Raw genomic sequence first — 72089 nt, 5'->3', positions numbered from 1 at the left:
ACAACAAATTCCTGGTCAGTTGGCAATGAATTAGAAATGGGCACATAGGAGATTTAATATTTTTTATTTTATTTGTTAGCCTTAAAGCCTCTACGACATTGTAGAGTTATCTTGGCCATTCACTTTTTCCCAATCATGCAATCACACAACAATCTTAGTCGTCGATCTCTTGTGAAAGTATGTGTCATTATCTCATTGGTCAGAGCATTTAGTGTCAGCCTTCATGGGTCCCACATGCCACATCTGCAGTAGTATTGCAGGATTAAACTCAGGATGCATCTTTGACTAGTTGCACAATCATGCAATCACTTCTGGCTATTAATCTTCATCAAAATGTTCACATGGTAAGATGTAAAGGATGCGGCCATATGGGGCCCACCTTTCTGCCATGTCACCCTATCCTCCATGTGATACTTGTTGATTGGTCCACATACGTGCACAACGAGCTTGAGCGGGTCCCACCTACCATGTAAGCGGCGAGGTTGTGGAGTTAACACAAACTAGCCCATTAATCTAATTGCGCAACTGCACATAAATACTAGCTGTGGATCTGATTGCTGATGAAGGATAGTTAAATAATAAAGGAAAAGGGGAGAATCAAGTGGTTAACACAAGGGGACGATCATCAGGACGACATAATGGGGCTCAAAAGATGACTTAAAACATCAAAAATCGGGTATTGGGGGTCATCGTTGAAATAGATCAAAAAAAGAACGCAACATGACTAGGACTTAGGGTTTAGGGTATTAGGCTTAAGCCTTTTAAAACACAGAAGATAAGGCTTAAACCTTATGGCAATTTTTTTTTCAAAAGCATCCTATTGGCATTTGGCATAATCGATGCAGATGAGGTGATGCAGTTGAAGATGGATGACTGCACCGGTAAAGGATAGAAGTCTATTTGTGATGAAGAGATTGAGATTCTATGATTATATGACACGATCAATTATTTGTGTTGTCATTGATGGTAACTAATGATCAATGATGTTCCTACTATTTTTTTTGTCATCTTAGTGATTTAATTTACCAGAAGATAGGGTTTTCCGACAGAGAACTAAAGTATGTGAAATAGGACTTTAACTGGTAAGAAAAGTTGTTTTGATTGGATTGGTCGATCGGCAATGATTGGTGATTTGTGGTTTGGATGGTGAACTTGTATCATGGAAATGGGTATATGACTGGAACCAGAACTTGTGGAGATTACTGAAAGACGTATTTAAAATTTCTGATGAAGTTTTACTAAGGTTTTAGTAGGGTTTAAGGACCGGTGAAGAAATCATCAAATCGATAATGATTTATGCTATGACGGTGATCGACGACGAGTCTACGTGAAGTTGGTAACATGACACAACCCGTGTGAAAGATTTAATTGTTGTTTTGGCGCGATTCAAGGAAAAATTTCTTGGGAGTCAGTGAAACATGTAGTAGAGTGTTGGGGGTTTGGCTCTAGTACAGATTGGATTTCCGTGATGGGTTACAACCAACCAACGATTGATATTGAATTATAATTTGTTGTAATGATTTGTATATCAATCTGTGATGATCTCTTATGATTTGAATTGTAAATTCATGATGTAATTAGGTTATGTGGCCGACCTAGTTGAGATAGCTATTTAGGATGACACAGTTGATGTTTATTGTGTCGGTGGTCTTAGAGAATGTGTTAAGCCATCCAAGTGAAGTGTGAGATCTTTCTGAGAGTTGTAGAGTGTTGTGTATAACTGGATATGATCAAGCAAGCAGAGAAGTGCAAGTAAACAAATCAGTTTCTTACTATTGTTCCCTAACAGTTGCAAAAAGTTAAATCCCTTAACCGGGTAGGTCCTAACATGCCTTAAACATTTAAGTCCCCTAACAGGGCAACTCTCAAAAGAGTGTTAAATCCTCTCATGAGGTTTCTCCTAACAGTTCATCAAGCTCCTAACCGGGTGACTCCTAATAGGGTCTTCTCTTAACCAGGCGTATTGTAAGCTCTTAACATGGCGTACTTCAAAAGAGTACAAATATTTGTGGGTGCCAACTCCCACCATGGTTTTTCCCTATTTGGGTTTCCACGTCAAAAACTTATGGTGTTCATGTGTGGAATGTTTTTCATGTGATGTTCTTGTTTATGTTGCATTTCATGCATTATTTTTGAGACACCGGTTATGTTGTTTTATCGAAAGTTATCAGAGGTTACCGGTACTAATAAGAAGTTGTTAGAGAAAGTATTTGATCTAATTGATAAGGTTAATGAGTTGGTAAATGATTAAGTTTATATGTTTGCTTTGGTGGTGAAAGTATTGATAGTTGTGGTAAATGATTTGATTAATGTGTTAAGAAAATATGATAAAGAGGTTATTAGATCTGATTAAATAAGTTGAGATATTTGTTAAATGGTTTCAGATCTAAGATAAGTTTGTTTTTGAGTTAAAGTTTGAATTGGTCTTAATACTGATTCACCCCCCCTCTCAGTATTAACCAGATCCTCATAGTATTAACAATTGGTATCAGAGGTTTGGTCCTCTGCGTGCAAAATCCTAACTGCTTGAGGAAAAGATTCTGAGGAAGTCAAGATGATAAAGAAAGAGGGTCCCAAGTTCAATAAGGATAACTACAAGATCTGGAAAGACAAAATGAAGATCTACATCAAAGGTCTTGGTGCACAATATTGGAAGCAAGTTGAAACAACATACGTTGCTCCTACCACTACTCCCTTGACACCGGATGAACTCAGAGAGTAACAAGATAACATGCAAGCCCTAGAAGCTATTGTAAGTACTTTATTTGATTTAGAATATCTTGATTTTCAAGGATTGGAAATTGTAGGTGAGGTTTGGGAAAAGTTAGAGACAATCTAGGGAAAAGATGAGCATGTTCAAAGAGCCAAAGAGGAAATCTTGAGAAGAAAGTTCGATGACATGAGAATACTTGAAGGAGAGAATATTGGACAGTATAATCAGAGAATCAAAGAAGTTGTTGGTGGTATAAAGAGTGCTGGAGGTAAAATAGAAGATGATACAATAGTAAGTAAAATGCTCAAAACTCTTCAACCTCAATATGCTATAAGAGTATCGACAATCCAAGAACTTAGATATATTTCAAAGGATAAGGTAACTGTTGATTCATTGATTGGTAAGCTTACAAATTTTGAGTTAAATAGTTTTGACAATAGTGTGACAAAATCTACTGATTAAAGATTCTGTTACCGGTTCATCTACTAGATAAGGAAAAGATATATGTCAAAATCACAAGTGTAGGACAAGTCATGGAAGTAACCGAGGAAATGAAGACAATGAAGATCAAGTGATGGAACTTGAAGCATTGGTAAGTATAAAGGAAAGCTACCTTTGAAGTGTTTCTCTTGTAGTAAAATTGGTCATATTGCTGCTAACTGCCCTAACACTGATAAGAAAGAGAAGTTTATAATATTCAAAGGAAAGGGCAAGAAAAATTGTTATGTTGCAGTAGATGAAGGTGTGACCGATGAGGACTCAGAAGAAGAAGATGACAATGAAGAAATTGTGTTTGTAGTCATGAAAGAGGAACTGTCAGATGAAAAGGCACTAGTATCTCATATGGAGAATAGTGATGAATGTATTATAGATAGTGGTTTCTCACACCACATGGCCGAAGACAAAAGTAAGTTCATAACCCTTACTGAATTTGATGGAGGTGTTGTTAGATTTGGAAATATCTCTCCCTGCATGGTGCAAGGTAAAGGTTCTATCTCTCTAAATGGGAAGATTAATGCTGATGATGTGTTTGGGGTTGAATAGTGATGAATGTATTATAGATAGTGGTTGCTCACACCACATGGCCGAAGACAAAAGTAAGTTCATAACCCTTACTGAATTTGATGGAGGTGTTGTTAGATTTGGAAATATCTCTCCCTGCATGGTGCAAGGTAAAGGTTCCATCTCTCTAAATGGGAAGATTAATGCTGATGATGTGTTTGGGGTTGATGGTCTAAAGCATAATATTTTAAGTGTTGATCAACTCAATGATAAAGGTATTTGCTTGAGTTTAAGAGTGGAGTCTGTAGAATACTTGGAGGTAATGGTGAACTGATTGCTACCGGGAAGCAAACTAGAGGTAACTTATTCCATTTGAATAGTAATATTAATAATTGTCTGGTTGCAAGAATGGAAGATAGTTGGTTGTGGCATAATAGATGTTTTCATGTTAATTTTGATAATTTGGTTAAGATAAGCAAGTCAAGTGTTGTAAAGAGGATTACCCCAACTTGTCAAACTAGATAGTGTGATATGCAAAGATTGTCAAATTGTTAAGATGATCTCTATTTCTTTCAAGAGCAAGAATGTTATTTCTGAGAATGTTTTAGATTTGGTAAATACTGATCTTTGTGGCCCTATGAGAACAAAGAGTTATTATGGTGATAGGTATTTCATGATCTTCATCGATGACTATTCTAAAATGACGTGGGTGACATTTTTGAGAGATAAATAAGAAGCATTTAATAAATTTAAATCATTTAAAGCTCTGGTTGAGAAGGAAACCAGTAAGAACTTGAAGTGTTTAAGATCAGACTGAGGTGGTGAATTCACATCTGATGAATTTGTTAAGTATTGTGATGAACAGGGTATAAAGAGACAATTGCCTGCTCCGAGGACACCACAACATAATGACGTAGAAAAAAGGATGAACAAAACAATAGTTGAAGATGCAAGAACCATGTTATTATAGGGTGATGTATCCAAAATGTTTTGGAGAGAAGCAATCAGTACTACTGTATACACTTTAAACAGGGTATTGGTAAAAAGAGGTAACAATAAGACACCCTATGAGCTATGGTATGGAAAAACCCCTTGTGTAAGTTATTTCAAAATTTTTGAAAGTTAATGTTTTATTAAGAGAGATAACTACACTGAGAATTTTGATGCAAAATCTGATGAGGGAATTTTTCTTGGTTACTCTTCTAAGAGTAAGGCATATAAATGTTACAATAAGAGAACTAAGAAAATTGTTGAAAGTGCTAATGTAAAAGTTAATGATCTATACGATAAATCTAAAGGTACAAGCAAATCAGAACCTGAAAAGGATGATAATGAGGAAAAGTTTGTGATCATTGAATCGAAAGAAAATAATAACGAAGAATCGACAAATGTAGAATTGGATGCTCAACCGGTAAGCGATGACAATGATGAAGAAGATGAAGAACTTGATGAAGAAGATGCAGAACCAAAACAAGCAATACCTAGATATGTCAGATTGAATCATTCACAAGAGTAGATGATTGGTGATAAGAATGCAAGAGTGCAAACCAAGAGAAAGATCCGAGAGAACTCATGTTTGATATCTACAATTGAACCCAAGACAGTTAAGGAAGTACTAAAGGATGATGATTGGGTGAATGCAATGAATGAAGAATTAGATCAAATTGAGGAGAATCAAACATGGTCACTTGTTCCTAGACCGTAGGATAAGAATGTGATTGGAACAAAATGGGTCTTTAGGAATAAATTGGATGGAGAAGGAAGGATTGTAAGAAACAAGGCAAGGTTAGTCTGCAAAGGCTATGCTTAAGAGGAAGGTGAGGATTATGGTGAAAATTTTGAACCTGTTGCTAGATTAGAAGGTTTAAGAATGCTGCTAGAATTTGCTGCATATAAAGGATTCAAAGATTACCAGATGGAGGTCAAGTCAACCTTTCTAAATGGTATTCTAGAAGAAGTATACATTGAACACCCAAATGGATTTTCGTTGACCGATGATAAAGACATGGTGTGTAAATTGCACAAAGCTCTATATGGTCTAAAGCAAGCACCGAGGGCATAGTATGAGAGATCACATGCACATTTGATCAAGATTGGATTCCAACATACCAGTGAGGACAATAACATTTACCTGAAAACTGATGGAGACAAGATGCTAATAGCAAAAGTATTTGTTGATGACATTATTTTTGGTAGAAATGATGAATGTGTATGGACTTTGCTGATATAATGAAAAAGGAATTTGAAATGTCTCTAATAGGTGAAATTAAGTTCTTTATTGGCTTATAGGTTCAACAATTGGATGGTGGTATCTTTATTTGTCAGACTAATTATATCAAAGAGGTGTTGAAGACTTTCGACATGGAAGAATGCAAACTAGTAGGAACACTGATGGTGACAGGCTGCAAGTTGTCAAAGGAAGATGATTCCCCTTATGTTAGTGAAAAAGAGTATAATTCTATGATTGGCGAGCTACACTATGTTGTCCATAGCACACCAGACATTGTTCATGCTGTTGGATTAGTGACTAGAATTCAAAAAGAGCCTAAGGAGAGTCACATGGTGGCTGTGAAGAGAATTTTTTGGTATCTCAAAGGCACAATAGACTATGGTTTATGGTATCCCTATAAAGGAAATTTTACTTTAGATGTCTTTACTGATGCTGATAGGGCAGGTAATGTGGATGACCAGAAAAGCATAACCGGTGGAGCTTTTCTACTTGGAGGAAGATTAGTGGCATGGATGAACAAGAAACAAACTTGTGTTTCTCAATCTACAACTGAAGAAGAGTATGTAGCTGCATCCATGAATTGCACACAAACAATATGGATGAGACATGTGCTAGAAGGATTCAAGATGGATATGTAAGAACTGATGACTATCTATTGTGATAATACAAGTGCAATAAACATTTCTAATAATCTTGTACTTCATGCTAGAACCAAGCACATTGAATTGAAGTATCATTTCCTAAGGGAAAGAGTTCAAGAAAAATAGGTGAAGATGGAATATGTGAAGAGTAAAGATCAGTTAGCTGATATCTTTACTAAGCCCTTACCAAAGGCTACCTTTGAGTTTATTAGAGGTAAACTAGGGGTGAGACCCCTACACCGGAAGAACTAGAATGATGGAGATCCATCAATCATGTGGATTTCATGTTTATTTATTTTTCCCTAAGGATTGATGAAGGTGCATGCTACTCCTTTGGGGGAGAAAGTCTGATGTAAAGTTCTGATTTAATGCTCTGTTATAATTTTTCTGATTTGAGTAGCAGAGTTGATGGAAGAGGCAACATCAGAATTGAAGACAAGTGATGCATTTACATATTTGGCATTGTTGTCAAAGGGGGAGAAGAAAAGAATAGAAATCAGATATGGAATATATGGGAGAAGTTGAAGATCAAAAGATCAGATTGAGAGAAGTATTGGTTAAGGGGGAGATGACAGAAGGAGGAGAACCAACAAAGATGTGTTACTGACAAGCAAGTTGTAGATGATAATGATACTCTAATTGTATATCTGATTAGTGTTTCTATCAATGATAAAGGAGGCGATTGTGGGAATTTGGCATAATTGATGTAGATGAGGTGATGTATTTGAAGATGGATGACTGCACCAGTAAAGGATAGAAGTCTATTTGTGATGAAAAGATTGAGATTCTATGATTAGATGACATGATCAGTTATTTCTATTTTTATTGATGTCAATTGATGTGAAATGATGTTTGATGATGAAAAATGATGTTCTTGATGTTTTGTTTTGTCATCTTAGTGATTTAGTTTACCAGAAGACAGGGTTTATCGACAGAGAACTAAAGTCTGTGAAATAGGACTTTATCCGGTCAAGCAGAGTTGTTTTGATTGGATCGATCAATCGGTGATGATTGGTGATTTACAGTTTGGATGATAAACTTGTATCATGGAAAGGTGTATATGATCAGAACCAGAACTTGTGGAGATTACTGGAAGGCATGTTTAAAATTTCCGATGGAGTTTTGCTAGGGTTTTAGTAGGGTTTAAGGATTGGTGAAGAAATCATAAAACTGGTAATGATTTCTATTATGACAGTGATCGATGGTGAGTCTACATGAAGTTGGTGACACGACACAACCCACATGAAATATTTAATTATTGTTTTGGCATGATTGAAGGAAAAATTTCTTGGGAATCATTGAAACACTTAGTAGAGTGTTTTGAGGGTTTGACTTTGGTACAAATCGGATTTCTTTGATGGGTTACGATTAACCAATGGTTGATATTGCATTGTAATTTTTTGTAATGATTTGTATATCAATCTATGATGATCTCTTATGATTTAAATTGTAAATTCATGATGTAATTAGGTTTTGTGGCCGACCTAGTTGAGATGACTATTTAGGATGACACAATTGATGTTTATTGTGTCGGTGGTCTTAAAGAATATGTTAAGCCACCCAAGTGAAGTGTAAGATTTGCCCAAGAGTTGTAGTGTTGTTTATAACTAGATTTGATCAAGCAAGCAAAGAAGTGCAAGTAACATATCATTTTCTTATTGTTGTTCCCTAACAGTTGCAACAGGTTAAATCCCTTAACTGGGTAGGTCCTAACATGCCTTAAACATTTAAGTCCCCTAATAGGGTAGCTCTCAAAAGAGTGTTAAATCCTCTCACGAGGTTGATCCTAACAGATCATCAAGCTCCTAATCGGGTGACTCGTAATAGGGTCCACTCCTAAACCAGGCGTATTGTAAGCTCGTAACAGGGCTAAACTCCTAACAAAGCATACTTCAAAAGAGTACAAATATTTGTGGGTGCCAACTCCCACCATGGTTTTTCCCTATTTGGGTTCCATGTCAAAAGCTTATGGTGTTCATGTGTGGAATGTTTTTCATGTGATGTTCTTGTTTATTTTTCATTTCCTTCATTATTTCTAAGACACCGGTTATGTTGTTTTATCAGAAGTTTATTAGAGGTTACTGTTACTAATAAGAATTTGTTAGAGAAAGTATTTGATCTTATTGATAAGGTTAATGAGTTGGTAAATGATCAAGTTTATATGATTGCTTTGGTGATGAAAGTATTGATAGTTGTGGTAAATGATTTGATTAATGTGTTAAGCAAATCTGATAAAGAGGTTATTAGATCTAATTAAAGAAGTTGAGATATTTGCTAAATGGTTTCAGATCTGAGATAAGTTTGTTTTTGAGTTAAAGTTTGAATTAGTCTTAATATTGACTCACCCTCCCTCTCGGTATTAACCGGATCCTCATAGGATTAACACATCCCAACACCACCTTTAGGGAAACATGTTTTTGGTGTCGTGATGTATCTCTAGGTCCATAAATTCATTATAGGGGCTTATGGTTGTTGCAACTTTGAGTTGCATTATATTGGAAGTTCTATTTGTTTTTTTTTCAAAAAAAAATTTGTAGGCGAGGTTAGGTTGTGTTATGTTTTTCATGCAAACAAACAAAGACACCTACAGATACTTTACAAACAAGAGAACAAATTAGACTATTAGCTAACCTAGAGTAGTTAACTCGAACCACAGATGCTAGACACAATGCAACTACAAACAAATATTCTAGCATCAAGTAGAGAATGAGAGGGCATTCCTTGAACATCCAAAAATATTCCCAAGTACTTCTTTCCCATTGTCACATAAAAGTCATAATGACACAAAAAAATCTAATACTAAACACTTCATCCCAGAGGGCCAAGAAAAACCAATCATGAATAGATCAAAAATCAACTCTTACAGACAACACCATCATCTAAAACATAAAATAAGACACCATATACACATGGTGAACATGTCCTCCAAGTTGCAACACTTGAAACATAGATGTGGAGAAATGTGGAGTGTTTCCTAGACATTCTAACAAACAACCAGACTATTAGCAAATTGAAATTACCAACCATATTAGCTACAACACCAAGGACCATAAAAGATAGAAATACACTGTCCACAAAGCACAAGCATTATGTTCAAATTTGCAAGACCATATAATTAAATGCAAAAAATTCTTACAAACTATTTTTACCATACACTCATGCAACAACTTTCTTCATCAGTCTTCCAAGGACTAGAATGTCTCAAAAACATCATTATCTCACTCCAAAACAAATAAAAAATATAACCACCATTTTGTAGCATACATAAGATCAACATAAACATCTCCATTCTATTTCCATGCTTCTAATTCTCATCTTAATAATTTCAAATGCATATAATCATCATCTTAATATGATATCATCATCATACCATCTTTTCCTTAAAGCACATTATCAACAACACCATTTGTATCAACACACATGTAGCGTCCTAAATTGTAAGTCCTCATTTTGGCCCTCACCTTGGTGTTCATGTTCTGAGGCCTAATTGGAGACTTATTTATGCTCATACCATGCATATTTGTCATGTTTTTGATCCCGCACTTCAATTTTCCCTTAATTTTTACGCATAATTGGCCAAGACCAAGGTGCTAGCACCCTGGTTCTCCCAATTCGGACCCATTTTTTGGGCCCCTTAATGGTGACAACATTTGGGCAGGAATCCTAACCCCGTGTCAGCTCATGTTGGAAAATTAAGTTGTTTTTTTGATAGGCAGGTATAAAAGGAGGTCTACCCCTCTCATTTGGAGAGATCTAGAAAAGGAATCACACATCTATCAAGCAATCAAGAATTCAAGTTCAAGTGAGCAAGCAACCAGTCTTCTTTTAAGCATTGAGATAGAGTCAAGATTCAAGAATTGGAGTTGACATTCATATTCTATGTTATTGAAGACTTCATGAAGCCCTAATTCTGTGTGGAGACAAACAAAACTTGACAAGGAGGTATAGCATTTGTGTTTCAGTCATTATTCAATATCTCCCTCAAAAGGAGAACATTTCTACTACCATAATTCAATCTTATTTCATGGTTAATTTGAAAACCGAGATTTGACCTAAGGCAAATCCCTATTCCCAACCTATTTCACTTCTTTACTGAGTGTAGGAACTGTTGGCATATGTGCAATGCATGATGACATGATGATATTGTATGTTGTCATTGATGTCAATATGCTGAAGTATGAATTGTTATACTGTAGTAAGCAAACCGATATATGTGAGAAATGTTATGATGATGTAAACTGGTATATGTGAAAAAGTGAAGCAGTATGTTTGCTCAAGGTGAACCGGTATGTTGGAATGAAAACCGGTAAATGGAAGTTTTGTATCAAGGTTTCATTTGGCATGACTACCGGTTGGTAGTCTCATCTTCAGGGTTTCCGGTTGATGCGTTCCAAGCTTGTGCGATTCAACCGATGACATCTTGTGATGAGTTAGCATTGTAATGAAGACCAGATAAGTGTTGCCATGTCAGCCTTGTGCATGTGAAGGATTTCCTTGAGGATCTTGCATGGAGATTAATCCTATCTACCTCAAGAATGTGCGAAGTCTCTGTAAACGGTGGAGAGCACGTGATGAGTTATCAGCTTCCTAAAGGGGCAAAGAATGAATGTTGGAGAACGTCTTGAGATCTGTTCAAGACTGTTGTATTCAATACAGTATAATTAATGGTTAGGATTGAACCAATTGAATTGTTAAACCTAAATGTTTAGGGTTTAGGGTTTATGCTACCGACCTATATGTTTCCTATAAGGTCGATGATGTTTTTCATTTTGAAGTTGTTGGCAAATGTTATGTGTGTATCCAAGTGAGTGATACTTGATTCTTGCCAAACCAAAGAAGTGTGGTGATACCTGCAGAGTATGATTGCAGAAGAAAAGGAGCTAAAGTGGATCTGCCTTGGCATTGAGTGCTGTTACCAGATCAATGTATTACCTATTGACTTCTAACCATTTCAGTAGTTGGAAAATCCCTTAACCGGGTAGCTTTAACAAGCTTTTGTGTAAATCCTTTAATAGGGTGACTCAATTCAATGAGTTCTTCAAATCCTCTTGCGAGGTAACCTTTAACAGGGTTCTAACCTTTAACCGAGTATTTAGCCATCCCTTAACCAGGTGATCCCTAGCAGGATCGGTTCCTAGTAGAACCTATTGTAATAGTCTTTAATTGGACTAGGCTCCTAATAGAGTGGACTTCAAAAGAGTTCAAGAACAGCTTGTGGGTATTCATCCCCACCGTGGTTTTTCCCAGTTGGGTTTCCACGTGAAAAAAATCAGTGTGTCATGTGTGATGCCTTTAATGTGATTGTTTAGTGTTTTATGTCAAAGTGGTAAAACATGTTGAACTAGAAGTCATTATATTTATGATGATAGATTACTTGTTTATGCAAAAGGGTGAAGTGGAAATGAGGTATTAGATTATGTGAAAAGCTAAGAGTTACCGGTTTATGTCTTTCACATTCTCACTGTGTTTTACCAGTAGTAATCTGATTTGGACTGGTGTTATTGCTTGCCAGTCAAGTGCAGTGTTTGCAGTCAAACCGGTTCAGGGAAAGTGTTTTTGCCTGTACTGATTCACCCCCCCTCTCAGTATCGGTTTGGTACTAACTATTCATCATTTATTCATCAATTGGTATCACAGCGTCCTCCAGCTCCTCTGTGTTGTAAGCTTAATCGCTTGAGGAAAAGATCCCACTCTAATGATGAAGAGGGAAGTTCCAAAGTTCAACAGAGATAACTTCAAAATATGGAAGGACATAATGAAAATATATATCAGAAGCATGGGTGCTCAATGTTGGAGCTATGTTGAGAATGCTTACGTTATCCCTACCGATACTCTCACCGATGATCAAAAGAGAGAGATCTAGGGGAATGGGCAAGTCATGGAGGCCCTAATCAACATTCTATTTGACATTGAGTTTATTGATGTTCAAGATAAAGATAATCCCAAAGAAGTATGGGATGCTTTGGAGAATATCTATGGTGGTGATGAGCATGTGAAACAAGCTAAGGAAGAGAGCCTTAGGGGAAAGTTTGAAGACATGCAGATGGTTGAAGGAGAGACCATTCAACAATATGGAATAAGAATCAAAACTGTTATTGGAGACATCAAGAGTGCAGGTGGTAAAATAGATGATTCCACTGTTGTTAGCAAAGGCTTGATTTCCTTATTACTGGTCTATGAAATAAGGGTTGCTGCTATTCAGGAGTTGAGGTCTATAGATAAGACAAAGGTATCCCTAGACTCCATTATTGCAAAGTTGACCGCATATGAGCTAAATAATTATGATGGCAGTATTCAGAAGACCAAATTAGCCTTTAGAGCATCTGCTGCACCATCTAGAAAGGGTAAAGAAGCTAGTACCAGTTGTGAACCAAGACAAAGCAGAGAAATGGATGATGAGGAGATCCTGATGGAATTTGAAGCTCTTCTTGCCAAGAGACTTCCTAAGGGAGCTGGTAAATACAAAGGTATGATCCTTTTGAAATGATTTTCTTGCAATAGGATATGACACATTGTTGTAAACTGTCCTAATGGTGATAATAAGGACAAACTAGAGAAGTTCAAGAAGTTCAAAGGAGGAAACAGGAGAAATTGTTTTGTAGCAGTTGATTAAGGTGTCACTGATAAGGAATCAGAAGATGAAGAAAGTGAATATATTGTGTTTGTAGTAGTCAAGGAAGATGTGTCAGACAAGAAGGGTCTTGTCTCTCGCTTTGATAATTCCAATGAGTGGATTATTGACAGTGGTTGTGCTCACCATATGACTGGTGACCGGAGTAAGTTTCTATCTCTAGAAGAGTATGATGGTGGTGTGGTTTGTTTTGGTAATGATGCACCATGTATGGTAAAAGGTAGAGGGTCCATCTCTCTGAATGGAAAAAGCAATGCTGATAATGTGTATTGGGTAGAAGGTCTCAGACACAACCTTTTGAGTTTTGCCCAGCTGAATGATAATGGACTCACTCTGGAATTCAAAGATGGAGTGTGCAAAATAAAAGGTAAGAGTGGTGAACTGATGGCCACCGGTATGCAGACTAGAGGTAACCTATTTCAACTGAATGCAAATATGAGTACATGTCTAATGGCTAAGTTTGATGATAGCTCAATATGGCATAGGAGACTCCGCCATGTAAACTTTGACAATATTGTGAAGGCCAGTAAGGTCAAGGCAGTTAGAGGATTGCCTGTGCTGAGAAAACTGGAGAATCCTTTGTGCAGAGAGTGTCAACTGGGGAAAATGTCTTCCTCAACCTTCAAAGGTAAATCTTTCACTGTAGACAATTTACTTGATCTTGTGCATACTGATTTGTGTGGTCCTATGAAAACTAGGAGTGTGCAGGGAGATAGGTATTTTATGATTCTTACTGATGATTGCTCAAGAATGATGTGGGTCACATTATTGAAAGACAAGTCTGAAGCTTTGAGAAAATTTAAAGCCTTTAGAGCACTGGTTGAAAAAGAAAGTGGTAAGAGGATTAAGTGCCTAAGAACTGATCAAGGAGGAGAATTCACTTCCGGTGAATTCAACAAGTACTATGAAAAGAATGACATCAAGAGGCAACTGTCTGCCCCCCGAACTCCATAGCAGAATGACCTAGCAGAGAGAAACAACCAGACTGTAGTTGAAGCAGCCAGAACAATGCTGATCCAAGGAAAAGTTTCTCACACCTTTTGGAGAGAAGTGGTGAGCAGTACAGTCTACACAATGAACTGGGTACTCATAAAAAAGGGTAAGGATAAAACACCTTATGAGTATTGGACCGGTAAGACTCCTGTAGTAAGCTACTTTAAAGTGTTTGGTAGCAAATGTTATATCAAGAGGAGTGAACATCAGAGCAAGTTTGATGCAAAATGTGATGAGGGAATATTCCTAGGGTATTCCACAAAGAGCAAAGCTCTTAAATGTTTGAATAATAGGACTCAGAGAATTATTGAAAGCATCAATGTTAGAGTTGATGAAACCTTTGAGAAACCTAAGGAAACCGACAACGAGAAAGTGGTAGATGAACCGGTAGTAACCTTCTGGGAACCAGTTGCAAAACACCCTAGTACCAGTAACTATGCTCCTACACCGGTAGATACTGATGCTGATGAAGAATAAAAGAAAGAGGAAACAACCAAGACCATTCCTAGGTATGTAAAGCTGAATCATGATCCAAAGCAGATCATAGGAAATAAGGGTGCAGGAATTCTTACAAGAAGAAAGGTCAGAGAAAACTCTTGCATGATCTCTGAATTTGAGCCTAAAACATTCAAAGAGGCACATAAAGATGAAGATTGGATCAAGGCAATGGAAGAGGAACTTGACCAGATAGAAAAGAATGGTACATGGTCTTTGGTACCCAGACCTGAGCATAAAAATGTCATTGGTACTAAATGGGTTTTTAGAAATAAGCTGAATTTAGATGGCTCAGTGGTTAGAAACAAAGCCAGACTGGTGTGTAAAGGATATTCTCAAGAAGAAGGAGAAGACTATGGAGAATCCTTTGCTCTAGTAGCCATATTCGAGGGAGTTTGTATGCTTCTTGCATATGCAGCTTTCAAGGGATTCAAAGTATATCAAATGGATGTAAAATCTGCATTCCTGAATGGAATACTAGAAGAGGAGGTATATATAGAGCAACCAGATGGGTTTGCCCTATCAGAAGACAATGACATGGTGTGTAGGCTACATAAAGCCTTGTATGGACTAAAGCAGACACCTAGAGCATGGTATGAACGCTTGCACTCCCATGTTGTGAAGATTGGATTTGAAAGAACAAGTGAAGATAGCAATACCTACTTGAAATCAGAAGGAGATCAGATTCTAATCTATGAAGTATTTGTTGATGACATAATTTTTGGTGGAGATGACAAGATGAGTCATGACTTTGCAGATGAGATGAAGAAGGAATTTGAGATGTCACTTATAGGGGAGATTAAGTTCTTCATTGGACTACAGATTCAACAAATGAAAGATGAAATATTTATCACGTAGTCCAAGTATGTCAAAGAGGTGTTGAAGACCTTTGGCATGGAAGAGAGCAAACCGGTTGGTAAACCGATGGTGACCAGTTGTAAATTATCAAAAGAGGATGACTCAGTGTTGGTAAATGAGAAGGAATACTGATCAATGATTGGTAAATTGCACTCTGTAGTACATAGTAGACCAGACATTGCACATGCAGTGGGCATTACTGCACGGTTCCAGAAAAGCCCAAGAGAATCCCACTTGGTAGCAGTCAAGCGGATTCTTAGATATCTGAAGGGAACTATTGACTATGGATTATGGTATCCATACAATAATGATTTCAACCTGAAAGTGTTTACAGATGCTGATTGGGCTGGTAATGTGGATGACCGGAAGAGCACAATCAGTGGTGCATTCTTTCTTGGTGGTAGACTAGTCTCATGGATGAGTAAGAAGCAGAGTTGTATCTCTCAGTCTACAACAGAAGCAGAGTATGTTGCAGCATTTATGAACTGCACCCAGACAATTTGCATGAAGCATGTATTAAATGGCTTCAAAGTTCCTGTATTTGAATTAGTAAGTATATTTTGTGACAACACAAGTGCAATTAACATCTCCAAGAATCTGGTTTTACATGCTAGAACCAAGCACTTCGAGCCCAAGTATCATTTCTTGAGGGAGAAGGTTCAGAACAAAGAGGTTGTACTGGAACATGTTTCCAGTAAGGAGCAGTTAGCAGACATATTCACCAAGCCTCTACCGAAGGCTACATTTACCTATTTAAGAGGTGAATTAGGGGTGCTTCCCCTTCAAGAGGTGAACTAAAGGTGTGTGCTCCACATCAGTCATGTATTGCAATTGATAAATATTTCTCAGGATTGGTGTGATGAAGGATGCTACTCCTTAGGGGGCACAACATAGTGGAACATAGCTGTCTGTGCCTCCACTTTGGCATTGTTGTCAAAGGGGGAGAAAATGTGAAGCGAAGAAGATATCTGCAGTATTGGGGAGAAGATGTGAAGCAGAAGCAGAAAGATATCTTTATATATTGCCATCAATGCCAAAGGGGGAGATTGTTGGCATATGTGCAGTGTATGATGACATGATGATATTGTATGTTGTCATTGATGTCAATATGCTGAAGTATGAACTGATATATTGTAGTAAGCAAACTGGTATATGTGAGAACCCATATGATGATGTAAATTGGTATATGTGAAAAAGTGAAGCTGTATGTTTTCTCAAGGTGAACCGATATGTTGGAATGAGAACCGGTAAATGGAAGTTTTGTATTGGGGTTTCATTTGGCATGACTACCGGTTGGTAGTCTCAGCTTCAGGGTTTTCGGTTAATGCATTCCAAGCTTGTGCGATTCAGCCGATGACATCTTGTGATGAGTTAGCATTGTAATGAAGACCAGATAAGTGTTGCCACATCAGCCTTGTGCACGTGAAGGATTTTCTTGAGAATGTGCGAAGTCTCTGTGAACAGTGGAGAGCGCGTGATGAGTTATTAGCTTCCTGAAGCGGCAAAGAATGAATGTTGGAGAACGTCTTGAGATCTGTTCAAGACTGTTGTATTCAATACAATGTGATTAACGGTCAGGATTGAACCGATTGAATTGTTAAACCTAAATGTTTAGGGTTTAGGGTTTATGCTACCGACCTATATGTTTCCTATAAGGTCGATGATGTTTTTCATTTTGAAGTTGTTGGCAAATGTTATGTGTGTATCCAAGTGAGTGATACTTGATTCTTGCCAGACCAGAGAAGTGTGGTGATACCCGTAGAGTGTGATTGTAGAAGAAAAGGAGCTAAAGTGGATCTGCCTTGGCATTGAGTGCTGTTATCAGATCAGTGTATTACCTGTTGACTTCTAACCATTTTAGCAGTTGGAAAATCCCTTAACCGGGTAGCTTTAACAGGCATTTGTTTAAATCCTTTAACAAGGTGACTCAATTCAATGAGTTCTTCAAATCCTCTTGTGAGGTAACCTTTAAAAGGGTTCTAACCTTTAAACAGGTATTTAGCCATCCCTTAACTGGGTGATCCCTATCAGGATCGGTTCCTAGCACAAACTATTGTAATAGTCTTTAATCGGACTAGGCTCCTAACAGAGTGGACTTCAAAATATTTCAAGAACAACTTGTGAGTATTCATCCCCACCATGGTTTTTCCTAGTTGGGTTTCCACGTGAAAAAAATCAGTGTGTCATGTGTGATGCCTTTCATGTGATGGTTTAGTGTTTTTTGTCAAAGTGGTAAAACATGTTGAACTAGAAGTCATTATATTTCTGATGATAGATTACTTGTTTATACATAAGGGTAAAGTGGAAATGAGGTATTAGATTGTGTGAAAAGCTAAGAGTTACCGGTTTATGTCTTTCACATTCTCACTGTGTTTTACCGGTAGTAATCTGATTTAGACCAATGTTATTGCTTGCCAGTCAAGTGCAGTGTTTGCAGTCAAACCGGTTCAGGGAAAGTGTTTTTTCCTATACTGATTCACCCCCCTCTCAGTACCGGTTTGGTACTAACTGTTCATCATTTATTCATCAGGAACATGTACATAGCTGCAATCTTCATAATTGACTTTATTTATAGTAACGAATCGATCTCCCATTCGAGTGTGAAAAGTGTAGAGGACTGGGGCAATCATAGCTATGGTGCCGATAAATCTAGAGGTCCTTCTAGGAACAAATTTGAATACATTTACATTCCTCAAATCCAGGTTCGTAGCTTGATTTGGTGATTGTAGCTTACTATTTATGCGTTTTACATCAATTCTTGCACATTTACCCTAATTTCAACATTTTCACAATTCAACTTAAAAGAGAGAAATTCAAATCACATAACTAGTAACTCCAATAGAATTCTCAGCCCTTATCCTTGTTAGTTTGTGGCTAGATCCATTGGGTTTACCCCTTTTTTCAATGTAATGGTCCCCAAGCCTAAAATTAACGGTTTCTACTATATCTAATTATGAAAACCTTAATTTTTCACCATCACATTTTGGTGAACCCAATTCCTCACACCTATAATTCTGATTTATGTTCTCAGATTTGAGTGTTGATGCATTTCAAATTCAAATTTAGATTCACAAGTTTAATTTAAATTTAGAGGTTAAATTCACAAAAAACCTTAATTTTTAATTTTAAAATCGAGCTTGTGGGTTGTCTAATTTGGATTTTTATTTCAGATCTGTTTTTTCATTTAAAATTCAAAATTTCCCTACTAGATCTAATTTTCAAATTGAATTACATAAATCTAGTGGTTGAATTTACAAAAACCCTAATTTATAATTCTAAAATTTATCATGTGGAGTGCATAATTTTTTAAATTAAATTTTCAGATTTGATGTTTATGAATATTATTCTATCATCTAGATGCATTTATCTTTCAAATTCATAAATCAAATTACTTAATTTATTGGTTAATCAATCATTTTTCACAAACGTTTGTATGTCTTAATCATAATTTGCAAGTTCAAATTCAAATTTCCCTCCTTTGTGCATGTGAGTTTTTCTACTATTAGTCCTACCTATAATATTCTCGTGAGAACAAGTTGTAGGATTAAGGCTTCCCAAGGTTTAATTACTAAGGATATGGAGCCTAATTTGGATAACTTGTTTCATGAGAATATGGGTGGTTCTTCTATTCCAACAATTGATGTTATTTATCCCCATTCTTTACATAATTCTCATGATGGGGGTGAATCAATCACTAGGGTTTTCGTTGACCAATTGAGAAGATTGATAATAAATTTTAAAATCTTCAACAATGGATGAGTCAACAATACTCGAAAAGTGAGGCTATCCCATTGACTGGAAGATTAAAAATAATGGTTCAAAGTGATAAAGTTGGTGTTGATTTGTTGTGTGGCCTTGCTAATATTGTTGATACTAATATCATGCCTATGAAAAATTGTGTTGAAGTCCTTGGTTATACTCAACCTCCTAGTCAAGTTAATCACTCTATTCCTATGGCTACTTCTATGACTAGTGTACGTACTTTCACATCTAACATCATGACTACTTACACACAAAATGTTATTCTTACACATTTTAGTCAAGGGGGTAACATTAACAATTAAAATTCTTTTATCACTCCTTCCGCGAGTCTTCCATTTGTCACCCAATCATCTCCCATACCTACTTATCATAGTGTCCCACCTCCTTATTCTCAACCTCATCTTTCCTTTAACAATGTTACTCCTCCATCCCAGTCCAACATGTCTAATTTCAACCCATCCACTGAAACAACCATTAATAGCCTAGCTCAAACCGTGTCATCCTTACAACAACAAATAGCTTCCATTAACCAATCCAAGTTTAATGTGCCCACATTTGATGTATCGATCCTATTATATAATTAAATTGTTCATGTTTCCCCTCCTAAACATGTGGAAGTTTGTCAATTGGAGATTTATAATAGAAAAGGTGATCCCTTGACTCCTGAAAATATTTCAAACTTTGTGTAGTGATTTTGCTCATGATCAAAGACTCTTGGCTAAATTATTTACTAGAACATTTAGAGATAAAGCTTTGTAATGGTATTTTTCTTTGCCTCATTCAACTACATCATTTTAACAATTGGCTAATGCTTTCATTCAACAATTTCACAATAATATAGGTCTTAAGATTACTTTGACTAGTTTGATTCATTGTAAGCAAGACATTAAAGAAAAGTGACTGATTTTATTGGTAGATATAAGAATTTGTATTTTCAAATTTCTTATCCTATGCCTAATCATGATGTTCAAATAATTTTTATTTCTAATTTTCAAAATACAATAGGGATAAGCTTCTCTTTTCTAACTTTACTTCCTTTACATAGTTGTGCGCAGTGTTTCATAACTATCAGCTTCAAGTGAGTCAATTTGAACAATCTTCTTCAATAACTTAGATTGGTAAGAATGAAAGTACTCAACAAAATTTTGTGAATTTTAAACCAAACAAGGGATTCATCATGCTCAATGACAAAAACAATACCCAGGTAGCAGCCGCAACAACAGGTGTGCCTCCTATATCCAAGTAGTTTAGAAAAGAATTTACTCCTTTCTTAATCTTTGCATAGCATTATGACACAATTATTGAATAAAAAAGTGTTGAAACTTCCCCCCATCAAACCAATTGACACATCCAAACCTTTGCCACCTTATTATGATTCCAAAGTTTTTTTCCAGTATCATCATCAATCCGGTCATGATACTAAAACATGTTATTCCTTGAGTAGAATTCAAGATTTGATTGATAACAATACCATATCTATAGCTGGTATGAATGACAAAGGAAATAAATTTGTAGCTCCTCCTAATCAAGACCTCCAAATCTTTACTAATCCTTTGCCTTCTCATTCTACTAATGTGATTGAGTCTTAGCATCTTGCCTTTTCTCTTAATTATTGCGGCCTTGAATTTAATAATGTGGTGAATCTTATTGATAAACCTAAGCCTCCTAAGGATCTATGTATTACCTTTGATCCTAGTGAGACTATTGAAGCACCTCATTGCCCACTATATATCACTATGAAGATTAAAGACATACTCTCGTGAGGGATGCTCATTGATCCAACATGTATGGTGAATGTGATAACTGAAGAATATATTTATACCTTACAATTGCATCAAGTAATGTATGATAAATCTCATGTGGTGATTAAAATATTTAATGGTTTCTCTTATCCTTCTATTGGCTCTATTACTCTTCCCGTTGAGGTTTCTACCAAGTGCTTAGATGTCATTTTTGCTATTATTCCTACATTAGATCAATTTTGTGTGAAGTTGGGAGATCCTTTGCTCTCTTCCATGAAAGCGATTCCTTCTACTGTTCATAAGTGTTTGAAATTTCCTCTTAATGACAAAATCATAATAATTAATCATAGCATGTATCAACCCATAGTGAGGCATGAAGATGCTAATTTTGATTACTTTTGGTCTAAACAATTTGAGCCTCTTAAGCCTAGTAGTGATGCTCTTTTTCAATCCTATCAAAAGTGGAAGAATAAGATGATTTTATTGTTGACTAAGCCTAGAGATCCTAAACCCATTCCTCTTCTTCATGATAGACCTATTCTTCCTCCTCATGATGGACCTACTCTCATTCCTACACCCTTTATTCCTCCCTTATATGTTTTGGTTCCGCTTCCTATATCTTACAAAGGAAAGTGCCCGACACCTCTTATCTTTCAACTCAAAAAACCTTCTCCCATGCATCCTTATTTAAAAGAAGAGAATAAGCCTATTCCTTTTGATCCTAAACCTTCACAAGCCTCAGCTAAAACTAAAAGAAACCATTGTGCAAGAGAACACCGATGGAGATGTCATGCTAAGGCTCATAAAATTTCTTCTTAATCTATTTCCTCCTTGAAGACATCGAATGTTGATATGATCCCATTTGTCCAGCCTTCACCTATTCCTAGGGAGGAAGTTCAACCTAAATCTCCAAGACATAAAATGCTTAAGAAAAATGATGGTTAATGTTTTATTCCAATTAAAGATCCTATTTTTATTAATCTTGATGAAGAGATGGATGAAAATGACATTCATGGTAATAATGTTGGTGCTAATGATTCCAATGATGAATATGAATATGTTAATGTTGACAATGATTTATCTAAACAATTCTCACAAGCATTAATCCTAGCTCCTAGTAACAAAAAAGTGATCCATCATTAGAGCATGGTCCTTGTTTGGAACTTGTGGTAGCTCCATCTACCGTGCTTGAAGTTTCTCCTCTTGCATATTTCCCACCTTCCCAAAACAATGTTGAGAAAGATTGGGAGACAGATGATTTTCTTGATTAGCTTCATTCGTGTCGTAGATCCTCTCTCTCTCTCTCTCTCTCCTCTCTTGTTTGTTTGTAGCCTTCCTTTATTTGTTTATCAAATTCTTCTATTTGTTGTCCCTAGTGTTGTCCACTTGAGGACAATGCAAAGCATTGAGATCTCTTTTGGTCTCTCCCATGTTGACTCAAAAGACACATGTGCCCTCCTTCCATTGTTGTTCTACTTTCTTTGGGGGATGAGGACAATTCAATGCAAATATGTACATGATATAAATTATTTATCATAAGAGCATACTGATCCCAGAGTTAACTATAACCCTTATGTGTTTTGTGTTTTGTGATCATTATCCTTTGATGTATACTATCTTAAATTAATTTCTCTCATTGTGGTGTACATAATCACTTTAATGTGGGGCCCTAGACACTTCGCTCAATGTTTTTCTCTTTGCATATCTTAATACTCAAGCTACTTGGTAAACCTAGTCTTTTGCTTTGTAATTTTAGCATTTTTCTTTTCATGACTCATGGTAAGTGAACCTTACTAGGATAGTAGTGATGGTTCTCTTTATCTCTCTTTCCTATGATGTCCCTTTTATCTTGATCTTGAAGTTGTGCGATACCTAAAAGTCCATTGGGGGCTTTGCTTGTCTTGCCTCCTTAGCATCTTGATGAAAGTTTTCAATGTGAACCTTTGTACTTTACCGAGAGTATGCTTAGTCTCATATTCCCACTAAAGTGAGGGATAAATGAAGCATCCTAAATTGTACTCCCTTACAATTTCATCCTCATTTGGGCCCTCACCTTGGCGTTCATGTTCTGATGCTTGATTGAAGACTTGATTTTGCTCATACCATGCATATTTCTCATGTTTTTGACTATGCACTTCATTTTTCCCTTAATGTTGGTGTCTGATTGGTCAGGACCAGGACACCTAGTGCCCTTGTCCTCCCAATTAGAAACCATTTTTGGGCCCCTTAATGGTCACAACATTTGGGTGGGAATCCCTACCCCGTGTCGGTTCATGTCGGAAAATTAAGTTGTTTTTCGACAGGTAGGTATAAAAGGAGGTCTACCCTTCTTATTTGGAGAGATCTAGAAAAGAAAACACACATCTATCAAGCAATCAAGCATTCAAGTTCAAGTGAGCAAGCAATCAGTCTTCTTTTAGGCATTGAGATAGAGTCAAAGATTCAAGCATTGGAGTTGACATTCATGTTCTATATTATTGAAGAATTCATGAAACCCTAATTTTGTGTAGAGACAAACAAAACTTCACAAGGAGGTACAACATTTGTATTTTAGTCATTATTCAACATTTCCCTCAAAAGGAGAACATTTATATTACTACAATTCAATCATATTTCATTTATATTTCATGGTTAATTCCAAAACTAGGGTTTGACCTAAGGCAAACCCCTATTCCCAACCTATTTCCCTTCTATACTGTGTGTAGGAACATGTACGAAGCTACGATCTTCAGAGTTGGATTTATTTACAGTGATGAATTGATCCCCAATTGGAGTACGAAAAGTGCAAAGGACTAGGGTGATCATCACTAGAGTCCCAACAAATTAGGAGCTTCTTCTAGGAATAGATCCAAATACATTTATATTCCTCAGATCTAGGTTTGTGGCTTGATCTGACGATTATAGCTTACTATTTATGCATTTTACATCAATTTTTGCACATTTACCCTAATTTCAACATTTTCAAAATTCAACTTAAAAGAGGACAATTCAAATCACATAACCAATAAATCTAATAGAATTTTCAGTCCTTATCCTTACGCATTGGGTTTACCCCTCTTTTCAATGTAATGGTCCCTAGGCCTAAAATTAGAGATTTCTACTATATCTAATTATGGAAACCCTAATTTTTCACCATCACAACACCATACTAAGTGTAGACATCAAACACCAAGAAGGTGGACATCCACAACACATGAAAGCTTCAATCATCATTGATCTTCAATGCATCATTATCATCATACACGTTGAGACATCAATGCCAAACTGAAGGTGGACATCAACCAAGGACATCATTAACAACATAACTATGCAACTGCATATCTGACACAATAATTGTCAGCATCAATATCCTACAAGGACAAGTATCTACACTTATTATTATTAGCACTAGTGTTGTTAGACATGGCACCATAGCATGCTGGATATTGACATGAAACATTTGTTTAACTCTCATATGAGATACTTCATTAATGTTAACACAATTTACAACAATCCACCTATACATTCATATAAACTCATCGTATTAGTACCTAGGATATTATTTTTCATAATCCACTAATCACAAGCAACATATATTTCATTGACAAATCAATAAGACAAATCAACATTTGTAACATTTGCATGTACTTTTAACATCTTAACAATGATAATATCTAACATTTCCCACAATCTCCATCATCATATCGTTCCACTAAACTACAACATGAACACTTTCAATCATCAATGATGACACAATAATTGTCAACAATCAAAGACAAACAATATATATTATTAGATATTAGGTTGACATTAATGACAACACGGATTGCCAACATTGACTTATTTTTTTTTCCATCCTAACACTGACACTTTCAACTACCTTCCTCAAACTTTTGTTGTGGCATCTATAAGCCTTGCTTCTAGTTGAGTAACCAAGAAAGATCCCCTCATCAAATCTTGAATCAAACTTTCCCACGTCCTCTTCATCTCTCTTGATAAAACATTTGCTACGATTTTTTTTGAAGTACTTGACAGTGGTAGGTATTACATTCCATAGTTCGTAAGGAGTCTTAGTATTGTTGACCCTTAGTTTGCCTCTATTAAGAATGTAGACTATGGTATGAATTTCCTCTTTCTAATACATATCAGGCTAATCTACATACTTCAACACTGTCCTAGCCATTTCATTAACAATTCTAGTTTTCCTTTCCACTATCCCATTATACTAAGGGGTTATAGTTCAGCAGACAAATGTCTCCTAATTTCATCATTTTCACAAAATATTCAAAATCATTTAAAGTAAATTCACCCCCTCTATCAGATCTTAGACATTTGATTTTATCGTTCATTTTATTCTCAACCATATATTTGAAAATCTTAAATTTGCTAAGAGCTTCTAATTTTTCTTTCAAAAAAGTAACCCATGTCATCCTAGTGTAATCATCAATGAGAAACATAAAATACCTTTCACCTTGAAGACTTTGTGTCCTGGTAGGTCCACACAAGTTAGTATGTATTAGCTCCAAAGGCCTTGTAAAGGAGTACTCCTTATTCTTGAAACTTGTTCTTGTTTGTTTTCCTATTTGACATTCCTTACACAAGATGTTAGTAGGCTTGATAATATTAGGCATGTCTCTCACCACATGTGTAGAGCTAATCTTCAAAAGGTTGTCAAAGTTGATGTGTCTCATCCTCTTATGACAAAAACAACTATCACTGGTTTGAATCAATACACACGTTCTACCATTGGCCTCTTTTAAATGATAAACATTACATTCAATCATAAATCCTTCTATAACTAATCTTCTACAGCTTTCCTTCTTGATTTCACATCTTTTGTCATAAAATGAGAGATTATTTCCATTGTTGCATATTTGAAGAACACTCAGTAAATTGTTCTTCAACCTTTGACATAGAGAACATCCATTGTATTATTCTTTTCATCAATAGTTATTGTACCATTTCCACAAATTTGTGTAGAGTCTTCATCTCTAAATTTTACTAATCTACCATTCCACTTCTTGAGGTTGATGAACATCTCCTTGTCACTAGTCATGTGATTGGAAGAACCATTTTTCAATCACCCAAGTATTTTCTTCTTCTTTTGCATGAAAATTAGTCCACACATCTTTGTCAGTCTACAAGGTTCTAAATTTCTTATATTTTTCAACATCAACATCATTGTTACTAACTTTCAAGGCCATGAAGAAGGTTTCATCATTTGAATCATCATGGTCCTCATCTTTTGAAGAGTAGTCAATTTCCTTGGAGTAAAGGCTTCTTTTGAACTTTTTTCTTTTCTTGCTATCTTTTGATTCTCTAAAAGGACATTTTGAAGGAAAATGACCAATTCTTCCACAATTGAAGCATTTAAAGGGTAGCTTACCTTTGTGTCGTTGGTACCCTTTTTCAATATTCTCACAAAGTTTGCTTCTTCCTCATCAAATCCATCAATCTGATCAAATTATTCATCCTCTTCCTTCTTATTGGCTTTGCAAGCAACTTCTTTCTTTGGGGCATCTTTTTTAAATTCTCAAGTTTCAAAAGCAGTTAGAGCACCGTATAATTGATCCACAAGATAGTTAACCAAGTCTATAGATTCCTGGATAACAAAGACCTTATGACCATAGGATTTAGGGAGAGATCCCATTGCCTTTTTTACAATCTCATATTTTTTCACTTCCCCACCAAGACTTTTGATGCCATTAACCACTTCATTTACCCAGAGTATATAACTAGCAATATCTTCATCCTTTGTCATCCTTAGGGTCTCAAAATTTATTTTGAATTTTTGTATCTTGACTTGCTTCACTTTATTATCTCCTTTATAAATTTTGCTAAGCTTTTCCCAGACATCCTTGGTAGATTTCTTGTTCATTAATTTCAATAGTTTAGAATCAGGAAGGCCACTCAATTTATAGCATTCTTTTTCTTGGCAATGATTTAATATAACCTAATCTCAGTTGGATCGGTTGGAGTAGTAGGAGTTGTATAACCATCCTTGACTAAGTGCTAAATACTAAACCCTAGAGAGGTTAGATAAGCTTCCATTGTCTCTCACCAAAAAGTAATTTATTTTATCAAACCTAGGTGCCTTGTGAGATTTATTTTGTGCCATCGCGGATCTTCTTCAAGCGATTAAGCTTCTTCAAAGGAACTTGGCTTTGATACCAATTGTTGAACACACTAGATACTAAGAGGGGAGTGAATTAGTATCCCTTAAAGATTTAAGTTTTCTGCACCAATCTTAAATTCAAACCCTTAATCTAATCAACACTATGAAAGATAAAGAATATAATACAAGTTCACAAGAGAACACCAAATATACATGGAAAACCCCATAGGGGAAAAACTGTTGGAATCAATGAACACTGAGAGGGTGGTGAATCAATGTTTTGCAAATTACAAGTTTATTAAATTGATTCTTAAACCACCAGATGCATATTAAAGAGAGTAAGATGCTGAAACTCAAAGTAAACAACCAAACAACCATAAAACCAAATTTTTTATGTGGAAATGCGGAAAAGGAAAAACCACTAAGGGATTAGAACCCATAATATTATTATACTTTGGCTAGGAGTATGATAATATTACATAGAATGGAATGCACTTGCATTCATGCACAATGCCTAGAGCTCACTGCTCAATTACAATAAAGGGTAACTACCTCGGAGGACTCACTATCCTACAATATGATATATAAGAGTGATTACAATGATTGAACTGGTATATAGCATCTATAAACACCAAAGATCAGTTTCAGTTAAACACAAACTAAGTGTCTGATATTACTCTGTCTTTCTACCCTGTTCTACTGCACATTCATCTACCAGAGCACTAATTTTGCATTCTGATGCTCTTTCATATATAACACATCCACATTAACATGAAAAACATCCATAAAATGATCATCTGGATTTGCATTATAGATCTGCATTAACACAATAGATCTCAATCAAGTCGGCTTCAAAAAATTGCAAAATATGAAGCGTGTAGTATCATGTTGGCTCAATCCATCCGCAAATGCATAAGCAGTCCCATAATAGATGATGACAAGCTTCACACGCAACAACATAATTACTTAGAACACAAAACCAATCACCATAAACAACTCAAGCATTATGGATCACACAATACCCAACTGATCAACATATTAGCTCCGTTCTTCTGGAATCACTGGATACCGGACCTTGAATCTTGTACTACAATTATCGTCGGAGGCTATAATTGCAAAGTTATCTACCTTGAAATATGAATCAACTACCTTAATCACCACAACTAAAATTATAACACCAATACCAAGATATGCACAACAATCTCATATTCTGCCGGTAACTATTGGCATTGTGTTGTCATTGATGTCAACCGATATAGGAGATTGATGAGTAGTGTTGTCATTGATGAATACCGTAAATGGTGTCATTGATGTCCTCTAGCATAGTAGGTCACCAGTAAGGGAGATAAGGTCAGCTAGCATATTGGCCATTGGAGTCACTAGTACACAAGTTAGTGTCGACTTGTGTTGAAGACATAAGGACTACAAACCGGTAAGAGACATGTTAGCAGTGCATGGTTGCCACCAACAAGAGACCGAGATGATGGGCGGTTGATTCTGATGAAGAGGGGGAATGTTACCTAAATCACATCAACACCAAAGGAGAAGTATGTGCAGGCCACCAATATGCTGTGTGGATGTCAAACAATAGGACTCCCACCAGATAAAGATGTAGTCACCATTTGAAGAAGATGACTGAAAGTGAATGTGCCCAACCAGATCATATGTGCTTGTTTGAAGATATGTTGCTCAAACAGGGAAGCCACATTGGTGCGTTGCAAGATGTAGATGACAAGGATCCACTCCCACTGGTAAGTGGAGCTTATCTCCTATTATAAATGGAATGCATCATATTTCTCAGAGATAAGATAAAAGAGTTAAAGGAAAGTGTTTGAAGGCTCACACCAGGTCAACTGGTGAAACACTAAGTTGTCTTAGGTGCATGAGATCAAAGATATGCATCAGATCAACTAGGTAGACAATGATGATTTGCTGGAACAGAGAAGGAAGGATATGTTTTTCACTTTGACAAACATGTTAATAGCAGAACCGGTCCAATGGTGAAGAAAAGTGTTACCATAGATGCAGACAAATGGAGGCGGTTGAATGTTGATGGCATGGTGTCATCAAGGTGTTTACTGGTAAGTATGTCCACTAGTAATACTGACAAAGTGTAGATGCATAAGGCTCTCATCTGATGAAGATGTGCATGAGGTAGGTTGGCATGTGTGCTGATCAGTTTAGGTGTTCCACCAGAAGAGAAGCAAAGTGCAAGGTTGAAGGTAGACCGGTTAAGGTATAACCGATAGTCTATGAACCTATAGATGAACTCGATTGTGTGGTTGGTCTATGATCCTATCTGGACTGACATAGAAGACCTCGCAAAAGTGGATGTTGATAAAGAGGCCACGTGGAGGTGAAGTGACATGCATGCACAGGTCGGTGTGATGTGTCAGTAAGGTTGTTGGTGATTGGTCCAACATTTAATGACAAATGCAAAGCTCGAGGAAGAAAAGAAGAGGATTGCGACTCGAGATCAAGTCAACAACAAAGTTCCAGTATAGACCGATCTTGCAGATCAAAGAGGGTGAAGGAAACTACATCACACACGTGATTGATCAGACAAAAAGCCAAAAATTATGCCACAAATGACAAAAGAGAGAAGACGTGGTTCACAAGGTAAACAGATGGATGATGCTCATTGATTGAGTGTTGAACATTGATCAAGGACATGATATTAGATTGGATATGATATGTCACAATGATTAGAGATTAGATCGGATGCAAATTCAGTGCATGGTGGAAACCTTGGCATGCCAATGTTCAAACCAACATTTTGGTGGGAAAATATGGCTATAAGAGTGCGAGCCAAAGATGTTATTGGTATTTCTGCAGGAGAGAAGACATCAGTCAAGTGCTCAATGAGAATTAGAGGAGAGACTGTGTGAGAAAGAGAATAGGGTTGAAGAGTTCAATCGACAACAATGAGATAACCAATAGTCTACAAATAAGTCTGACAGAGGAGTGCACCGGTGGTGGTGAACAGACAGAGAAGAGGCAAAGAAGATTGTAGAGAAGACAATATGAGAATCAACAGTAATCATACAACATACTACTGATTGAGTGAAGAAGACCGGTGGTGACTAGCAGTTGTATGATAGAAAGGTTGGAGAACCGATAGAGAAGAAGAAGAGGTTGAACCAACAAAGGTGCAAAAAAGAGCGGGTTGTAGCAAGAGATAAAGTAGCTGCAGAGAAAAGGTGAATAGAGAACCGATAGAGGATTGAAGAGAGGAGAACCAGAGAAGAGACATACATGAGAGTTACAAAGTTCTTTTGTAACAAAGATATTTCTTTTGTATTTGATATATTTTTATTGTAGATCACTGAGTTGGAGCTCGGTGCAGGGGTTGGCGTTCCTTGGGTTGGTGCCCTAAAATTAGGGTTTTGTGCTCCTTAGGTTGGTGCCTTAAAGTAGGAGTGGTACTCCTTGGGTTGGTGCCTTAAATGTTGTAACCAAATGTTTCATTGTGAGGCTAGATTGGAGCAGTAGTCTCCAACAATATTTCTCACCAAGGTTTTTCCCATCTTTGGTTTTCCTCGTGCATATGGTGTTATGTGGTGATGTCATGGAAATGGAGGACAAGGCAACAACAAAGTTCAATGTTAATAAGTTAGTTTCAACCATAAAAACAAAACAAAGAACTAAAAACCATTCCAAACATATCAAGAGAGATTTCAAAAAGCATGAAAGAAGTTTAACAAAATAAAAGAAAGGAGAAGAGCCTCCCTAAGATGCTTCCATGATGCCTTTTGATGCTTCTCCCTTGTTTCTCTCCTCTCCAAGTCCCAAATGAGTGTAGCTCTCAGCTTTTAGCACTAGCCATGGATGCCATATGGAGATTCAAGATGGTTGAATATGATAAGCAAATACTATGCAAGAGTAGATAGTGATGCTATGAAAAAGCTCTATGCTAATGCCAGTATAACAACAATACTCTAAAATGCTTCTCCTTTTGCTTGAGGAGAAGGGTTCTATTTATAGAAGAAATAGGGAAATGAAGGGTTAAGATTGAGCAATCTTAACAAGGGTTAGGATTGAAAGTTGGGGATCCATGTGCACAATTGGCACCAATAAAATGGTGACAAGTTTCAACATAGGATTGGGTTGAGAGAAGAGGTTGGAGGCATTAAAGGCCTGAGAAGACCTCATGGTTATCTAAAAGGTAAGGGTCAAGTCTAAATTAAGATTACCCATTAGATTAAGAGTTAATCCAAGTATAAACCTTTGTGCAAATGATTAAGAGATAATCATGGTCAAAGCATTAAAGGCTTGATGAGACCTTTGGGTTGGGTAGAGGTTGAGTCAAAACAAATGTTTTAACCATGTGGGAGGGTTGAATTAACCATTAATGGTTATTGGAGACTTTGGGGATTAAGTGGTTGAAGGTTGGAAGCTTTCAATGGTTATCAAAGACTTTGAGCCATTTAGTGGTTGAAGGTTGAAAGCCTTCAATGGTTATCAAAGACTTTGAGGGTTAATTTGTTGAACACACAAAGCATTAATTGTTTTTCAAAGACTTTGGAGTCTTTGAGAAGTGACTCCAATTTGCTTAGGAATGTGACAATATTTAGGGGATGGATTAGGCTAATTAGGAAGGTTTAGAAGAATTTAGAAGGGGTTTAGGCATACAAGTGGATTTTGTAGGAAAATGTAAGTGGGAGAAATTTTGGTATTTTCAATTAAAATAAAATCATTTATTTCAATTAAATGGTGTAAGTTGCATTTGGATAAATATTTAAATAAATATTAATTTATTTAAATGAGAAAAAGAAGATAAAGCATTAAAATGCTTGAAGACTTTGAGGGAAACCATTAAAGGCTTGAAGACTTTAAGGAAAACCATTAAAGTCTTAAGAAGACTTTAAGGGAAGCCATCAAGTTTGAAGACTTTTTAAAGCCATCAAGTTTGAAGACTTTTTAAAGCCATCAAGTTTGAATACTTTAAGGGAAACCATTAAAGGTTTCAAGTGGGTGAGGATAAATAGGATTTTAAATAAATAATTTATTTAAAATAGTTGTGCAACTTGCTTTTGTAGGAAAATACAAGTGGGTGGAGGATAAAGGTGATTTAAATAAATTATTTATTTAAAATAATTGTGCAACTTGCTTTTGTAGGAAAATGCAAGTGGGTAGAGGATAAAGGTGATTTTAAATAAATGTTAATTTATTTAAATGTGAGAGGTGGGATTTTGGGGGATTTAAATAAATATTAATTTATTTAAATGTGAGAGAAGATTTAATTAAATAAATATGATTTATTTATTTAATTAATGGTCTGAATTTGGTTAAGTGAATTAAATCAAATAAATTGAATAATTTATTTAATTAATAGGAGAAGAGGGTTAAGATGAATTAATTAAATATATTAATTTAATTAATTATTAATTGATGGTTAAATAATCAAATAAATATTAAATATTCATTTAATTAAGTGGATAGATTTATGTGACTACATGTGGTATCCCTTTTGATAGGCCCAATATGGAAAGCTAATGTATTGAGAGAGGAGGGGTGAATCAGTACTCCAAAACTTTTCTTCAATAATAACTTTACTGTTATGCATAAACCGAATAGTGTAGTAACATAATATAAAGCTAAAACAAATAGATAACAATCATACATGATTCACTCCATAACACATATATTTTGGTTACACAGAAACTCTTGGTTAGAGAGAAAAACTGCGGTGGGGATGACACCCACAACTTCACTACTGCAATAATAAAGGTTGCTCGGTTAGAGCTACATGTTTAGCTTTTTCTGATAGCTTACCATGTTAGGAGTAACAAGATCTGTTAGATCTACCTTGCTAAAGGATTTTACAACACTTAATCTAAATGCTGCACCTAGTTAGAGGCTTTATAATTTATAGACTTGATTATAGTCTTTTACCCTATTAAAGGTTTCTCTTACAACTTCAAAATATTATAATAAAATTATTACAAATATCTGCAACTTTACATCTAGAATGTTATAGCAGATTCTATGTGCTTAGAATAAGATTACCTTGCTTATAACATACTTGGTAACCCATATAGTAACTCGGTAAACCCTTCTGTTTACTATGTTCTTTGATTGTTCTCTGAAATCCTTCTCAATGACCTCTGTGTCTCTATAACAGTCATAACACTTAGTGCTTTCACATGTCTTGCTTCATATATTTCTATATCTTCCTTTCTATCATGCTACATGTATATGTCTGATCTCAATTCATGTTGTATAAATAGATCTCTTATGACAGTGATTTAATTCATTGCTTCGATCTTACAAACATGATTTCTTGAATGAATAACCATGCAAAATACTTCATTGGTTAGATGACCTCAAAATCATACACAATCTTTAAGTGCAATTTCCAATGTGATAATGGTTCTATGTACCTCGATCTTGTAACACGTTTTCATATGTATGTCTAGGTTCAATGAATCTAGTAACATGTTTCACTCAGTGTATATCAACTCGGTGTGTCATCTTTGCTGCTCAGTAGACATGGAATGATACTTGGTAGATAGCTTAGTGTATACTACGCTATGTGACTACTTTCTTCTATAACCGACTGGATTGTTCATACCGACTGAATATTTTGGTAGTAGTAACTGACTAGAGTATAAAGAATAACTTTGAATATAAAACTAATGGCAACTTGATAAGTAGTAACAATCTCCCCTTTTGACATTAGTTGAGATGTTTGATAAAAACTACTTTCAAAGTTATAACTCAATAATCTGTATACTTACAAAATTTGACTATACTGACAGTATGTACTGTAGATAGGAATTTGGAAAACATCAAAGCAATATAAACATTAAACTAGCTCAATCACAAAAACTAGATTGCAATGACAAGAAAACCTACAAACATTCAATAGAGATATAAAAATAAAACATTCAATTCAAACGCAAACCATCACAAATGCGAATGTCTCCTCCATGATTCTCCATTGTCCTTCTTTCCCCTTCAAATTGCTTTGTTTTGTGGATCTCACCTACAAGTGCATAAGCATAATATGAAAGCAAGATTGACAAGACGACAACGTAAGAATACTAGAAGCGTGATTGATTGATCGGGGGGCATGATTGAAGAAATTCATCCAATTTATAGATAAATTGGAGAAAAGACAAAATTAGCATGAAATTGATTCAAATGGAAATTCAAATCAAGAATAGCAAAATTATGACAAGTGTATGACAAATTGCTATGCAAGGATTATGACAATTTATGACAAATTGCTATGCAAGAATTATGACAAGAATTTGAAAAAGAAATAGACATTTAGGAATTTAGGAGAAATTAGAAAATTAGGTGGATTAATTAATAATTTTTCATTCATTAATTAATTCACAAAAAGAGAGAGGAATTAATTAGCCAATTAAATAAATATTTAATTGTGACAAGAAGACTTAGGATAAATAAATAAATTATTAATCCTAGAGGAAAAATGACAAACAAGATTTTATGAATAAATCATAAAACTCTAGAAGATGAATTAGAAATGCAAGGACGACAATTAGGTCTTGACAAGAGATAATTGATGTAGGGTCGATGTGATCATGATTCTGATTAACAAAGGACCAATGCTGACAAATGATTGAGATTGGTTGACAAACTGACCAAGATTGATAAAGAGACCAAATTGATAGGCGCCAATTGACGAGGAACAATGACTAATTGATCCAAATTGACACGATTGAAAAGGACAACGATCGATTGCAAAATTGACGAGATTGACAAATTATGACAAGATTGAAAAGGACAATGATCGATGACAAATCGATCGCAAAATTGACAAGATTGACAAGAAGACAAGGATCGATGATGAATCGATCACAAAATGACAAGATTGACAAGAGGAAAAAAACCCTAATTCTATCATCAATTAGGATTGACGATGTCCAAAATGAAATCGAATTGACAATGTCAAAATATGCCAAATGAGCATGCATATTGATGCGACATGATAAGATTGACCAAAATCATGACTGAAGATTATTATCAACAAGACCTAATTCGAAAGTGAGATAAATGAGGAATGCAAAATAATGGCTCGATGCTCACAAATGATAAAGACCAAGTGCGCAACATAGAAGAAATGTTAATGCGACGTAAAACCCTAAAATAAGGCAATGCGCCAATGTTAAAGTATGACTCCACAAGCATTGACCGTTTTTAGACGTCTACATTTTGCCCCTCTTTGAGACAATGCATTTTTAAGCATTGTTTCAAAGAACAATAATGAAAATGCCCCAGACAATAACGATGACATATGCATGCCCCCTCGAATAATTGGCCGAAAACATCCAGAAAAGAGGCCAATTGATCGATAAGAAGGATAGAAAATGATAGAAGCAAACCGACTGAAAATCGGGGATTGGATACCAAATGACAAGCAATTGAAGGTGCAAAAGACCACGACCAGAATAAGATGGAGAGGGTGCACGTCCATCGATGCACTGACAAAGATCTATAAATGAGACAAAGAGAGGGAAAAGATCTCATTTGCATTAGCCAAAGTGGAGGATTTGTTGCTCTCGAAAAGAACCCTTGCAGAGAGATGGCGAACATTCCAATGGTAGATCACCTCGAGGAACGTGTACACACCTACAGATGACCGGACGACGCAGGAGCAATGGTATGTATCTCAAAAACACATATTGTCAATTTCATGAATTTGACTTGCTTGTGGGACATTGCGGGGCCCACAAGGAACGAAAAAAAGGACTTCTGCGCCTATGTGGGCGCATCTTGCACTTGTGTAGGGTGTTCTGCACCTGTGTAGGGTACACAGGTGCAACTTGATGCTACACAGGCATAGGACAGGGTACACAGGTGTAGTTGTGCAGTGAGGACCCTAATTTGACCAAAAACAGCATGCGAATGATCCCGAAAAGGCGGATAAGAGTAGGATAGGTAAAAAAATAGATAAAGAACACCCTGATTGGTGAATGAAACAAGAAAATGCAACCTGTAGGAGAAACTCTAAAAGTGACAAAATGTGCCCCAATTGTGATGCAGAGTCGACAGTATCCATTGATTACACGGGAGAACTGACTTGACTGCTTCATGTTATGACATAGACTCAGGAGCACGGACAAAGATACATTAGCAGGACTTGGATTATACTATATCGCATTCATGCCCGAGATTAGGGCAAACACAGGATTGCTGATTGCATTGGCAGAGGGATGGCATTCAAAGACTTCCTCTTTCCATCTGGCGACTGGAGAGGCGACTGTGACACTAGAGCATGTGTGACGCATCCTCCGCATTTCGATTCATGGGGAGATGATAGAGTATGACCCAGTGATAGGGAGAGACGCTTTGTGCAGATTATTTGAGTGTGACGCAGATGATCTGGATATTGTAGAGAGGGAGATTGGCTGGGAGACCATGGCAGCAGAGTACGACCAGCGATATGTGGTGATAGCCATGGTTATAGCATGCCTATTAGCAGGGGACAAAAGAGGACATGGATTCCCTATTGGATGGGGAAGAGTGCTAGAGGGGATGGTGATAGAGGGGACTGTGTACACATGGGGACCATGTGTGCTTGCTATACTATATTTTTAGTTGTATCAGATAGCATATCAGGGGGTGCAGACATTGAGCTGTGGGGTCACACTGTTATAGGTATGGGCATTTGAGCACATAGCCATATGTCAACCGATTGCAGAGAGACAGGTAGTACCACACCGACCATATGTGTACAGTTATGGGGGTACTTTGAGATAGGGTCCTTTCAGATACATATTGTATTGGTAACATGAGCTAGACAGATTGAGAGAGTTCACATGGAGGCCATATCTTGATTGCCCTGGATGGTCAGATGATAGTGATGAGGTACCGTATTGTAGATAGGAGAGATACCTGATTGGGTGACCAGTGAATCACCAGAGAGTGATTGAGATGTACCTGCTAGAGAGATTCAGACGACAGTTTGGAGAGAGGCAGGATATACCGAGAGGGACTGCACACTTTGCCCGATCTCATAGAGAGACGAGTCAGTGGGGGGAGAATGATTCAACCACACATAGCATATGTTGACTTCACACAGCTATAATAGAGACAGTGGGATTGGAGATTAGATGTTGTGGACGCTGGAATGACAGAGGACTATGAGTGATGGTTTGCACGACGACGACCAGTGTCATTGACAGATCCTGATATTTCGATACTGAGGAGACATGAGGACTTCCCACTCGCTGGAGAGGAGGAGGGAGATGATGAGGATAGAGATGAGGATGAGGGAGATGATGAGGATGAGGGAGATGACGAGGATGGAGGAGATGATGAGGATGAGGAGTATGAGCCAGATTCAGCTGATCAGGAGTCATTGCAGGATATACCCATAGAGATGGAGACAGCTAGCATAGAGGAGATGGAGATATGTAGGGCTACCATAGCGAGTCAGCATGATCACATTGCGATAATAGAGAGACAAAATGCTATCTTGAGGACAGAGTAGGATCAGTTTAGAGCAGAGATAGGCAGACTGACAGCGGCTCGAGATATAGCAATAGCGCAGGCACAACAAGCAGAGTAGAGAGTGACTGAGTTTATTAGGTCGATTAGGGATGCCAGTGCATGTGAGATGGCACAGATGTTGGTAGAGACCGGAGAGGAGATACGCCATTGGAGGACACTATATGAGAGTGCAGTTCCACCAGAGTAGAGAGCAGCGTCATATCAGGCAAGATCAAGGACAGAGAGCAGGCCACGCTCTCGGAGGTCAGTGAGCAGCATGGGAGTGAGTGGACCTATGAGACCACCACAGCCAGGACCAGGGGCAGGAGGGACATCATCCTTGAGACATGGCAGGGATGAGGAGGACAGAGGGAGCACCCAGTGACAGAGGCACGTACTCCTTATGACAGAGACATATGTATTTTGACATTATGTATTCAGCTTGCGGGCCATACTGAGGATAGACAGTCCAATTTTGTACTCCGATATTATTTTTATATATGATATGATATGCAGCTATATGATGGGATGCAATGTGTTATGGTTTATGTTCACTTTCCATGTATGGATGGCTTATGCACTGCTTATGTACCATTATGGAACATGTATGGATATATATATATTTTTTGTGTGTTTTTGATAAATTTATAATATGAAAATGGATAAAATGCTTGATATAATGCAAATGTACTAACCAATGAATGCAAGATGCAACTTATGTGTTTGGAGATCAGAGAACAAGATCAGACTGACTGCCCAATCTGACAGAAGGAAATGTTAGTAAAAAGAAATTAGACAGAGGACAATTAGAGGCGAAGAAAAAACTTGCTTTCACCAATGCACTTTGTAGGTGAGAACCTTTATTTAATGTAGCAAAATGGATGCAGAGCATCATGGCATTGAAGGCCTGAGCTGGAATGCAAGCCCTTTTGAAAAAGACAGACACATCGCACACAAGGAATGAGTGAAGCATCCTAGGGTGCATATATCAAGTGTCGAGGCATGTGCGGCGTTCACAAAGCGAATGTACTTATCACAGACACCCAATGATATAGTTGCCCCAGTTTGTGACAAACATTCCACAAATAGCAAACACAACAGAAAAGGAAAGGGACCATGAACCATCCCGGTCACTCTAAATCACTCAGTGACATCCTCGAGCAACATAGGAACATGATCAAAGCCAAAGATAAATCAATAAAAAGATAAGACTCGCTAATTCCAACAAGTCAAACGAACATCTTGATCTTCATTATCAAAAGTTGAAAGTGTTGATAGGACGTTCATGCTGTCTGGTTTCAGGAATGCGATACCCCGTCTAAGACAGGACACAGTCTGGTTTCGAGCATACCACACCTTGTATAAGACCCATGATAGTAGTGACAAGGACAAATGATATTGATGTTGATTGATTGATATGACAAGTTTAATTAGGTTGAATGTCTGGTTTGATTGAAAAGTTTATCTGTGAATGCATGATTTCAGTAAAGCGTAGTGTGTGATTGCATGTCATTGGAGGTATGCTCAACGATCTGTCTATGCACAAAGGGGATACTGGTGTTTTGTTTTTTTGAGTTTTTTTTTTTTACAATTTTTTTTTGTTCATTTTTTTCAGGACATTAGTTGATTTTTTTTAGGGATTTATTTCAGGACATTATTTGATTTTTAGAGATTTTTTAGGACATTTTTTTGATTTTTTTGGATTTTTTGAAGGACATTATTTGATTTTTTATGATTTTTTTTCAGGACTTTATTAGATTTTGTTTGGATTTTTTTCAGGACATTTTTCAAAATTTTAAAGCTCCAGTAATTGATCATGACAAGAGGCATGCACCCAATGAAATTTTGAAAGACATATACAGCGACCAGGACTGAAACATATGCACAAGGACTGGAAACCTGAGTATGCAAGACAATGATGTTGACCAATCACAGGCCTGGAACAAAACATTGGGTCAGAGCAAGTATGATAAACTTGTGAGGAAAAGTATAGCTAGGGGTCACGATAGATGACAGAGCAATAATCTTTTACACATGGCGCCTGTTTGCCAGGTTTTCACCATGGTACTTGCCCAAAGCACCTGTTTGCTAGGTTTCCACTAGAGGGCGAATTTTTCTTTACTTTTGTTTGTCTTTTTCAAATTTTTTTCACTTTTTTTGTATTTTGTGAGCTTTTTGATTTTTTTGTATTTTTTTTAGGATCATATTTGAAGAACTGCTAATAGAAAACTATGCCCGGTATTTGCGAAGGTGCATACTATTGACTGGGTCTGACAAAGGTTCACCTTCTGGGGTGGCAAGCTGATATGCCCCTGAGCCATAGGCTGCAGTAACTATGAAAGGACCAACCCAATTAGGTTCAAACTTTCCTTGATGTTAGTAGATTGTGCATTCTTGGGGTTTGCCTTTAGAATCAGATCTCCCACTTCAAAGTGTCGCCCTTTGACCTTCTTATTATAAGAGTGACAGAGACGGTTTTGATATGCTTGCAAATGTGTCAGGGATATCTGACATTTCTCATCTAACATCTCAAGCTGATGCAACTGAGAGACTCTGTGCATTTCATCATCAATCAAATGTTGCAAGGAAACACGCAAAGAAGGAACCTCCACTTCCAAGGGTAAAATGGCTTCCACACCATACACCAAGGAATAAGGTGTTGCACCAATAGGTGTGCGGATAAAAGTGCAATAAGCCCATAGTGCTGGATTCAACTGGACATGCCAATCTCGACCAGCATCATTGACAACCTTTTTCAGGATCTTGATAATGGTTTTATTGGATGCTTCGGCTTGACCATTACCCTGTGGATAGTAGGGACTTGAGAAACGGTGTTGAATGTGAAACTTTTCACAGAGTTCCTTGACATCTTTGTTCTTGAATGGACGACCATTATCTGTGACAATTGCAAGGGGAACTCCATATCGGCAGATGATATAATTCAATAGGAATTTTGGGTAATGTAGATAGGAATTTGGAAACCATCAAAACAATATAAACATTAGCCTAGCTCAATCACGAAAACTAAATTGCAATGACAAATCCTAATTACATTCAATAGAAAACATGAAGACAAGATATTCAAAATGAAATTAAAGCAAACCAAATGTAGATATCTCCTTCATAATTCTCCATTGTCCTTCTTTCTCCTTCAAATTGCTTTGTTTGTGGATCTCACCTACAAGTGCATAAGCATGAGATGAAAGCAAGATTGACAAGATGACAGTGTAAGAATACTAGAAGTGTGATTGATTGATCGGGGGGGGGCATGATTGAAGAAATTCATCCAATTTATAGATAAATTGGAGAAAAGACAAGATTAGCATGAAATTGATTTGAATGGAAATTCAAATCAAGAATAGAAAAATTATGACAAGTGTATGACAAATTGCTATGCAAGGATTATGACAATTTATGACAAATTGCTATGCAAGAATTATGACAAGAATTTGAAATAGAAATAGACATTTAGGAATTTAGGAGAAATTAGAAAATTAGGTGGATTAATTAATAATTTTTCATTCATTAATTAATTCACAAAAAGAGAGAGGAATTAATTAGCCAATTAAATAAATATTTAATTGTGACAAGAAGACTTAGGATAAATAAATAAATTATTAATCCTAGAGGGAAAATGACAAACAAGATTTTATGAATAAATCATAAAACCTTAGAAAAGCAAGGACGACAATTAGGTCTTGACAAAAGATAATTGATGTCGATTTGATCATGATTCTGATTAACGAAGGACCAATGTTGATAAATGATTTGATTGATAAATGCGCCAATTGACGAGGAACAATAACTAATTGATCCAAATTGATATGATTGAGAAGGACGACGATCGATGACAAATCGATCGCAAAATGACAAGATTGAAAATGACAACGATCGATGACAAATCGATCGCAAAACGACAAGATTGAAAATAACAACGATCGATGAGAGATTGATCGCAAAATCGATGAGATTGACAAGAGGACCAAGATCGATGACAAATCGATCGCAAAATTGACGAGATTGAAAAGATGACAAAACCCTAATTCTATCATCAATTAGGATTGACGATGTCCAAAATGAAATCGAATTGACGATGTCAAAATATTCCACATGAGGTGGATCACCCACCGAAGGTGGAATTATCACTCCACAATAAGTGGATATGATAGAGTAGTAACAAGATCACACCATAAAAGGTGGAAATTCTCCTACACACACTATCCCAATGTGGCACAAACACCCAAGTGTCTCATATTCGAAAATGAAGAATGCAGAAGAAGGAATCGATGCTCGCAAATGATAAAGACCAAGTGCGCAACATAGAAGAAATGTTAATGCGACGCAAAAACCCTAAAATAAGGCAATGCGCAAATGTTAAAGTATGACTCCACAAGCGTTGACCATTTTTAGACGTCTACATTTTGCCCATCTTTGAGACAATGCGATTCTAAGCATTGTTTCAAAGAGCAATAATGAAAATGCCCTAGACAATAACAATGACATATGCATGCCCCCTCGAGGAATTGGCCAGAAACATCCAGAAAAGAGGCCAATTGATCGATAAGAATGACGGAAAATCATAGGATCAAACGGATTGAAAATCAAGGATCGGATGCATGAATGAGAAGCAATTGAAGATGCAAAAGACCATGACCAACATAAGATGGAGAGAGTGCACGTCCATCTATGCACTGACAAAGATCTATAAATGAGACAAAGAGAGTGAAAAGAGCTCATTTGCACTAGCCAAAGTGGAGGATTTGTTGCTCTGGAAAAGGACCCTTGTAGAGAGATGGTGAACATTCCAATGGTAGATCACCTTGGGGAACATGTACGCACCTACAAATGATCGGACGATGTGGGAGCAGCGGTATGTATCTCAAAAACCCATATTGTCAATTTCATGAATTTGACTTGCTTGCGGGACATTGCGGGGCCCACAGAGAACGAAAAAAAGGACTTCTGTGCCTATGTGGGTGCATCCTACACTTGTGTAGGATGTTCTGTGCCTGTGTAGGGTACACAGGCGCAACTTGATGCTGCACAAGCGCAGGACAGGGTACACAGGCGCAGTTGTGCACTGAGAACCCTAATTTGACCAAAAACAACATGCGAATGATCCCGAAAAGGGGGATAAGGGTAGGATAGGTAAAAAAAAAAGATAAAGAACACCCTGATTGGTGAATGAAACAAGGAAATGCAACCCGTAGGAGCAAACCCTAAAACTGACAAAATGTGCCCCAATTGTGACGTAGAGTCGATAGTATCCACTGATTACGCTGGAGAACCGACCTGACTGCTTCATGTTACGACATAGACTCAGGAGCATAGACAAAGATACATTAGCAAGACTTGGATTATACTATATCGCATTCATGTCTGAGATTAGGGCAAACACAGGACTGTTGACCACATTGGCAGAGCGATGGCATTCAAAGACTTCCTGTTTCCATCTGGCGACTGGAGAGGCGACTTTGACACTAGAGGATGTATGGCACATCCTCCGCATTCCGATTCATGGGGAGATGATAGAGTATGACCCAGTGACAGGGAGAGATGCTTTGTGTAGATTATTTGAGTGTGACGCAGATGATCTGGATATTGTAGAGAGGGAGATTGGCTTGGAGACCATGGCAGCAGAGTACAACCAACGATATGTGGTGATAGCCATGGTTATAGCATGCCTATTAGCAGGGGAAAAATGAGAACATGGATTCCCTATTGGATGGGGAAGAGTGCTAGAGTGGATGGTGACAGAGGGGACTGTGTACACATGGGGACCATGTGTGCTTGCTATGCTATATTTTTTAGTTGCATCATATAGCATATTAGGGGGTGCAAACATTGAGCTGTGGGGTCACACTGTTGGGTGAACTCACAATATTGGTTCCCACTTTTTGACCAACTTTGACACTTAGATGAGCATTTTGCAAAAAACCTTCACTTTCCGACACTTATAACTTTTAAATCGTTAAGAATTTGAAGATGATGTAAACTAGTGATTTGTAACATCCTTTTTGTAGATTCTAAATATATTTTTTTCAAATTTTTTTGAATAAATTTTTATTGATTTTTCGATCTCCCTCAAAAGTAGTTTTTTACAGGAAACAACATTTTTTAAGAGTGATGTGCATCCCGAAACGTATAAATTTTTTTCTATAAATGATAAAAACTTATCTCTTTTAAATTTTGGTTTGTAACATCAATACCCAGGGCATGCAGTTGGTTTGATAGTGATATGTTGAATATTTTTTATTTTATTAAGTTTTGAAGTCCGACTAATTATAATTTAGATATAGGTGTATGTTTGAACACATAACTTGCTCTATATATATCAAAATTAAGTTTTATTTTTTTTGTTAGAAAGAAGACATCAATGCCTAGGGCATAGATATTTTTCAGAATTTTTTTGAATTAGTTTGTTATTTTTCCCAATGCATTGAACAAAGAAGTTCATGTTCGGTGAAAAACCTACATTCATAAAAAATAAAATAAAAATATATTAATAAACTTAAATATATTAAAAATTATACTATTTGGAAAGCTTATAATAAGGACTAAATCCTCAAGAAAATAAAACTTCTAAATGAATTCGTTTGATCCCTCAAAAGCTAATGTAAAATTGGTTTTTTATCAGCATTTGATAGATGCAAAGGAGACTCCATTGCAAGTATGATTTAGAAGTAGAGAGGTTCTATCCAAGAAATTTTGAGCTAAGAGCCTTTGATCTAACTCTCTTCAATTAATTACTTCAAATGGGACCTCTTAAAGCTTAAATAATTATATTTTCCAAAAATTGTATGATTTCAGCAAAAATCAGGATGTACCAAAAAGTGGGAACCAGCTTTGTGAGTTCACCCTGTTATAGGTATGGGCATTTGAGCACATAGCCATATGTCGACCGATTGCAGAGAGACAGGTAGTACCACACCGACCATATGTGTACAATTATGGGGGTACGTTGAGATAGGGTCCTTTCGGATACATATTGTATTGGCGACATGAGCTAGACAGATTGAGAGAGTTCACATGGAGGCCATATCTTGATTGCCCTAGATGGTCAGATGATAGTGATGAGTTACCGTATTGTAGATAGGAGAGATACCTGATTGGGCGACTAGTGAATGGACAAAGAGTGATTGAGATGTACCTACTAGAGAGAGTCAGATGACAACTTGGAGAGAGGCAGGATATGCCGAGAGGGACTGCACACTTTGCCCGATCTCACAAAGAGATGAGTCAGTGGGGGGAGAATGATTCAGCCACACATAGCATATGTTGACTTCACACAACTACAATAGAGACAGTGGGATTGGAGATCAGATGTTGTGGATGCTGGAATGACAAAGGAGTATGAGTGATGGTTTGCACGATGACGACCAGTGCCATTGACAGATCCTGATATTTTGGTACCGAGGAGACAGGAGGACTTCCCACTCTCTGGAGAGGAGGAGGGAGATGATGAGGATAGAGATGAGGAAGAGGGAGATTATGAGGATGAGGGAGATGACGAGGATGGAGGAGATGATGAGGATGAGGAGTATGAGCCAGATTCAGCCGATCAGGAGTCACTGTAGGATATACCCATAGAGCTGGAGACAGCTAGCATAAAGGAGATGGAGATATGTAGGGCTACCATAGTGAGTCAGCATGATCACATTACGATAGTAGAGAGATAGAATGCTATCTTGAGGATAGAGCAGGATCAGTTTAGAACAGAGATAGCCATATTGAAAATGGCTCGAGATACAACAATAGCGCAGGCACAACAAGTAGAGCAAAGAGTGACTGAGTTTATTGGGTCAATTAGGGATGCCAATGCACGTGAGATGGCTCAAATGTTGGTAGAGATCAGAGAGGAGATACGCCATTGGAGGACACTATATGAGAGTGCAGTTCCACCAGAGCAGAGAGCAGCATCATATCAGGCATGATCGAGGACAGAGAGTAGGCCACACTCTCAGAGGTCAGTGAGTAGCATGGGGGTGAAGGGACCTATGAGACCACCACAACCAGGACCAGGTGTAGGAGGGACATCATCCTTGAGACATGGCAGGGATGAGGAGGACAGAGGGAGCACCCACTGAGAGAGGCACATACTCCTTATGATAGAGACATATGTAGTTTGACATTATGTATTCAGCTTGCGGGCCATACTGAGGATAGACAGTCCAATTTTGTACTCCGATATTATTTTTATATATGATATGATATGCAGCTATATGATGGGATGCAATGTGTTATGGTTGATGTTTACTTTCCATGTATGGATGGCTTATGCACTGCTTATGTACCATTGTGGAACATGTATGGACATATATATATTTTTTGTGTGTTTTTGATGCATTTATAATATGAAAATGGATAAAATGCTTGATATAATGCAAATGTACTAACCAATGAATGCAAGATGCAGCTTATGTGTTTGGAGATCGGAGAACAAGATCAAACTGACTGCCCAATCTAACGGAAGGAAATGTTAGTAAAAATAAATTAGACAGAGGACAGTTAGAGGCGAAGAAAAAACTTGCTTTCACCAATGCACTTTGTAGGTGAGAACCTTTATTTAATGTAGCAAAACGGATGTAGAGCATCATGGCATTGAAGGCTTGAGCTGGAACGCAACCCCTTTTGCAAAATACAGACACATCTCACACAAAGAATGAGTGAAGCATCCTAGGGTGCATACATCAAGGGTCGAGGTATGTGCGGCGTTCACAAAGTGAACGTACTTATCACAGACATCCAATGATATAGTTGCCCCAGTTTGTGACAAAAATTCCACAAATAACAAACTCAACAAAAAAGGAAAGGGACCACGAACCATGCCGGTCACTCTAAATCACTTAGTGACATCCTCGAGCAACATAGGAACATGATCGAAGCCAAAGATAAATCAATAAAAAGATAAGAGTTGCTAATTCCAACAAGTCAAACAAACATCTTGATCTTCATTGTCAAAAGTTGAAAGTGTTGATAGGATGATCATGCTGTCTAGTTTCACGGAATGTGATACCCCATCTAAGACAAGACACAGTCTGGTTTCGAGCATACCACACCTTGTATAAGACTCATGACAGTAGTGACAAGGACAAATGATATTGATGTTGATTGATTGATATGACAAGTTTAATCAGGTTGAATGTCTTGTTTGATTGAAAAGTTCATCTGTGAATGCATGATTTCAGTAAAGCGCAGTGTGTGATTGCGTGTCGTTGGAGGTATGCTCAGCGATCTGTCTATGCACAAAGGGGATATTCGTGTTTTGTTTTTTGAGTTTTTTTTTTACAATTTTTTTTGTTCATTTTTTCAGGACGTTATTTGATTTTTTTTAGGGATTTATTTTAGGACATTTTTCAATTTTTATGATTTTTTTCAGGACATTTTTCAATTGTTTTATGATTTTTTTAGGACATTTTTCAATTTCTTTATGATTTTTTCAGGGCATTTTTCAATTTGTTCATGACTTTTGTAGGACATTTTTCAATTTATTTATGATTTTGCCCGCAGTGTCTAGCAAGGCAAGGAATATGATAGGTGAATAAATAGGCTTGCTGAAATGATGGTGGATAAAGGGAAGACAAAGGCCTTTTATCATGGAGACAATACGGATGCAATTTCCAAGGGCTATTGCATGATGGGACAAGAGACTGGATATGACAATGTAAAGCAGGAACATGGCATGAGGGACATGTCAAGAGGTTTTTGAAACCATGTTTAAATTTTGTGTCCTTATGTCAGATCAAGATCAAGGAATGAAAAATTGTGTATGGATAGTGATAAGATATGGATAGGATACGCAAGACCAAGAATGGATAAGGGACATGGACTGAAGGTCGGGATTGGCTAAGGGATAGTGGCAGAAAGTTGCAATAAGCTAGGGAATATGGATGAAAGGTTATAATAAGCAAATGGATAAATGACCAAAAGCTATGATAGACTGAAAGCTGCAAACAAGATGCATGATGCTCATGAAGATCGTCAGCCTTGTCAAAATCAAAGGTGGAAAGGGAAACTAGACATGAGGGATGATAGGATATGAAGGGTAATGACAGGGGTTTGATAGGATAATGGAACAATGAAGGACAAAAGGATATGAAGGAGGAAACCTGCCCCCAAGTACGGTATGCAAGAAGTTCATAGATTACGCATGACGCCTATTTGCCAGGTTTTCATCACGGTACTTGCCCAAGGCGCCTGTTTGCCAGGTTTTCACCAGTGGACGAATTATTTTTGCTTTACTTTTTTCTTTTGTCTTTTTTTTTTCACTTTTTTTTTTTTTTTTGATTTTTGTCTTTTTCAATAGAAGATGGACACATGATAGGGGATAGAAGAAGGACTCAAGTGTCTTTTTTTTTTGGATAGTAGCCTTGAAAAAAAATGGACCATGACCTTTAAAAGTATGCTCAAAGACATTAGTAGGATAAGGACATGGAAAATAAGATGAAACTAAGGCAAGGATTTATGGAAAGGATTGGACCAAAGGGATTGAAGGATGGAAAATATGAACTGGATAATGGATAGGGTATTGGAAGAATTGTGCTTGAGTGGATGGAAATGTTGGCAAGATTGACATTGGCACACACCTTGAGGGGTGATGGACTGATGGAGGAAAAATGTATTTTGGATATTGAGATTTTGATGAAGGAAAGGCTATGGATTTTGGGACATAAGGGCCCAAAACAGATGAAGAAGGTGGTGGAGGAATAGACTTAGAAGGTTTGGATGGAGGAATAGAAATTGTAGATGCCAATTTTGATGTTTCTTTAGGCTTTTGTGCTTCAAGGAGTTGCTTAGGGATCCACAAAGTTTTTGATTTTTCATGCTTTTGTGGTTCCTTGGAGTGCATTGCTTGCACAAGGGATTTAGGAACCCATATATATTTTGACTTTGGTTTATTTTGCTTAGTGGGCCTTTGTGGCCTTTTGGATATTTCTTTTTCTTTATAGATCATATTGTTCTTTGTTTTGACATGTCGATTATATTGGACATGTTGATCCTTGAATACATGTGGATTTCTAGACTTATGACTTTTATGCTTGGCATCCAAATTGCTTGGAGGGGGAAAGGAATGCATGGATGGATATGAATGAAATGGAGTTATTTTGGATGGATGAAATTTACTCAAGGATGTGTGCCTTTGTTGACCTTGCATAGAGGACGAAGGAATATAAGGACCTAAGATGGATGGAAAGTATGATGGGGAAGAGATATGTTTGGATTTTGAAGGGATGTTGGATTTAGTAGGGGTACCCACGTCTTGAGGAATTTCACTGAGGCCATGACCCTTAATATTTTCTTTAACATGAAGGTATTCTTGCTTATGGATGTCTACCCCTTTGCCTTTATGGATATCTTGACTTGTAGGGTACTCTTTTCTTTGGGAAGAAGATGCGAGTCCATTATGAGGTGGATATGATATGAGAGAAATAATGAGATCTTGAAGTGGATCAGATTGCACCAAAGTGGAAGAACCCATTATGCATGTTGAGGATTCATGAACATCTTGCACTGACATGTTATAATCATGAAGGGGATTAGGATCATGAGGGGGACTAGGATTGTGTAGTGGACATGGTTCAATGACAGGCTCTTCAAGAGATGGAATGGGAGAAATAATGGGATCATCAAAAGAAATGCGATCTTGGAGTGTATATGAAGCATTAAGACAAGGAGATGGAGGAACAAAAGGATCTTGTGGAGGATTTAAAGGAATAATTTGATCTTGACAAGGAGGAAGATCATTGGAATCCTCTTTAAAGGTGTTTTTCTCTGGACTTTTAATGGGATCATCGGAAAGGATGGAAGGGATATCTTGATCTTTCTTAGGAAGTGGAATGTCAATGGGATTTGAAAGGACATTGTGTTCTTGGATAGAATTGACAAGAATAATGGAATCATTGCGAGTGTCTGGGGAAATGGGATCCTTGTCAACAATTGGATGGGATGATAAGGTTTCGGGATCTTGATCTTGATCTGTTTCAAGACACGTTTTTTCATGCTCTAAATTATCCTCTTGACATGAGGTTGGACTTTGGATATGCATGGAGGATTCTGACAAGGAATCAATGTTTTGGCATGAAGGAAATGCACTTTGAACATTTGTGATGGATTTTGGCAAGGAATCAATGCTTGAAAATGAGGAAGAGGGACTTCGAATGAGGTCCTCTAAAATAGGTAATGGCAATAAAGTGCATGGTGGCATTGGGTCTTGTATTTCTGAGACATGACAAGGATGTGCATCATGAATTAGATTCTCTTGGCAATCAATTATGGATAGTCCTAGGGTAATTTCATCCTTGGGTGTATTGTTTGATGAGGACAATATGGAAGGTTCTTGTGAAACTTCTAAAGGTGTAGGGATAGATACCACTGGAGAGTCAATTTGTTTATGGGGGGATGAGGCATTGCTAGACATAAGTGTATTATCTTGATCTTCTTCAAAGAACTCACTTGGTAGGTTCCTTAAGAGCCTTGCAATAAAGCCACCTTTCTTTCGAGGTTTTGACATAGTTGTATCTGGAATTTGAACTTGTTTGGCAAGGAGTTGGTTCTGGTTTGATGTCATGTTTTGATATTGGACTTGGTTCAATTGTTCCAACATGTTTGAAACTTGGCTTGGTGTGGGCTGCAACCTTTGTTTTTGAATGTTTGGTTGTGGTTGTTGACATTGATATGTTGATTGAACTAGTTGATATTCCAACATTGGTTGAACTATTTGTGGACATTGTATAGCTGGTTGGACATATTGTTGAAATTGGACCATTGGTTGTGTTGGTTGGAAATGTTGGACCATTGGTTGTGTTGGTTGGAAATGTTGGACCATTGGTTGTGTCTATTGGAAATGTTGGAGCTGTTGAACAATTGGTTGTGATGGTTGAAAATCTGATTGATAGTAAACACCTTCTTGTTCTTGATGTGGAGGCACATAATGTTGTTGTCTTTTTTCTTGAAATTGTTTCATCATCTCTATTTGTGAGAGGAGAGCTGGTATGTTTGATCATTCAAGAAGAGATCTCACATCAATTGGCTCAATCTTTGGATTTTGACCTGGAAATTTTTGAAACATTTTGGACATTTGTGATCTACTCTTCTCAATGTTTTTCACTCTTTGTTCCAAAATCTCCTTTTCTTGAGCTAGTTTCTCCTCTAGTTTTTGTATTTGGACATTTACATCATTATGATAAGTTTGATCCAAGTTCTGAGACATGTAGAGATTGGATTGACATGATTGATTTCTCAATTGTGATGACATGGCTTCGTAAGAAGGTTGAGACCTCATTTCAACAAACATGTCACTATGCAATGCAACTAATGGGATTGAAAAATGCAACCTAAAAGGATGACAATGCAACTTAATGTTTTTGTTGTTTTTCAAGATTTTTACAAACTTTTTGGAATGTAAATCTAAGAAAGAGACCCTTAGGAAATTGAAATGATGTCTAGACCTCAAAGGACAAAAGGACCAAGTGACAAAAGGACAAAATGACAATGTCTCCCCTATATGCTTGGATACTAAGCTAGGTTTGACCAAATGACATTGATGACAAAAAGACAAAAGTTTGATAAAGTCTAGACTTCCTAACAATAACTTAGGGTTTATCAAAGATTTGCATTACTCAAGTATGACAAAACCTAGTTTTGACACTATATGCAAAGGGACAATTACTATGCAAATGACCCTAATATGATATGATAATGACCTAAGCTTAATGAAGAGACCTAGGGTATGCAAATGTGACCTAATGTTATGAGGAAAAGGATGCAAATGCAAATGTATGACAATGTCAACCTAAGACAAAACCTAAGGTTGAATTATGAAATGGTATTACTCTAATGCAAGAGGACACATGCAAATGGATGACCCTTATTGATATGCAAAGGAGTATGACCTAGGTGAAACCTAACCTTGGTAGTTGACAATGAACTTGCAAAATGCAAACCTAGGATGAACCTAAATCTAAGTGACATGAATGTTGAGACAGGATTTTGAAAAATGTTTGACAACCATATTTGAAGGTGTTTTGAACTTTGTTGAATGAAATACTCTTGTGTTTAACCTTGTTTTGAATCTATTTGTCTTGTTTTTGAAATGAGACACAACTCAACTTTTGACAAGTAAAGAAGACAAGATATTTTAACTTAGACTCAAGACAATCATGCTCATTCACACATTTCTTATGGTAGGTAAGGATAGTAGATACTTGAGAGGTAGATTCCTTATGAGATTCAAGGAGAATATATAGATGCTTGACCCCACGGGCTCCCCTCCACGACACTCACTTCTCAGGACAACCAAGCATCAGTCTCCATGGAAATCTCCCCATGGTGAACTTAGTATCTCTTCCAAGTATCCAAACTCCTCCTTCTCAAGCAACTAGAAGGATTTTGGCTTCTAAATACAAGGTGTTTAATAAGGATTTCTGTTAAGCGCTACTCCTTGGTTTCACGCAAGCATGATTGAGACATAGGCCCACCAAGATACCAAACAAATGTAGTCGCGCAAGCATGATTTAGACCGTGAGGCCCTACTTAGATGCTGATATGAGAAAGAGTCCAAGGGTCATCACTTCCCAAGTAACTACAATTCCCACGTAACCCTTCCTTCAAAGCTTTCATCCATTAGGTATTTATTTATAGTGAGTTAGAATGCCAAGGTACTCTGGCTGTGCTCACTTTGGGTCGTTCCCTTCTCACGATTGTCACTTTCTTGCAAAAGAAAGAAAATGGTCGGGAACGCAGACCCTCTAAAGGTAACAAACAATCCAAAACATGAGAATGGTATCGATGATCTGGATTTCTGATCACCCTAAGAAGGATGAGAGCATACTCTCCTACTCCAATGTCAAACTCGACAAGAAAAGTGAACACATGTTCATTCCATCGTACTTAGCAAACATACTAGGTGCCTAATTATGAATCACAAACACAAAGTTTGGTTGGAATATAAGGCAACCTGCAAAATCACTAAGTTAGAAGTTTGATTTGTTTGGTCTTTGACTAGTGAACCTGCATAAGATTTGTTAGTAGTTTCATTTTTGTCTTTGCCATGCATAATGCCAAGGTGCTCCACAAAGAATCAGTACCAAAGAAAAACCATAATGCAGAAAACAAAATGAATTTTTTTTTTTTTACACAAGCGCAGAATGCCTTAACACAGGCGCATAATGCCTCAACACAGTCGCAGGATACCTTACACAGGCATAGGATTGCTTACACAGGCACATGATACCTTACACAGGTGCAGGATTGCTTACACAGGCGCATATCTTTTCTACACAAGCGCAGAAGTGCCCAGAAATCCCTGAGTTGCCCTGTTTCTTGGGTTTTCACCTGCAAATCAACTCAAAAGGCACTCAAAACATGGTTAAATGGTTAGTTTAACATCGGGTTCACCAATTAATGTAGATAGGAATTTGGAAACCATCAAAGCAATATAAACATTAGCCTAGCTCAATCATGAAAACTAAATTGCAATGACAAATCCTAATTACATTCAATAGAAAACATGACGACAAGATATTCAAAATGAAATTAAAGCAAACCAAATGCAGATATCTCCTTCATAATTCTCCATTGTCCTTCTTTCTCCTTCAAATTGCTTTGTTTGTGGATCTCACCTACAAGTGCATAAGCATGAGATGAAAGCAAGATTGACAAGACGACAGCCTAAGAATACTAGAAGCGTGATTGATTGATCGGGCGGGGGGGCATGATTGAAGAAATTCATCCAATTTATAGATAAATTGGAGAAAAGACAAGATTAGCATGAAATTGATTAGAATGGAATTCAAATCAAGAATAGCAAAATTATGACAAGTGTATGACAAATTGCTATGCAAGGATTATGACAATTTATGACAATTTATGACAAATTGCTATGCAAGAATTATGACAAGAATTTGAAATAGAAGTAGACATTTAGGAATTTAGGAGAAATTAGAAAATTAGATGGATTAATTAATAATTTTTCATTCATTAATTAATTCACAAAAAGAGAGGAATTAATTAGCGAATTAAATAAATATTTAATTGTGACAAGAAGACTTAGGATAAATAAATAAATTATTAATCCTAGAGGGAAAATGACAAACAAGATTTTATGAATAAATCATAAAACCTTAGAAATGCAAGGACGACAATTAGGTCTTGACAAAAGATAATTGATGTTGATTTGATCATGATTCTGATTAACGAAGGACCAATGCTAATAAATGATTTGATTGATAAATGCGCCAATTGATGAGGAACAATGACTAATTGATCCAAATTGATATGATTGAGAAGGACAACAATCGATGACAAATCGATCGCAAAATGACAAGATTGAAAATGACAATGAGCTATGAAAAATCGATCGCAAAACAACAAGATTGAAAATAAGAATGATCGATGAGAGATTGATTGCAAAATCGATGAGATTGACAAGAGGACCAAGATCGATGATAAATCGATCACAAAATTGACGAGATTGAAAAGAGGACAAAACCCTAATTCTATCATCAATTAGGATTGATGATGTCCAAAATGAAATCGAATTGACGATGTCAAAATATGCCAAATGAGCATGCACATTGATGCGACAGGATAAGATCGACCAAAATCATGACTGAAGATTGTTATCGACGAGACCAAATTCAAAAATGAAGAATGCAGAAGAAGGACTCGATGCTCGCAAATGATAAAGACCAAGTGTGCAACATAGAAGAAACGTTAATGCGATACAAAAACCCTAAAATAAGGCAATGCGCAAATGTTAAAGTATGACTCCGCAAGCGTTGACCATTTTTAGATATAATGTTTATATTGCTTTGATGGTTTACGTTGGGTTCACCAAAAAATGTAGATAAGAATTTGGAAAACATCAAAGCAATATAAACATTAAACTAGCTGAATCACAAAAACTAGATTGCAATGACAAGAAAACCTACAAACATTCAATAGAGATATGAAAATAAAACATTCAATTCAAATGCAAACCATCACAAATGCGAATGTCTCCTCCATGATTCTCCATTGTCCTTCTTTCTCCTTCAAATTTCTTTGTTTTGTGGATCTCACCTATAAGTGCATAAGCATAATATGAAAGCAACATTGACAAGACGACAGCGTAAGAATACTAGAAGCGTGATTGATTGATCGGGGGGCATGATTGAAGAAATTCATCCAATTTATAGATAAATTGGAGAAAAGACAAAATTAGCATGAAATTTATTCGAATGGAAATTCAAATCAAGAATAACAAAATTATGACAAGTGTATGACAATTTTCTATGCAAGGATTATGACAATTTATGACAATTTATGACAAATTGCTATGCAAGAATTATGACAAGAATTTGAAATAGAAATAGACATTTAGGAATTTAGGAGAAATTAGAAAATTAGGTGGATTAATTAATAATTTTTCATTCATTAATTAATTCACAAAAAGAGAGAGGAATTAATTAGTCAATTAAATAAATATTTAATTGTGACAAGAAGACTTAGGATAAATAAATAAATTATTAATCCTAGAGGGAAAATGACAAACAAGATTTTATGAATAAATCATAAAACTCTAGAAGATGAATTAGAAATGCAAGGATGAAAATTAGGTCTTGACAAGAGATAATTGATGTAGGGTCGATGTGATCATGATTCTGATTAACAAAGGACCAATGCTGACAAACGATTGAGATTGGTTGACAAACTGACCAAGATTGATAAAGAGACCAAATTGATAGGCACCAATTGACGAGGAACAATGACTAATTGATCCAAATTGACACGATTGAAAAGGACAACGATCGATGACAAATCGATCGCAAAATTGATGAGATTGACAAATTATGACAAATTATGACAAGATTGAAAAGGACAACGATCAATGACAAATCGATCGCAAAATTGACAAGATTGACAAGAAGACAAGGATCGATGACGAATCAATCGCAAAATGACAAGATTGACAAGAGGACAAAACCCTAATTCTATCATCAATTATGATTGACAATGTCCAAAATGAAATCGAATTGACAATGTCAAAATATGCCAAATGAGCATGCACATTGATGCGGCAGGATAAGATCGACCAAAATCATGACTGAAGATTATTATCGGCAAGACCTAATTCAAAAGCGAGATAAATGAGGAATGTAGAAGAAAGACTCGATGCTCACAAATGATAAAGACCAAGTGCGCAACATAGAAGAAATGTTAATGCGACGTAAAACCCTAAAATAAGGCAATGCGCTAATGTTAAAGTATGACTCCCCAAGCGTTGACCATTTTTAGACGTCTACATGTACAATTGTCAATGAAATAATATATCCAGATATACTCCCCTTATCAATATACTGTACAAAACTCTGATTTTGTATGCTCGGTGATCAATGTTCTGTGTGCTGTACTTGTTACTATTTATTGTTCTATTCACTACTCGGTTCACTGCACTTGGATACTTTGCTTACTCTGCTCGGTATACTCCCCCTATATACTACACTCCTTTTGTTTGATACTATACTTTGAATACTATATCACTCTCCTAATACTATATCACTCCCCCTTTTTGACAAACATCAAAACTTAATTACCATTCGGGGGTGGTAACTGGTCAAAAATGGATTTGTACTTGGTCCATGCTTCGGTGAGAGTGATAGAGAGTGCATCCTTTACACTGTCCATTAAAGAATTCTATGCTTGAATATCAGCCAATAACGATATTAAGCCATCTAAGGTGCTTCCCTCTTGTGTAGTAGACAAGTATGTGGCTCGGTTGATCTGTTCTTGGATGGATGAAAGGTGAGGAAGGAATAATGTCTGAGGTGTCATTATGTCCATCCTGATCTTGTGTTCTTCATTTCTTAGGTCCAATTGTTGAGCCATGAGCTTTTGTAGCTTTGTATAGAAATTCTGAACTAAATTTGGCTCCGTGGTCAACTTATTTGAGAGATCGGTGATCTCTTTTTCAGCCTCTATTTTATGTTTGATGTCTTTAATGAATAAAGAAAATGTGCAGAGTTTCTGAAATAAATAAGGAATGTGCTTGAGTTGAGGAGTCAACTCAGCAATAAATTTGACAAGTTTAACTTTGCCAATAGCTATAGCTTTTTGTACCTCTTCTATCATTTTTGCAGTGAGCTCTTTGTCTTTTAGCTTGCTCAAATATTCTGATGCATCTACTCTAGATGTCTCTATCTTTGTTAGGAGTTCATCCAGTTGAATGTGGATGGCTGCATCTGTTGACACTATAGCTTCAGGTAGCATGTCTATTAAGAGTGCTTTCACCTTCAGAAGTACTTTATTCTTCTTTTGAATTGCCATTTGCTTCTCTTATTTGGCCTTTGCTTTGCATAGTTCACTGAAATCAATGAGTGCTTGCCCCTTTAATTTCGATATGTCTACATTGGGCAACACTATTGGTTTTGACAAATCAACTTTAAAACTATGCTTTTTCATCTTCTTTTCTTTACCTTTCACCAATGGAACTAAGACAATGGCTTGTGAGGCTTGATGACTCTCGGTAGGTTGCTCGATAGAGGCAACACTTTGGTTGGTTTCTTTAGCCTCTGTAGAGTCCTTTGGTGTCTCGGTACTCGGTGTCTCAGTTGCAACATTTTCAGTGGTAGAAAGTGCTTGAGATGTCTGTTCTTGAGTAGTACCTTCTCCTATTGTAGACTTGTGACCTTCAGTGCCTTGATCCATATCCTAAGGGGTTTTGGTTGAGACAGGTTGTTTGATAGGTGGATAAGGCTGAACTTTTTCCAAGACTGATTCACTGGATACAAGTTTTGCATATGCGTTGCCTTCTATCATTTCCTGTTCTGGTGCCTCTGTATCCATGATATCTTCATCTATTTGAATGGTGTCAACAGGGTCTTGCTCGGTAACATCAGGATCTTGCTTGATGACATCAATGATTTCAACTGTAGCTTGCTCACCGACATCCTTGATTTTAAAGATTTCCTGCCACTTTGCTTTTGTCTCATTTTCTACTTCAATATACAACCCATTCATTAGTTTTAAGGCTCTTTGTTTGACAAGAAACTTTGAGTTGTAGGTTGTCAGATGTTCTTTTATTTCAGCTACTGACATGTTAGGAAAGAGATGCACCAGACTTCTTTCTTTGATCAGTTTCTCTGAGTCCATTGCATACTTCCACCTATTATCAATATGCAAATAAAGTTCATTCAGAAGTGACTTAGATAGTTCCAACGGAGCTAACCGGAATTTTAGAAGTGTGCAGGTGACAGCTTCTTCAATTTGTCTCTTTTCATCATTATTTCTAGTTTCATACTTAACATATATGAATGATCCAAATCCTTCATATTCTTTTAGATTAGCACATAAATTTTCAACACTATGTACATTTACCTTCTTGCTCTTGACAATCTAAAATTTGCTTGCATCCTCAGATTAAATATCACTAGACTCTTTTGCCAAAATGAGTCTCTGAGTAGATTTCTTGTATGTTTTTGTTACTTGGGAACATTAACACTTTTTGCTTTCTTACTCGGTGAAGCTGCAAATGCTCTAGTGTTAGATTGCTTTGGAGGTGGAGTCGGTGAGGCCTTTGATGTGTCCTGTTTCTTTCTCTTCAACACTTTTCCCTTAGGCAATTCGGTGCTCAGTGTTATAGCTGCCTCTTGGGCTTCAGATTCCTCTTTGGTAATGGTTAAAGTGCCTTTGACAGGTGTGGAGGAAGAGTCTTCTCTGAATTTCTCTAACAATGCCTTTATCATCTTTGTAGCCTTTCTTGTAGCTTTGGGTACTACAATGCTCATTTTTACTTTTTCCTTCACTTCTTCATAGGTTCCATACCTTAGCTCGGTAGCATGTCTAGGCAATGTAAGAAATGCATCAGTTTTCTATTGTGTGATGTCAAAATCAATCTCGTATCCCATAGGTGACAAAGATTGAGTTCTTGGTTCCACAACATTCACATAATAGTAATCAGTGTCTACTTCAAAACATATGTCTTCTTTGTATTTCTCCACTAGCTTTGGTGGAATCCGATACCTGTTATGCATTTTCTCTTGAAATTTACTGAAGTAATCATCCATAATATCATTAAAATTATCACCTAACTTCTTAATGAAGTCATTGATTGTGAGGCCTCACCTCGACTCAGTTTGACATTCAGTGGATTTTATATTTTAGACTACTATGGATACTTTGTTTTGATGCATTTTGAGATTTAGAACTTTTATGACTTCAGGATATTGGATAACATTGCTATGAATTGATGTTTTACTTACATGCTTTATGAGATAGAACACTACATGATTATTAGATAGAATGATATTGCAATGATAGATGTCGTTAATGAATTTGCAGGACTTTACTTTGAATATAGAACTATGATGTATGTTTAGTTTATGTGAATTGGGATGAAAATTGCTTATGTGAATTTGCTTGACAAAAGATGTATTCAATCTGTGCAGATGAAAATTGTATGCAAGTAATGATGTGCATTGTTATATTATTGAATTATATTTTATATGAATATTTGGGAGTACTAATGTGTACATTGAGATGCGCAGGAAATTTACCATGTGACCATGGAAAATTACGGAGAATCAAACCTAGACTTATGTATGTTCGTAAAGCCAGGGTTTGTCTATTTGGAGAGACAACACCCCGTTTGTGTTGTATTTTATTCGTATCAGTATATGCTGCGTGTGTGTTTTGTGTTATTTAAATTTATTGTGTAAAAACCTCAAGAGACAATTTCATGTTTATTTTTGTAAAAGTATTTTATTAGTGTCACTTGACACATGTGAGGATTTAAATTTTAATATTTTATCTTGTCTCTTGATGGGAAAGTGTTAATTATTATTATTTTTAAATAAAATAATGTGTTGTCAAAAAGATATTTTGAGAATATAATATTTGGTGTGGTCAACTTATGTTTGACCCGAAAATAAACTTCAGAAGGGTTTAAAATGGGTTAAATGAACACCTAGGGGTAGTTTATTGGGGTTTCCTGAAGCCCATAAGGTATACCTAGGGGTTAGGGGTAATTTTAGGCAAGTTTCTACTTTATTATGATCTTTTTAACGCTTTAAAAATTGGTTTTTTTGGGTTGAGCGAAAATTGAAAATTGAAGGAAAATCAAATCCAGATTTTCCCTCTTGGAAGGAAAGTCTTTTTGCATTTTTGCTTTCTTCCTTCCTTTTGTTGATTTTTCTTAGAATCCTGTGAGAACTCAGTGAGTGAGCTTCTTAAGGAAGATTTTTGGGAATAGCTGGTTAATCACCCACTCTCCATTTTTGGAGACAGAAGAAAATTTGGAAGAAAAATAATGTTATGGGATAAAGAAATTGATTAAGGAAAATAAAGAATTGTGGATTGGGCAGCTCTTCTTCAGATATCATTATAACCTTTGGGCAGATTAAGGTTGGTTTCATTTTTACTTTTAATGACCTGTTTTTTTTGTTTATTTCTGAAAGTTGTTGAATAAGAAAATCTGTATTCTTGAAAATGAAAGTTTGAAAATCTTTTGGTTTTGTTTTATGAATGAATGTGTTTTGGGAGTTTTCTCAAGATCTCTCTTTCTCTTGGGAGAGAAGAGGATCTTGAGGGTGGTAGCAGTGACAGCCCTCGAGTGAGAGACTCTCTTTAGAGAGCGATCACAAGGGATCTTTGTGTGACCCTTGCTGCATGGCCTGTTTGTGCAATGGGGGTCATAAGGAGGGTTATAAGGCTAGAATGCCTTTGGGGGGCATAAGGATTATGGGGTTGAGATTTGATATTTTATTTGTGCCATGAGGTGGCTTCTTGTTATTTCATACTTGCAGAATTCTCCTCAGGGTATTTGGTCCACTACCACCCTTGAAAATGTTCACCACCAGAGTGTGGTGCTGTGAAAGCCAGGTTGGGAATGTGTCTGGAATATTTGTAGGCTTTGTGTTTCTTTGTGTTTGCCTGTTTGTTACCCGTCTAGGAATTGGTTCTCCGAGCTCGGGGGTGGCTACCAGTTAGCCTAGGCTGGGAGGTGAGCACTCCGTGGTCAGTTTTGTGTTTTCTATTATGCAGGAAATTCAGAAGAAAGAGGTTAGGATTCATGAAAGATATTCAGAAGATTGTATTTGAAGATATTTGAATTCAGTTGCAGATGTATGTTTAAAGTTGTTGTAAATAAATGCCTCAAGAGAAAGGAGAAGCAAGCTGTAATTTTGTAATAATAGATTTGAAGTCTTATTGTTGTGACTGTTCAGAGAAAACATTGCTGTAAATTTGGGTAGTATATAATAGAGATGTTTTTAAGAAAGAGAAAAGGCTTGATTTTACTCCTTGAATAATTGAAAAAGAAAAGCAAATTAGTAATGCATGCAAAGCTTCTTGTTTTATGAAAGAAATAAAAAGTCTGATTTCATTTAGATTTTTACCTATATTTTAATTAAGTCAAAATAGAAGTTTATTTAAGCTGAAAGCTTTATAAGTATTTTAGATGGAAAGAGAAGTTGTTTTATGTGAATAATCTATTTAGAAAAAAAAAAATAAAGCATGTTAATGGATTTCTTATTACAAAAAAAAAAGAGACGTATAATGTATCCTTGTGAAATACTTTAAATTGTATTTGTTTTTGTTAAACATTGATTTAGAAGCTTGTCTTATAGATGCATTTAAATTAATAAATATATATATATATATATATATATATATAATAATTAAATTCTTGATTTAACTTAAGGTAATCTTTTCCTTTATTTTATTAGCTTAGAATTTTGCATGTAATAATTCTCTTTTAAAATATATATAGATTTTATTTAGAATTTAAATTTATCTTTTATCTATGCTTTTTAATTTATGAATATACCACATATATATATATACTTATATATAAATATGTATATATATATATATATAAATATATATATATATACATATATTATTAAATGTTATTGTAATTTTTTTAAAAAAAAATTTAAAAAAAATAAGATGGGAACCCCGCGGGCTCCACTGTGTGTACGCACAGTGGACGACCGCGCGGCGCCCACTGTGTGCACACACAGTGGAGCCGCTTGCGGCTCCCACTGTGTGGGCACACAGTGGACGGCCACGGCCGCCACTGTGTGGCCACACAGTGGTGCCGCCAGCGGCTCCCACTGTGTGGGCACACAGTGGTGCCGCGGCACCCACTGTGCGCTCACACAGTGGCGCGCGCGCGGCCCAGCATGCCATTAAACCCCCGCGACCTGCTAAAAAATAGATGGATTCATGGCCGCCAAGGGCTTCGGCCCAGCTAAGATGTTTAACAGTTAAAAGAAAAATATAATAATTTATAGGGTTTAAAACCCTAACCGAGTGGAGGTTAGGGCAGTTAATTAAAATAATTATTAAAATAATTACCAGTTTAGTAATATACATATATATATGTTTCCATAAATACATATGGAAATTATATATATGTATGTAAAAGTATGTATTTGAGCATTTTTGTATAAGTAATTAAATTTTAAATATATAAATATATGCACAATCAATTATGTATATATGTATATATTTAATTAATCCCGATTTTAACTTTGGTTAAATTATAAAGAGGAATATAAAAGAATTAAAAAGACTATAAAGTCATATTGGAGGATAAAATTAAAATATCTCTCCTAATACTTTTAGTATGAATAATTTAATAAAACTATTAATTAAATATCTTTTGGAGATAGAATTTAAACCAGTAGGTTTTTTCCGCAATTAAATTATAATAGATTGTTGATGCTTCGTTCGTTCTAGAATGAGCTCGAATTTATTAATGAAATTTTCGTTAACGCTTGTCGCAAGAGTGTGCTTGTTAATTAAATCAGTATCTTTTTTAAAAAAAAAAATTGTTCCGTTTTTGCCCTAAATTTTGGGCATGACATTGATCTGATGGGTGATTGGTCGGTGTAGTTCCCAAACAACTTTACCGACTGATGGAAATAATTTTTCAAAATAGAAAAATATGCATACAAGTAGTGATCCAAACTTTAGTGTATTAGCGGAGTTGTTCTTCTTCGGCTTCGTGATGGTGTTCAGATTCTCAAATAGGCTTTTCAGAAACACCCCACATAGATCAATTTTCATTCCCTTTTTCACAATTTTGTAAGCTAGGTCTACTGTTGCACAGGGTACACTGTTTTCCCTTGCCGATTGGAAGAAACAGTAACCTATTACTCTAATGGAAAATTTTAGTTCTTCATCTGTGACATTGTTCAATTTTAGTCCTCTGCAATCTGATTCCACTTCGGTTAAACTGATCAATTCCTTCTGTGATATCATCTTTTGAGCTCGAGCATGATCATAAATAGGGTAACCGGTAATCAGATGAATGATTTCTTTGGTAATCTTGAATGGTTACTCTTCTAGCCACATGAAATCATTGTGAACTCTGCTCAGAACAAACTTGACCCACTAGGGTTTGAACACATGGGGATAGGTTAGGGCTTCAGTTAATCCCTTGATCTTAATGTGCTCATACTTGCTATTCAATTTACCATCGGTACACAACTCATCATAGGTGTCTTTGATTTCAACGTGACGGAGTTCTTCAACACGACATTTGGTGAAGAATCCCACATCCTCGACTAATAACACTCTATTTGGGATGAGTGAAAAAGCGGTTTTGCCATCCGGTTCAGAAGTAACTTTGGGAGTTAAAGAGTATTTTAGAGAGGGCTTCTCAACATTCTTAACAACAATGGGATCTTGGATCTTAGGTGCCATTTGTAGAATTTAGATAAAAACTAACAAAAGATCTTTAGGGTTTCAGGATTTTCAAATGACCGATGCTTCACACTTAGCAGATAATAGTAACTTGATAAGATCGGTAAACCAACTTAATAATGCATTGAGATTGATGTAAAATACCTTGAATTTTCTTTGTAGGAGGTTTGATCACCTTAGATTCACTTTGCTTTGCTCTCTCAAAAATTTGGTAAGTGAAAATGACCGCTTAAATGCTTTAAGTACATAATATGCCTTATCGGGCTTCATGCAGGTTAGGTCAAAAACATTAAATGCACTCGGTTCCACTAAACTTTCTTTCCTTTTTCCTTTTTAACCAGGTAACCAAACTTCCTTCATTTATTGATTTGACAGGCTTCCTGTATTCACCGACTTGACAGGTTTCTTGTAAAGTGCCCCAAAAGACTTGATAGAATTTCAAACTTACTATTACATCTTAATTATGCAGATTTTGAATTAAGTACATAATAGAATAGGAACTGTTAAGATTTAACCTTGAGAAAATGCAGTCCCTTCATACCTTTACCGATTAATTTGGAATAGGAGCACCTAACTTGGTAGGTAAGGTGCTTTCTTGATTTGACACAATTTCCTTCTTTTTCCAAATCATCTTTAATTTTTCTTTTATTTCCTGAGTGTCTTTTCTAGGTTGATCTCTGCAATCTCCAGCTTAGTGTCCAACTTTGTGACAATGAAAACATGCCATACCATGGTTTCTCTATGATCTTCGGTTGTTCATCCCAAACCTTATAAAGCAGTTGGCACTTATATGTCCATATCTTCCACAATATTCACACCATATCCTTGTATTGTAATCCCATGGTACTGCAGAATACTATCGGTAAGGATTTGTGTGAGTTCGGTAACCTCTAGCATTTGCTCGGTGTGCAGACCACATATAGTTCTTTTGCTTAAACCAACACTTCTCGGTACTATGTCCATATCTATTGCAGTTTTTACAAAACCCTTTGAATTTTGCCTTCTGATAATTGTTAACAGACTTTGTCCTACATTGATTAGATGTGTGACCATATTTATTGCAATTGTAACAATAACCATTGGACTTAGTGACTTTCGGTTGCTTACCTTTTCTGATTTGGCACATGTTGGTAGTATGACCTTGATTTCCACAGTAGTTGCAAATAAGCTTCTTTCTTTTGATGTTCTTCTTGATTCCAGCTTGCTTTGATGATTCTCCTCTCTCGGTAGTATGAATTCCCTTCTCGATAGAGTCTTTTCATTTGTAACTGAGTCCTGCATCTTTGTTGGGTCTTCTTGTATTCAGTTGCTCATCCAACATCTTTGATGCTTCATAACTCTTCTTCAGTGTTTCTTTGGATTTTGTTCTCTATTTCAAGTTCATTGGTCAACCTTGATACTTCAAGTTTCAATGCTTGATTCTCACCATCTTTCAGAATTTGCTTCATGATGTGCATAACCTAGTTGATCTGACAGGTTTTGTTGAATTCCAGTCAACCTTGTGATTTCATCATTCTTATCATATACTAAGGCTTCAATTTGTTGATTCTCTCTTTCTAGATCTCTTGCTTTATCCTCGGCTGTCCTCAATGCATCAAGATTTTCAGTCATCTGTGTGCTGAAATGTTCATGTTCTCTTTTCAGTGCTTTTAGTTGATTAGCCAGTGCTTTGTTCTTTTCTCTCAATACTCCAATCATTTCTTCAGTCTCTTCAGATATACTGTTCTTAGATGATGTCTCAATTTGTTCCACTAACTCTCGAGAGTCCTGCAAATCATCAAATAATCTTCTTTTCACTTTTAGAGATTTTCGCATTTGCCTTTGCATGTCTACAATCACTTGATTAGCATGATCTAGCTCTTCCTGTAGATACACAATCCTCTGAGATTGTTTATAGCCTTCCATTGATAAGATCTTTCTCTTTAGGCAGTTAAACCCTTTTCCAAGATTTGAGCTCTGATACCAATTGTTAGGCCCAATATGGAAAGCTAATGTACTGAGAGGGGAGGGGTGAATCAGTACTCCAAAACTTTTCTTCAATAATAACTTTACTGTTATGCATAAACAAAATAGTGCAATAACATAATATAAAGCTAAAACAAATAGATAACAATCATACATGATTCACTCCATAACACATATATTTTGGTTATGTAGAAACTCTTGGTTAGAGAGAAAAACTATGGTGGGGATGACACCCACAACTTCACTACTACAATAATAAAGGTTTCTCGGTTAGAGCTACATGTTTATCTATTTCTGATAGCTTACCCTGTTAGGAGTAACAAGATCTGTTAGATCTACCTCGCTAAAGGATTTTACAACACTTAATCTAAATGTTGCACCTAGTTAGAGGCTTTACAATTTATAGACTTGATTAGAGTCTTTTACCCTGTTAAAGGTTTCTCTTACAACTTCAAAATATTACAAATATCTGCAACTTTACATCTGGAATGTTATAGTAGATTCTATGTGCTAAGAATAAGATTACCTTGCTTATAGCATACCTCGGTAACCCATATAGTAACTCGGTAAACCCTTCTGTTTACTCTGTTCTTTGACTATTCTCTAAAATCCTTCTCAATGACCTCTGTGTCTCTGTAACAGTCATAACACTTAGTGCTTTCACATGTCTTGCTTCATATATTTCTATATCTTCCTTTCTATCATGCTACATGTATATGTCTGATCTCAATTCATGTTGTATAAATAGATCTCTTATGACGGTGATCTAATTCATTGCTTCTATCTTACAAACATGATTTCTCGAATGAATAACCATGCAAAATACTTCATTGGTTAGATGACCTCAAAATCATACACAATCTTTAAGTGCAATTTCCAATGTGATAACGGTTCTATGTACCTCGATCTTGTAACACATTTTCATATGTATGTCCAGGTTCAATGAATCTGCTAACACGTTTCACTTGGTGTATATCAACTCGGTGTGTCATCTTTGCTGCTTGGTAGACATGGAATGGTACTCGGTAGACAGCTCGGTGTATACTATGCTTTGTGACTACTTTCTTCTATAACCGATTGGACTGTTCATACCGACTGAATATTTCAGTCATAGTAGCTGAGTAGAGTATATAGAATAACTTTGAGCATAAAACTAATGGCAACTTGATAAGTAGTAACACCTTTTATGTGTGGTTGCATTTGTGTCATTCTCCCTTCTAACTGGTATTTCTGCTTTATGTTAAATTTGTTAACTAGTTTACACACATAGGTTAGAAAAGGGCTAAGATTGGAAATCACTGATTCACCCCCCCTCTCTGTGACATCTAGTGTTCAATAGTAACTAAGCTCCATCTTCCAGACTTATGCCTATTGTAGACGTCTAAAAATGGTCAACGCTTGCATAGTCATACTTTAACATTTGCGCATTGCCTTATTTTAGGGTTTTTGCATCGTATTAACATTTCTTCTATGTTGCGCACTTGGTCTTTATCATTTGCGAGCATCGGGTCCTTCTTCTGCATTTCTCATGTTTATTACTTTCGAATTTGGTCTTCTCGATAGCAATTTTCAGTCATGAATTTGGTCGATCTTATTCTGTCGCATCATGGTGTGTGTTCATTTATCATCATTTTGGACATCGTCAATCCTAATCGATGATGGAATTAGGGTTTTGTCCTTTTGTCAATTTTTTCATTTTGCGATCGATTTGTCATCGATCCTCGTCCTTGTCAATCTTGTCATTTTGTGATCGATTCATCATCGATCCTTGTCCTCTTGTCAATCTTGTCATCTTGCGATCGATTCGTCATCGATCCTCGTCCTTGTCAATCTTGTCATCTTGCGATCGATTTGTCATCGATCCTTGTCCTCTTGTCAATCTCATCATTTTGAAATCGATTTGTCATCGATCCTTGTTCTCTTGTCAATCTTGTCATTTTGTGATTGATTTGTCATCGATCCTTGTCCTCTTGTCAATCTTGTCATTTTGCGATCGATTTTTCATCGATCCTCGTCATTGTCAATCTTGTCATTTTGTGATTGATTCGTCATCGATCCTTGCCCTGATCAATCTTGTCATTTTTGCGATCGATTCGTCATCGATCGTTGTCCTTTTCAATCATGTCAATTTGGATCAATTAGTCATTGTTTCTCATCAATTGGTGCCTATCAATTTGATCTCTTTATCAATCTTGGTCAATTGGTCAATCAATCTTAATTATTTATCAGTATTGGTCCTTTGTCAACCAAAATCATGATTGAATCGACATTAATTTCTTGGTGTCTTGACCTAATTCCTTGTCTTCTTATTTCTAGGGTTTTATGATTTGATCATTTAATCCTTTTCTTCTTCTTGGTGGGTTAAATAAATTCATTTATTTAGTCCTAGGTCTCTTTCATGAATTAATTAATGGATGAAAACCTATTAATTAATTCACCTAATTTCTATTTCATCTTTTTCCTCAATTTTCCAATTTACTAATTTCTCCTAATTCCTAATTTTCTATTTCTCCTATTTTCTTCAATTTTTCTAATATTTCCCCTAATTTCATGGGAATGGCATTTCAATTTTGTTAATTTTGTCATAATTTGTCAATCAATCAATCTTGCATGTCAATTTTGTCATAATTTGTCAATCAATCAATCTTGCATAGAAAATGTCAATTTTGTCATATTTGTCATTCTTGATTTGAAATTTCCTTTCAAATCTCTTCATGCTAATCTTGTCATCTCTCCAATTTGTCTATAAATTGGATGATTTTCTTCACTTAAAGGATGGGATCAATCAATCACATTTTCGAGTAACCTTATGCTACAAATTTCATCAATAACTTGCTTTCCACTTGCAAATGCACTTTGTAGGTGAGAACAACATCAAATTGGAAGGTGAAAGAAGAACAATGGAGGAACAATGAAGGAGATACAGGCTTTGGTTTGCTTTTTATTGTAGTATTTCATCTTCATGCCTTTATTGATTGTAATTAGGATTTCTTATCATTGCAATCTAGTTTTTGTCATTGAGCTAGTCTAACATCTATTGCTTTGATGAATTCCAAATTCCTATCTACACCTATAAACAATATGACTTATGTTAGATCTAATTTGCATATACCAGATAGAGTTTATTGACTAATTTTCCATCAATGACAATCCCTAAGAAATCTCCATACACGAATCTTCACCGGTACAATGTCTCTTGCCAATAATTTCCCCCTTTGGCATTGCTGGCAACCCTGTGAAAAATTAACTGTACACTCAAGATTGCAAAACACCAAAATTTCAATAATATGCAAGCTCCCCCTAATAATGTGCATCATTTTTCACCTCACTCACTTCCCCTTTGACATCAATGGCAAAGTTAGGAATCTTCCAAAACTTATGTACAAAAGAATATATACAATTATTTACATGAATTTGAAAATGTCAACATAGGTTATCTTTAAGGACTTTAGATACTCATTCCAACCTCTCAAAAAACAATCCAAAACATTTATCAAGGCGCTGAACATGTAGGCATGTATTTCTACACCCTTAAGGTCTAAGGGGACAACCTTACCCAAAGCACTCACTACATCTTGCTAACTGCCAAACAAAGTGTCTAACCAGGAAGTGATCAGACTCCTCAATTCACCCACTCTGCTTATTATCGGCTCCTTCTTTATACTCAAGCTCTTGATTTTGTCTGTTAGATCCATAACTTGAGCTTCAATACTACTAGCAAAAAATGAAAGAGGGGTAAAAGATTGTGAGATTGGAGCTAATTGCCCTTCATATTCCTTAATCTTCTTGTTAACGTCTAGAATAAACTTTGGTAAAAGAAGACATGACTTATATATCTTGCCACCTTCATCTAAAGCATTGTCAATAATCTTTACCACATATTTCAAAACTACCTTGTCATCCTCAACCACTTTCAAAAAGGTTTGGAATATCATTTCATTAAGTTTGTTCAAAACTTTTATATCTATAGCTTTCTCCAAGGACACAAAATGAGAATCATCTTCTTTTAACATATTTATGAGATTACCAGAGGACGAGTCACTAGAATCCTGCTTAAAGGAAGGTAAAATTTTCTCTAAAATACTTGTTGCCAAAGATATATATGTTAATCCTATTAGGATCCGGTTAATACTCAGAGGGGGGTGTGAATCATTATTAAGACCAATTGAAACTTTAACTCAAAAACCAACTTATCTCAGATCTGAAACCATTTAACAAATATCTCAACTTCTTTAATCAAATCTGCTTGACACATTAATCAAATCATTTACCACAACAATCAATACTTTCACCACCAAAGCAATCATATAAACTTGATCATTTACCAACTCATTAACCTTATCAATTAGATCAAAAAAATTCTCAAATAACTCCTTATCAGTACCAGTAACCTTTGATAAACTTTTGATAAAACATCATAATTGGTGTCTTAGAAATAATGCATGAAATGAAACATAAACAAGAACATCACATGAGGAACATTCCACACATGAATACCATAAGTTTTTGTCATGGAAACCCAAATAGAGAAAAACCACAGTGGGAGTTGGCACCCACAAATATTTGTACTCTTTTGAACTACACCCTGTTAGGACCTTAGCCCTGTTAGGAGCTTACAATACGCCTGGTTAGGAGCAGACCCTTTTAGGAGTCACCCGGTTAATGGATTTGCCTTGCAGCCCAATTAGGAGCTTGACGATTTATTAGGATCAACCTCGTGAGAGGATTTTTTTAGGTCCAAAAATGAAGGCTAATGTACTGAGAGGGGAGGGGTGAATCAGTAATTCAAAACTTTTCTTCAAAAACAATCTTACTAATAAACATAAACTGTAAACTGTTGATCTCATAATATAAAACTAACACATAATTATAGAAATAACATTCATACACATTTCACTCCATAACACAAATATTTTGGTTACGCATAAACTCTTTGTTAGAGAGAAAAACTGTGGTGGGGATGACACCCACAACTTCACTACTGCAATAATAAAGGTTGCTCGATTAGAGCTACATGTTTAGCTAATTCTGATAGCTTACCCTGTTAGGAGTATCAAGATCTTTAGATCTACCTTGCTAAAGGATTTTTACAACACTTATACAAAATGCTGCACCTGGTTAAAGGCTTTACAATTTATAGACTTTGTTAGAGTCTTTTACCCTGTTAAAGGTTTCTATTACAACTCAAATGATTCAATAAAATCTTTACAAATATCTACAACTTTACATCTGAAATGTTATAGCAGATTCTATGTGCTCAATATGAAATTACCTTTCTCATAGCATACCTCGGTAATTGATAATTCAACTCGGTAAACCCTTCTGCTTACTCTATCCCTTAAACTGTTCTTTGAAGACTTTCTCGATGACCTCTGAATATCTTTGTCAGTCGTAACAGTCACAACTCAATGTGTCCTCTTATGATTTTCCTTTTTAACTCTTCTATCACACATGTCTCTCTCACTTTGATTCTCAAATCACTCTGTATAAATAGATCTCTGGGACAGTGATCTGTTCATTCTTCGATCTTACAAACAAGATTCATCGAATGAATAAACACAAAAATTATTTCATGGGATAAACTTCCTCAAAATCATACAAAATCTTGAAGTGCAATTTCCTATGTGATAACAGTTCCCTGTGTCTCAATTCTTGTAACATGTTTCCACATATGTGTCCAAGTTCATTGAATCTGGTAACACATTTCTACTTGGTTCAGATTACTCGGTATACCTTCTTTTCTGCTCGGTAGATATAGAACGTTACTCGGTAGACAGCTCGGTGTATACTTAACTCTGTGACTCCTTTCTTTTGTAACCGACTGCTTTAGTGCTTACCGACTGAATATTTCGGTAGTATTAACCGACTGGAGTATATAGGATGACTTTGGACATAAAACTAATGTTAACTTAGTAAATAATAACAATCTCCCCTTTTGACATTAGTTTGGTATGTTTGACAAAACTCCTTTCAAAGTCATAACTCAACATCTATATACTTACAAAATTTGACTAAAATGACAGTATATACAATTGTCAATGAATAGTAACATACTCAAATATATACTCCCCTTGTCAATATACTACACATAACTTAATTTGCATGCTCTTGTGATCAATTCTCGGTGTTCACTGCTTTGTGTTCTATGCTCCCCCTATCAAATTCAACTATACATTCAGATACTTTGTTCTACTTGGTACACTCCCCCTTTTTGACAAACATCAATACTAGTTACCATTAGGTGGAGGCAACTGGTCAAAAATAGATTTATACTTTGTACTAGCGTCGGTGAGAGCAGTGGAGAGTGCATCCTTGACATTGTCCATTAGGGAATTCTAAGCTGTAATATCAGCTAACAGTGAAATCAAACCATCTAAAGTGCTTCCCTCTTGTTGAGTGGATAAGTGGGTAGCTCGGTTGATCTGCTCTTGGACTGATGATAAGTGGGGAATAAATAAGGCCTGAAGAGTCATGATATCCATCCTTATTTTGTGCTCTTCATTCCGAAGTTCTAACTGTTGAGCCATAAGAGTTTGCAGCTTGGTATAGAAATTCTGAACAGAATTTGGCTCGGTGGTCAATTTATTGGAGAGATTGGTAATCTCTTGTTCAATAACTTTGGTCTTATGCTTGATATCCTTAATAAATAATGAAAATGTACAGAGCTTCTAAAATAAATAAAGAATATGTTTGAGTTGAGGGGACAACTCAACAATGAGTCTAACAAGCTTGACTTTACCTATGACAATTGCTTTCTGCACTTCTTCAATCATTTTGGCAGTTAGCTCTTTGTCCTTCAACTTGCTAAGG

Source organism: Cryptomeria japonica, chromosome 7 (assembly GCF_030272615.1).
Source record: "Cryptomeria japonica chromosome 7, Sugi_1.0, whole genome shotgun sequence".
Taxonomy (NCBI): Eukaryota; Viridiplantae; Streptophyta; class Pinopsida; order Cupressales; family Cupressaceae; genus Cryptomeria; species Cryptomeria japonica.
This window is presented reverse-complemented; position numbering follows the sequence as displayed.